This window comes from Sipha flava, unplaced genomic scaffold (assembly GCF_003268045.1).
Source record: "Sipha flava isolate LNK unplaced genomic scaffold, YSA_version1 207_pilon_pilon, whole genome shotgun sequence".
Taxonomy (NCBI): Eukaryota; Metazoa; Arthropoda; class Insecta; order Hemiptera; family Aphididae; genus Sipha; species Sipha flava.
Genome location: NW_020272813.1, coordinates 1544908 through 1596356, shown reverse-complemented (window position 1 = coordinate 1596356; position 51449 = coordinate 1544908). Strand labels below are relative to the sequence as shown.

General features: G+C 28.2%; 2 protein-coding genes and 1 pseudogene across 2 annotated transcripts; 2 read left to right on the top strand and 1 right to left on the bottom strand.

The window, feature by feature from the left end:
• Positions 1 to 988: 988 nt before the first annotated feature.
• Positions 989 to 6277, bottom strand: LOC112682626 (annotated as a pseudogene).
• A 14349-nt stretch (positions 6278 to 20626) lies between these two features.
• LOC112682646 (cilia- and flagella-associated protein 43-like) lies at positions 20627 to 35420 on the top strand. Its single transcript, XM_025553314.1, is given in 25 exon segments — positions 20627 to 20666; positions 21327 to 21445; positions 23677 to 23966; positions 25900 to 26065; positions 27000 to 27348; positions 27972 to 28085; positions 29147 to 29305; positions 29392 to 29637; positions 29890 to 30213; positions 30306 to 30574; positions 30641 to 30747; positions 30808 to 30926; positions 31026 to 31264; positions 31318 to 31470; positions 31541 to 31727; positions 31798 to 31939; positions 32010 to 32296; positions 32369 to 32670; positions 32737 to 32925; positions 32989 to 33388; positions 33469 to 33588; positions 34215 to 34466; positions 34547 to 34555; positions 34557 to 34735; positions 35095 to 35420. Coding segments are annotated over 24 exon segments (4875 nt in total). The 5' UTR covers positions 20627 to 20666; the 3' UTR covers positions 35249 to 35420.
• Positions 35421 to 41960: 6540 nt separating this feature from the next.
• Positions 41961 to 43391, top strand: LOC112682583. Its single transcript, XM_025553216.1, has 3 exons — positions 41961 to 42012; positions 42083 to 42442; positions 42985 to 43391. Exons 1-3 carry the CDS (start codon positions 41961 to 41963, stop codon positions 43389 to 43391), a joined length of 819 nt encoding a protein of 272 aa, XP_025409001.1.
• The last annotated feature ends 8058 nt before the right edge of the window (positions 43392 to 51449 follow it).

The window sequence follows — 51449 nt, the reverse complement described above, 5'->3', positions numbered from 1 at the left end:
CAAAATCAAGAAATCTTCTAAATCAAGAATTAATAGTCCTTTTTTTTAAAAAAAATATTTTAAAAATATAATGAGCAATTTTCAACGGATGAATCAAACTTCGCACTTATATGATTTAATATATACATAATACAATCATTCTTTTGACACATTTACCTAACACTTAAAAATGATGTCGATTTTCTTCATATTTAACATTGAGAAAAATAACTATACTAGTTTATTTAATCTATGGTAGTACGGTTTAAAGTATTTAATATTGTAGTATGGATCAAAATTACAAGCCTTTACAGAGTAAATGCCATAGATTTTGGTGTGAAACATTAATATTTGAAAGATAATTTGAGAATGTTACTCATATGATTAATTATTAGACTGTATTACTTTGAATTTTTGTCTCACTGATTAGAAAAGAGGTTTGATCATTTTTTTCTCCTACATAGTTAAGTCAATAATGGATTTGAGTTATATTTACCCGTTTAGATATCCATATATATTTTTATTATCATTTGGTATTCGTTTGGATCAATTTAAATAAAAATATATGCAACTTAAAAAATTAATATTTTCCCGTTTGTAATACTGATTTTCTGACAGTAATTGTAATTGTAATAATAATAATAATAATAATAGTATACCTCAATTATTGATGTTTAAAGAGTAGCAATGAAATACTTGAGCTTAGTTATTAGGCAATTATAATATTAATGCATGAAACTATTAATGCTTACCTTATATTTAAATATTGTTTTGATGAACAGTTGAAGGAAATAACATTAGAAAATTGGATAAGGATTTTACAATCTCAATAAGAAATCAAAATGACATTAAATTCAAAGAGATAAGAATTAAAATTAAAAAATAAACAAAATTGTATGAGAACATTTTGTCAAATTTTAAGTTAGTTTATACTATATTAAATATACTTATTTTAGATTAAATAATCAATTAAACTGTATTTAGGTAGATAATATTTAATTATATTTTTGAATTAAATAATGTTTTTCAATTCCACAATATTATAATATTGAATAGTTTCATTTAAAATTTAAGCATTTTTTTGGGCAGATATCATAAAGTATTAGGGGGGTTAGGTTAGATTAATGTAAAAAAAAAGAAAAAAGAAAAGAGCTATATATAATGTTAAGAACCCCTTCTTGTTATAAATAATTGCTTATTAGTTCGTAAGTACATAAATGCTGAGTTGCAATTCATCGACAGCCGTCGCCATAGGTCTGCCGATGTAGATCTGTCAGTCGAGGACAGTCGAGTACAAGCAACATACGTCATTCGACCACATTTATACATTAACTTAATACTGTGTCTTAATTGTAACTTAATATATATAAATAGTTCGTCAGTTGTTGTGTCTTTTGTGTTAAACATTCCTGGTTACAAACATATTTGTCTTCCGTTGAAACTAATTGACGGGACATAACAATAAGTATAATATTGTTATTTTTAATTTAAAGTTTATTTCTTGCTTTTCTTGTCTTTATCATTTTTTTGATATTTATCCTAACAATCTTTCCTGACAAGACTGACAGCTTGACGTACAGCATAGCTTTGTGGATCAATTCCAGGTAAATTTTATAACACGCTTTGAATAAATTCAGGATCATTTATCATTTCTGAGTAGTCGATATCCATAGCTTTTTCTTTAATACTCGGACCAGATGAAGATGCTTTTTTTTTTACTGTTGAATGTTGCATAGACATTTGCGTAGTTAACGTAGTTAATCTGCTTTTCTTCTGTCATATTATTGAAGTCCACTTCAGATACAGTAGCAGCAGCAGCTGTAACAGCAGTAGATCTAGCAGCTAAGCTACATGATCTCTTGTATAATCATTGACCCATCTTCTCCAGTTTCCACAGACATAATCAATGCACATTCCAACATTGCTTCTTCAGTTGGAGCTATTATCATTTAAATATTAATTTAGTTCAATATTATTTTAGGTCAATTGCAGTATAATTTATAAAAGACAATAAAGACATTACCAAAATAAATGGCCTTCAGTAAGATTAGATAAATAATTATTTGTAACAATTGAATCTACTCAGTAACAGGCATGCCCTCAGAGTATTATTAACTATTAAATTCCTTTAAATATATTTTACTTATATATTGACAGTAAAACTAACTATATTTATTAGAAATGACAAAAAAAGAAATATTTAAATTAAATTGATTATGAGTCATAATCTAAATCAAAGCATTTAAATATTGTAAAAATATTGTAATAATTATATTGTAATGATAACTAACAAAAAGTGCCTTCAATGGAAGGTTTCTTTATTCTGTAATTCTCATAAACATTCTCTGTAAACATACGTTTAAAAACAAAAAAAAATGTAACTTTACTTAAATTTGATCATCGTTGAACTCTTGTAAATAGAAATTTTTTTTCAACAACAACTTAATTTTGTTCTATTTATGATAAAATATGTACATGGGCCAATATGCTCGTATTTATAAATGTATAAATTTAGTAGATTTTATACTAAATGTTCAAGTTTTAAGTGAGCAAATGCTGAAATGCAAGATAAAATACCCTAATATTTAGGAATTAATAGATAAATTCTGAAAAATGTTCTAAAAACTTAAAAATGTTATAAAAATAGCGAAATATTAAAAATTAAAATATATACAATTAATATATATACATATATATTAAAATGCATATTAAGTTAAACTTTTCATAAAATGCAAAATAATTGCAAAATAAAAACTACATTAAATTAATTAGTATCACTTGAAACACATTTTCTGCTCACAGACCTACGTGTTAGGACGTTAGAAAAATAAGATGCATTTGCATCAAATTCCCAGTCGTAATTATGATATATACAAACAAAAGTATGTATATATTATTCACTTTTTAAGATTTTATTTGATTAAATATTATAAATTATAATATTATATTAAAATAGAAAAAAATAATTCTATTGGTAGTTTTGAAGAAGCACAGATGTAAAAAATGTAATTTAGTTTAACAATTACAGCTAGTATTATTATATATGTTAGAAACTAGGAATTTAAAAAATAAAAATTAATTTTTTTGGAAATATAATACACAAAATAACTAGAAAATATTATTATAAGGAAGAAAATATAAATTAAAGACTGATTTTCTTACTCTCATTAATAGTTTCTGGACGAGAAGTTGAAGCATCAGTTACCAGAAGAGGCTTGACCAAGACGAGTTTCTTGTTTTTGATTCTAGCTCTTTGTTCTTCCATTGAAACAAGTAAGGCCTTAAATAAAAAAAATATAAAACATTTTATTTTTTCAGTTGAAAATATTAAAAATATTTACCAAAGCTAATTCAGGATCTTCATTAGGATCAACTTCAAATTTATATCCAGACCCACCGAGACCAACTCCACTAGCACAATCCTCTCTTTGAATAACTGGGAATGATAATAATGCCTCAGAGAAGTGTGAACCAGGTGGTACAGCAATAAGATGACTACCATCACCATCATTGCCATTTAATGTATTAACAAAGGCAGTTAACACATCAGCATTTTCTGCCTAAAATATTAAATAAATAATTATTAATATATTAATTTATCAATTAATTACTAATCAATTATTTACTAATAAACTAAATGATTTTTACCTCCTCACCAAAAAAACCATCTACATTAATCTTTTCTTTCTTTTAGCTAACTTAATAATTTCTTTTTCATCCAAACCTACAGGTCTACTAATAAATGCTACAATTCACATTTTATGGTTTTTTTTTCATTTACTATGTTTCAATGCCAACTGTAATTTTTTTAATAACAATTTTAATTATTAGTTAATTCAAAATATATATTACATGTGCAATTCTAATGCATGTAGAAGAATTATTGTCTCCATTGGGCTGTAGTAATTTAGAAAGAATACGACCAACATTAGTTGTCAAAGTAGCTAATTCACAAGCACTAAATAAAGATAAAACCAATAATATCAAAAAAGTATAATTTCTTATTACTTAGAATAAAATAGGTTATAATAATATCATACTTAGCCAAAGTTAATAGATCAACATTATTCTCTGGATTTGAACAAATTTTAGAAAGACACACAAAGTTGACAGCATCCTGTTGAGCATGTAGATGAGTAGGTAAAATGTCACCATTACGCATATATTCACTGTTATCAACACTATAAGATGACAAACATTATAAAACTGTAGTTGTAAAAAATTAACAAATCATATTATAAATAAGTGTATATAAATATCTATTCATAATTATTTTAATTATTTATTACTTATTTGTTATTATGTAATTGTATTAAGTCTGTCTGAATATAAAATACATTTTTAAATGTAGTTTAAATGTATATATATATATATATTAGAGATGTAATGTATGTTCGAATAACGTTTTGTGTCACACGAAAATTTTAATGAATAATTTTTGTTACATATTGTTTTATAGCATCAAATACTGATATTCGAATGGTTGAATATTCAAATATTCAAATTATTTACACTAGACCTAGTTGAATTTGAATATTTGAATATTCAAATACTCGAATAATTCCCATCACTGATATATATATATATACACAATATTTATGTTCAGAATTTCTTTTACATATTATAAACTATGTACAATGAATAGGTAAAATTATAATTTTAAATTAACTTAACAAAAATAATTAATAAAAATTAAAAAATAATAGTTTAATTATATTAAAAAAAAAAAAAAATTATTTTAAAAATAATTATTTTATTTGCAATAAACTACCATTATATAAACAAAATCGATGACAAAACACAATAATGAGTATTCACCAAGTGTAAACGACTACAAACAATTTGAATGGATATAACTTGATTGTATTTTAGTTTGTATTAATAAGTATGATTCAATCAAAGTAATTAATTTAGAAAATCATTTGTATATTGTGTTTATCGGTAATATAATTTTTCAATAACAGAAGATAAAACCACACAAATTAATTAAAACGATAATTAGAAGAAAAATGAATTTGTTTGTGCGTTGAACTGTCGTTTGTTTAACTACAACAATAAGATTATGAAGGACAACAAAGGTACAAATGCGTATTAATTTATATTTCTATGTTACTTGTACTGCAGACACAGAAAACACAAACATGAAATAATTTTCTTCGGGACGAATACCATAAGGAAGGGATTTCCAACTATTTTACTGCGGTATACAAGTGTGCCATATAATTTTTGTCTTATTAAGCATACTAAGTATAATAATCAAAATTATAATTTATATTTATAATAGCATTGACTTCGAAATTCCCTTAAAAATAAAAAATGATAAAATGTCTACATAAAATAGCTATAATATTATATAGGTCTCCGATACTACCAGATACGGGGATTAAAAACAGTTTCGTTGACTTTTACTACACACTATAATAACTATATAAAAATGTAGCCACTGCTGTTACTCATTATAATGACAATTGTACGCGTGTAATTTTTATACATAATGCTGTATAAGTATTTCTATCAAGAAATATTAGTAGTTAAATTAAAAAAATGGAAAGATTTTTAAAAAAGCGTAAATTAACGGATGACAGTGATGTTAGTGCAAATGAAAAAAATTTAAATATAAACGTTAAACGTAAACATATCGATAATTTTTTATGTTTTTGATGAATGGTGATATTGAATGTCTTATACCAGTTTGTATCATTGGCGCCGAAATACTTTTTAATAAGTGGTGCAAACAAATATTTTAACTGCCCGGCCATCCCTACCAAGATATTATTTGACCATTAATGATCAAAATATCATGTTTATATTAAGTATAGAATCTACAACCTAATACCAATTGACTACTAAGTACCAGATTTTCAAAATTATATAGAATCAGTACCCCCGTCACAAATTTAGGTGATGCATATGCATCAAATAAGTACATATTCAGCGCTACTGGTTTGTACCGTTTCAACTGTTTCAACCCGAATAGAGGAATTATGTAAAAAACATCAGTCTCAAATATCATTAAATTTATAAAATTTAATAAAAATAATATATTATATACATATATAAATGGATTATCTATATTCGTTATTATTTATTTAATTGTACCGTGGAAAATGATCAAGTGTGACGTTAAGTAAAAAAGGTTGGGAATCCCTGTCATAAGGTATACTTACCATATCATTATACTTCCGAGAACCATGATGATGGACTCTGCTGGAATTCGTAGATTAATTAAATTGTAAAAACTCAAAAGTTCGATCGTAAGAAATTATCTAGTTTCAAGCAAATTGCTAGTCGAGGCGTTGTTATCACCAGATAAGAACAAAGTAATGGTGATAATATACGAACAGTGTAGCCAACGAGTCAAATAACCCATAGTAGCCGTGATCCAACAACCCTCGCGTCCTCACTTGTCTTATCCATGTTTTTATTACTCTATCAGTCGGTCATTGTTGTTGGACGTACAATTACTATTAAAAAACCTATGTGTATTATAAATATTGTAATAAATATTGATTATAAATACGTACACGATTTTTACATGAAACGGTCATCCATCATTATAGAATAAGAAGTAAAAATAAAAAATGGGGTCTAGTTGGTTCCTTAAGTGCTCATTTAACGAATTTACCAACAGTTTTCTCATTTATTGAAAAATTAACATACAGTTATAGGTAAATCACGGCAAATTCTACGGCATACTGGTTTCCCGACAAAGTCAATATGATTTTGAACAAAATATAACAATCGTAGAGACTTGAGATTTTCACAAAAGTAAGAATTAAAAAGTCAACAAAACCGATTAAAAAGAATTGGTTTTAGGTTTTACTATATTAACCAACTTTATACGCATGAAACTGATCTTTTCTACCTCTTTCATCCAATATCGGTTTATGAGGGCAAAGCAAGGGCTAACGCAGGAAAAAATTTCGGGGGGGGAGGTTGTAAAATACGTAAAAGGTTGATAAATAGCAAGCTTTATTACTTATTATATATTATACTTATATATTTAATTTCCAAGTCTCAAGGGAAAATTTGAAATAACTATTAAATTTGTAAGTCAGATCTTTTTTTTATAACATTTTTTCTAATATTTCGGGAGGAGGGGGGTTGAACCCCTTAAATCTTCTGCGTTCGCGTCTGGAGTAAGGATACATTGTCTTCAAGTTTTAAAGACCATTAAAACAATATCATTCGTCTGACCGTTTTTTAATTATATTTTTACGTTAGTTTTACTAGGGGGTGGACACAACACGGCGGCAACGAAATCAGTGGCCATTTTAATTAATGGTACTTTTGTTATCAAATTATAATCAGTGATAACTGATATTCGTTATTAATTGTAATTTCAATTATGGTAATTGTTCAATATATGATCTACCAAACAGTGTGAAACATGGAGATCTACTGGATACCAAGAAGTTTTTACTTATGGATCATTTTTTAGATAGTATGTCTACCGTAATATAGGCCCATGTGCAGGATTTCAGAATGGAAAGTGTTTAAAAAAAAAAAAAAATGTATAAAATAAATTCATCGATGAATAAATAGTATTATACAGGTATTTATATAAATTTTTTAAGTATATTAAAAACGTTTATATCGATATAATAATATAAAATGCAAATCATTGTTGTAGTAAATTTACAAATACAATTGTAATACATTTACAAAAACACAATTTATATTTTTTTGGTAATGATGGGAGGTTGGGGTTGATCCATGGTCATACCATAGTATAATACTTATAAGCCCCCCAAATCTCAAACTCTTATTGTACCTAATACCTTGAAAAATAATACTACTATTAGTAACATTTGAAAATGCGCAGTAGCTTATAAAGAATATTACTACCGTTTCATGATGGAATAAAATATTACTAACTTCCTACTGTACCTCAAATAAAATGGCTGACTGATTTCATTATTGTCCTATGCTGCCCATGTAATTTGTTATCAGTGTCCATTCTGTTTTATTCTGTGGTTTTACTCAATTATTTGGAAAACTTATGAGAAATTATAATATGTCCTCCCAGATGCCTGGACTAGACAAAAATATTAGTTACCAAAAACAAAAAAATCGTGTTCACAGACAGAAAATATTTAAAAAACATACATCATGGGTAAATCAATACCAATATAAAATGTATTAAAAACGAAAAACACTTAGGTATTAATAATCAGGTATAATAATTTGAAAAGAAAAGGAACATAATATATATTTTTACTTAATAGTAATTTGATTATAAATATTTTTCATTCATTGAATCGGCGGCTATAGAACTTTTGCGACTTCTTGGTCTGAATTATAATACTTGTGTGGGATGTCTCCAAATACCCCTCCGCTGAATATTGGATCCGTTATTTTGGATCTCCAAATAATTTCAATAAATCAATAGACGTTAGTCTATCTTTCATCTCCTAGATAGTAAGATTACCCAAGAAAACTCACACCGTATATGATAAAAATTATGCCATTTGATAAGTCCAGTAGCACCTGATGTGCTTTTATGTAATTATGCTAAATATTAAATAGTTTAATACTTTCATTATACATTTTACACATTGGGCTAGGGGAACCAAGCTATGTGTTACCTACCTAGCACCCAGTACCTATCCACCACATAATTCACTATGGTAGTCGCCATACTTGGATATAGGAATCGGCGCTACTGGGTAAGTGTAGATTCGGATTTCAATCCGACACCGCAAATTGATGTACTATGTCTCATTAAAGTCACACGTATTGTATAGAAACAAAATACCGTGTTGAAAGTCAAAATGTTCTACTCGTATAAATATGATTATTAAGATAAGCTAAATACTTATAATAATACTGTATTAGTACTTAGATGTTTCTAATCACACTCATATTTATAAACTGTAATTTCACTGCTTATAAAATATAGTATATTTTGTAAGTAGTGTATATTTCGACAAAGATATATTAAATATACCTTTGTCAAAGTATATATTTTTATTGAAAATAGATAAATATCAATGAAACGATTACCGAAAAAAGTTCAGAACAAGGAGAATGTTTCAAATATACTACTGTGATTTTAAATAGTTAAATATGTTTTTTTAAAATAAGTTATTAAAATTTTTGACAAATCCTAATATAATAAATAATTGATTAAAATAAAATAAATTGCATAAAACTGTTTTCAAACAGTACCATAGAAAAAGTATTTCTATAAAACTGTGTCGTGTATTATAGTGAATATTTAAATTATATTTTAGTTACACGTAAGGTTAGGCTATGGAATTAAGTTGTACAGTTTAATTGGATGTTTGTTGTGTACACAGTCGATTTTCGATCTACAGATAACTAAGATTTAAAATGAGAACCAATCAACGATAAAATGAATTTAATTAACTATTTATTTTACAAAACTTTAGGTACTGAAAAATAATAAGTAAATATTTAAAATGTTAGTAATGTAGATATTTATAGACAGCATACTAATGATCAGGGTTCGGAAGTTGTAGCACTAAAAATGTTACTTTTTAGCTTTTAAATATGCACTTAAAAACTCTAAAATATGCACTATAAATAGCACGAAAAATAAAAAAATATGCATTTAACTTGGAAATGTAATTTTACGAATTGTTGGGCTCATTAGACATAGTCTGGACTGATGAAATTATAAACTGTTAACAAAAATGTTAAATTACTTAAATATATTTGTAAAAATGTACTTATTATTAAATTATTTTATATATTTAGCTTGAAAATTATTCTAGATTATTAAAATGTTTAATAATCTAATGCAATTATATAATAAGGGAACAACAATGACTATTAATACATCAACTTGTCGATGAAAACATAATATAATATTTGATGAGGTCTGTTTGTTTTCAATAATTAAAATATTTTTTAAAAAACATAACCAAGTAAATATAATTATTATCAACAACATGTGATTATTTCCTACATTATGTGAAAGTACACCCGAAAATAGCACTATAAACCCTAAAATAGAAAAGTAGTAATAAAACCCGTAAATATGCAAAAAATAGCAAAATTAAATGTTTTGTATGATATCCGAGTAGTGAGAAACATATTTGTATTTTACTTTGGATGTTCTAAGATGAACCAAGAAAAATATATACATATTTGCTAGAACTTCCGAGCCCTGCTAATGATATTACAATATTAAAGGCAGTTTTAAATAAATATGTATACATTTATAATAAATAGATGTATTTCCATTCCAACTGGTCGGTACAATAAATAATGAGACGAAATAAATTTCCTAAGATTGGCAAAAACTTTTTATATTTTCTTTAAAAAAAAAAAAAATTGACGATAAAAACTTCATAGTATCGAACAATGTATGAAAATCAGAAACTAAAAAACAATAGTTCCACCACAGTCTGCTATCTGCATTTTTTTTTGTGCAATAAAATTCTATCGTATTCTCCATAGGTGTATCGAGCTTGCCCCGGAATTGAGTAGGTACTTATATTACTTATCAGTGAATAATAAACTCGATTTCGGGGTTAGACATACGAACTTTTTATATGAGCTGCTGCGTATCGTTGCGATACAGGGCAAACTGCCCCCGTGAACACAATGTCCGCATGAGATTATAATATATTGCTCCACGTGCGTACTGAAATCCTTGTACGAAATCGGATCGTGTGCAATTCCGTGGGTACGATATGCTTACCATGAACATAACGATGGGCCGTGGGAGAGAAAAAATGTGCGTATAAGTGACATTTTTTTCTTCTTTTTTTTGTCGGAATCGATTTATTCGAGTTTTGTGATGATTGAATCATACCTGTCATACGCATGTAATTTATGCACCGGTCAACGAACGCCAGTGTTTTATGTTACATAATACAGATCTTGTTTTGTGTTCGGTTGTATTCATATGTATCTCTACTATGCTCTGCACTTGAACGAAAATGTTATCAGATATCCCATTATATTGGAGTATTTTTTAGTCGAAGAAGAATCATTTGCGAGGATACCAAGAAGTATGTAATGAAAAAACGAATACTGTGAATGAACTACAGTGATGTATTTAAAAATAGTACATTTCACAATGCGATTTTTCAGTGTTGAATTTTATAAGAAAAGGTATGATTTATTGAGACTTATAACTGATTTAATTTGTTATTGTTATATTATTATAAATAAAACTTATTTTGAGATAAATTAATTTTATTCAAGATCGTCATTGGGGGGGGGGGGGCAGGGTGTGCGGTTGCATCCTCCACTTTTAAAAGTCCCTATTGGCCTGCTAAAGTAATGTATCGTGTTTTTATAAAATTCAAATTACATTGTATTTTTATATTAACAATACTGTTATTAATTTATTTTAATTAAGATAATCATGATTACATTTACATGGTTACCTAATAATTGATATATTTTAATAAACAAATAATGTGTTACCAATTAAATGACTACACAATAAAATGATCAAAGTTTGATTTTTTTTTAGTATTTTTATCACCTATTTATATTTTATATAGCCGTATTGTATGATAAAATTCCAGGTTTCCTGTAGCAAAGCGTAATGATATTAATACTTTTTGGATTTTACTTTATTTATAGTAGGTTTTTTTCGTTTGTATTCATTTTCAGATTTATTATGCTACTCAAAGAATGATTTTCAGCAGTGTCGGTCTGGCCCACCCAGATACCCGGCAATCGCGAGGGGCTCTGAGATTTATTCTTAAAATAGGGGCCCATCCAGGGGTGGATCCACAGTTAGAGAATTGTGGTTCAAGCTATTTCAAGAGACTACTTATTAGAGCTGAAAATGGATTATAAATGTATTCCTTGTAACAAAAAAACAATATGATAATATAATATTTGTTTTCTAAGTTTATTCATAATTATCATTGTAAACATTTATTATTATTTTATCATATGTATACATTATCTTATTAAATGGTATCTTGCATGGAATCTGACATAGAGATGTTTCATTTTACTGTACAATTAAACTAGTGGCATCAGAGACGCCCGCAGAAATGTAGCTCAGGGGGGGGGGGGGGCAAAAAATATTGTAAGTTAATATAATCTATGGGAAAATTTACTACTATCTCTTTAACATGCTCATATTTTGTACTGTCATTAATAATGTCCTATAAATCTAAATTAATTTAAGTTAACATAAAATTACACTATTATTTCAAATATATACATATATATATATATATATATATATATATATATATATAAAACATAATAAGGTTTAAATAAAAAATAACTTTATTTGATCTAATTTACATCATATTTAATTATTTTATTCAAAAAGTAATGACAATCTCCTTTTGTTAGAAGCAAATAAATTGATTGAATCATACATTTGTTGATTAAAAATGTTTTTATCATCATACCTTTGGTTCTTTAAACGGTGAAAAGTGCTAAAACATAATGAAAAAGTCATTGTTAAATTTTAATTTATGTACTTAATAAAATTTGTAAGCATTTTTTAATTGACATGAAAAATCTCAGGAGAGAGACGATAGCCCCCACTGGTCCTCCTGTCCGGGCATCCCTCAGTGGCATCATTTGGGTGGAGGGGACAACTGGGGAATTCGCTAGTTTAGTTTTAACTACAACTTATAATATGCACACTTAAAAAATGTAAGAAGTCTTCAAGAGGCTAATTTTGTCAGTAAATATTAACAAATATTAATTGTGGGTCAGCTAATTTCATGAACCTTTCCTAAATCCGCCTCTGGGCTCAAAGCAACCACGCTTACACGAAAAATCGTATTTATTATTTTTCTGAATTAAATTAAAAAAAAAAGAAGATTTTTCTATCGCTTTTACTGAAATATTAAAAATTATTTCATTGGTAAAAACTTTACCAATTACAACAGCAATAAATGGCAATCTTGGTAATTTGTTAATAAACTGACCGAAAATAAAGAGTAGGTAAGTATAATCATTGATTATAATCAATATTATTTATAATCAACGGTATGATTTAATCGTAAATTCTTACTGTTTACGGAAATTGTTTGAAAAATTATTAGAAAATATAATATAGATATGTGTGATCAATTTTAAATCTATTGATGCTTACGATTTTCGAAATAGAAACCGATTTCACACAAATAACATTGAATATTATTGAAGTGATAAATATTTTCCCTTGCTCGTATATTCATTTTGTTGCATATATGGTTAGGCGCCTCTAATGAAATCTGAAAATGGTTGCATATTGCAATAAATTCATCACATTGCTCAAATTAAAAGTATAATTTTATGGCCGATAAATAGTTCGTTTGAATTACAGTGTTATTATGTACCGTGAATAAGTGAACAGCGTATAGCCAATGTGTACACCGTATAATATAACGATTAAATCAAATGAACCGATATGTTTTGTTTTAAAAAGTTTCTATCTAAGTAGTATATGTGACGTAACCTAACGTGAATAAGGATCTAAATAAATCACGCATATATTATCAACCGTACTAATTCAACGTGAATCTATTGATGGGGGCGTAAGCATTATCTGAATTATGTCTAATTAACACTAATTATTAAGCGAAATAACGATGACTAACGAGAGAATAAATATTATGTTGGAAAAAAATATAGTTACTATTATATTAACTGTATACATACCAAAGCTCTAAGTAAATTAATATCGTCATAAATACTTTATTTGTACAACGAATTCGGTCACATAATAACTGTTATACATTTTAAATACTTGAATTATGTATATTAATTAAACATTTTTAATAATATTTATTGAATAATAATCACATCTATATGATTTATGAAAATATATTTTTTCATCATGTATTCATGTATATTTTATGTATAGTATCAGCGTACAATACAAACGTAAAACTTTAACATTCAACGTTAATAAAGATTCTGCTGAATGGACTTAAACAAACACGTCGCGCCCCAATTGTATTTTCAATATGAATTATACGTTTATAACGTACCCATTAAACATGAATAATCCGATATATTTTAATACGGCATGTACCAACTATATAGGTTGCTCTTTTCAAACTGCTAATACACTGCTGAGACATTAAACGTGTTAACTCGCCTGTGAACGTCAATATATGAAAATGTAATCAAGATCCATTTTGAAACCTTTCGCATGAATAATTCGAAATCTTTACACAGTTGGCCCCATATTTTCCATAGCACTAAAAACAAAAGCTTGGGTATAACACGGCTAATTACAACCGACCCGGCACACCATCGAAAACTTCTGAGACACGTAATGCGGACGTCCCTAAGAAATCGTAACTAACAAATGGGTACTAGATTAGCAAGAACATTATACGTGTAGTAAGTACTAACATAATATTATGTTCAACCCTGCAGTTCCACTAGTATTATTGAATGACTTATTAAATTAATTAATTAACATACACTTAATACAGAATATACTAAAACATATAATGTATGGTCATCTACGTTAAGAGTATATTTTAATCAAAATTAATGACTAAATAATTTTATTTGAATATAGTCATTTGGGAAAAACATGTATCTTAATCTCAGTTATTAAACTAATTTGTTAACATATGTTTCTCAATAAGTATAAATCAGAGATGACAAAAAACAATGTTTCAACCAAAAATGCACTGGATTTGAATCATTAAGAAATTATTCATCTACCAGGGTCGGCCATTTCTTGATTTTGCCGTTATCCTAAAAAAAACAGATACTTAATAATGAATATTTAATTACATTTAGTCTTATGCAAATTAAATGCTATATTATTTACACTAATAATATCAGAATTATTGTATTACCAACAAGGTTTTAATTTAATGAATTTGGATTTGCTTTCCATGATAAATATGATTCAAGCACACAATGACCTAATAACGACTTATTTAAAATTGTTGTAGTTTTGGGGTATTTCGTGCTTATTATATATTTTTATAAAACTTTCCGAAACCTGGTAACGAATATATTTTAGGTACATTTTATTACTAGAATGTTTAAATATATTTTAAGATTATTTTTCTAGGTACAATTTGTATGATGTGCAGCTATTAGATCGTTGAGGTTTTGCCGCAGTTGAATATGTTGCTACTGCAGCGACAATTACAATATTGCAGTAAATTATCAATCCTTTAACCAAAAAAAAAAAAAAAAATTTAGTATGATACTATACAAATGAAAATTCCATCGATAATTTTTATTTTGTTTTACTTGAAAGTCAAATTAAACAACCTTATAATAATGATTGACTGATTCATTTAAATTCAAATAGATTTGAACAGTGACTATTGTTTGTCAATTGTATCCCTAAAAATGTATACATAAAACGTATACATTTTAGTATGGATATAATTTTTTTTTTTTTAACACGTTCGCTTTTTAATTGGAAAACGTAGTAAATACATTTGGTCATGAGTAATAAAAAAAAAAATGTTTGTTTTTCCATCACCTGCCTTTTAATAGAAACTATATATTTTCTACCTTTTAATCTGTGATTTATTGATTAGAAGTTTTACCAACAAAACAAAAATCTGACTTATATTAATAATAAATTGTCTCATTTGGTTAATTACACTATGCAGAAGATCAAATATAATTTCTGATTTAAATTATTGTTTGTATTATAAAACTTTTGCCTCTTAATTTACAAAATCAAGAACACATAATTGTACTTAGTCCTACTTTGATTTTTGTTTTTTTTATTTTTGTTGCTTGTTGCTTTAACTTTCTTAAAAAGCAAAACAATTTAATTTGTCTTAAAAATTAAGTTTTATTTCATTGACACATATTGAAACAATATCGGACGTTGAAAAATAAGTACATTATTGCATTTGAATGAACAGTCTATATGATATATGAGTGTATATTAAATAATGTTAACATTATATTATGTAAGGCATAACAAAAGAATCATACTCTATTTATTATAGATGTAAGTGTAATTCTTAGTTTAAAAATGAAATGGACTTATTTATTTTAATTATGTGGTATAGACTTTATAGACTCAAGTATCAAAATTATAAAAATAATAATGTTTAATTTAAAGTTATATGTAGAACTTATTAACACATAATGACATCATATAATATGTAAAATAATAGTAATAATCAATATGTATAAATACATTTTATGTAACTATTTTTTTTTTTTTAAATAACTTTCTAAATAAACAACAATGTTGTTTTCAATTTTATTGTATACAAGCACATGGGTGCCCAGAGAAGGGGTAAGACGGGGCATTCCTCCCCCCTAAAAAAAATTAATTGAATGGAAAATAACAAGGTTTTCAATCGAACAACTGCGAAGACTTCAGTTTTTATTTGATTACAACTAAAGTGTGTACAATTCTGACATATTTTATTATTTGTTAAGAATACATTTTTTTTTTAATATACTTTTTGGTGTTCGATTTAATCATGCCCCCCTCCTGATAAATTTCCTGCGATCGCCCATGTACAAGCACAAGAGCGTGTCTAATTTTCATAATTACGAGTATAATGCAAAAGTACCATTACTTTATATTCACTCTACTAAAATAACGTGATGGTAATTTTCATTATTGTAAAATTCTCCAGATAACTTATAATAAGTAGAAAATATATTTATAAATATCAAATCTTTATTTAGGGACTCAACTTTTATGAATTTATTTTCAGTATGTAATATATATATATATATATATATATATATATATAGGGTTTAAACTAAATCCCTGTAGTTTTAATTTATAAATCGTTTTAGTAAAAGCGCTTATTTTTTATTTTGTCGTAAAACATAAGCCCAAAATATACTATTAAATTATATTGGTTAAACCAGTTATTTTTAAATATAATAATATATAACCATTTGGACATGATGAAAACTATTCGTCTGAAAATCAATTTTTGAAATATGCAAGTGGTTCTAAATTTTTTATGTAAAAAAAAAAAAATTAAGATTCCAAAGCAATAATCTCTCCAACAGCCATAGTCTATTTATGAAATAAGACGTGCTTTCTACCCGATGTCATTTTGAACGAATCTATTTCATAATGAAAACAATTTGATTGGGGGGAGTAATTTGTTTCATATGACGTAATAATTGGAAAATTCTTTGCCTTTATGTTTGATAGCTCTAGAAGTTGAAACAGACGATAAAACAAAAAAAAACATATTCTTTGACTAATGATTATTATTATAAACAGTTTTATGCAGTAAATTTATGCTGCTTCAATGACTGTATTAATTGGTTGAAAATCTATTACATTTATTGGATTAATTATTTATATTTATGAATATTCTTTGAATAATACATATGATACGACCGTTATAAGACTCATGCAGTGCAAAGTTTGTGAACCACTCAAATTTGTTTTGAAAACCATTTGTCGGTACACGGTGTTGATGGTGCGATCGATGTGGACCGACTATGAAAATTGGAAATATTTTTTTTCATATGTAGAACTTATATACCTGTATATACACATATGAAAACTTAATATAAAAGAAACAACATATTTTGTTTATTTTTTTTTTTTCGAAGTCTGTTGCTTATATAATACTTGTAGTGTAGAGTGTTAAGTAACCAATTTCAAAAATGTATTCTATACTTTTGGAGATTCATTAAAAAAGAAAAAAAAAGAGTAAGAAAAAAAACTTGTGGAAAATGTGAACTAGTGGCTTAACTTTGTTAAAATTAACAATATTATATTGTTTTATTGATGTTTGTTGAAAAGTTGAAATTTCTCGTTAAGTTTATTGAGGATAATTTAAGTTATAATTTATATTTATAAAAAAAAAAGTTACCGAAAATAATTTGTATGATTAACTGATATTATTTAATCTTTTTTTATTTTTTTTATATCAAAGTTTTACTATTAGATGTTAAAACGAATTACACGGTAAATTAATTATCTTTTAAATTAAAATATCTACAATCTCAGTCACAAAAACTATCATATTATTATAATAGATAATATCAAATCAAATATAAATACAGTTTTAAATTTTGTTCTTGTGGTAATCTTGAACCAAGGGTTTATTAAGTATGATGTCTTACTTTACAAAAAAAAAAAGAAATAATATTTCTAGTAAGCATTAAAATATTTTAGTTTATAAAAATATCATATACATATTATAAATTCTAAATTTATCATAAATAAATGTTAAAAAAAAAATAAATGATGACGTAAAATAACGACTGCATAATATAAAATAAAATAAATTTTAAAAATTAAATAAGAGTGTAAACAATTTTATCACCACCCTACTCAAAATGTTTGCATACGTCTAGGTGTGTTATAAATAGTAATGTGATGAGGGTCTGAACTGATTGAGAAATATCCATTGTATCGTAGCTTCTACGTATATGAATATATAAATGAGTATTAAGCTTAAAAATAGAATAGGAATAATTTATTCTTATTTTATGAATTAACAAAATTAATTTAACTATATCATGTTAAATATAGTTCATGAATAAATATATAATACTATCAGTTACTGTATGATTTCAATAACAGTTTTGAAAATAACAAATCCTTTATTATGTATATAAAAACCAATGTATATACGAGTAAATGTATAAAAATAAATCAACTGATTATATAACTGAATATTCACATTACAAAATTGTATCTATAGAATTAGCGAAAAAAATAATTTGTAAATATAATAGAAAATGTAATATAAGAATGTACATTTTCAATCATATATTCTTGTACGTAATTCCAGGGACTGGAACCTATAGGTTTTTTTCGATTTTGGTTTCGGTTTTGGTTGTTCTATTAATTTTTTAAGGGTTCCGGTTTAGGTTTCGGTTTTTTAAAAGAGTAAGGGTTCTAGATTTCGGTTAACTCTGATTATTAGAGATTTATGAAAAAATAATAATATGAAATTATTTATTTATTCTTGTTTAAATTGTAAATGTTGCATTTCATGGAAGGTATTATGAATAGTTAGAAAAAATTATTATAAATATACTAAATATATATATATTATATCAGCTTAAGCCTATTATATTTTTTTGAGTTAGGTTGTTATTTTATTCCAATTCATAGTAAGAATTTGTAAAATATTTTGTAATATTGTGAAATATTATGATTTGATGAAATAAATATTTTTACTTTAAAATTTAATTTTAATTAGGAATCAAAGTTAATACTGGCTACTGTTGTAGCTACAAATTTTTTATAAATATTAATTATATTTAATACTTAATAGACAAGATAGATAATATATTCATTGTAAATTGTAACATATTAATTAAGATATAATAATAATAATAATAATAATAATAATAATATTACAAATTTACTTATTATATGCATTACACTATTACAGTTTACAACACAAAATAATAATAACATAAAAAGATTTGACTTTTATTTTTCTCAACTGACAAATGGACAAACAAAACAGTCATTACCATAGTTTTACTAATCTAAATAACTGACCTAAATTAACCCTTTTATAATAAAAGTTACGGTTTTTCATTTTTGGAAATAAAGGTTCCGGTTTCAGTTACGGTTCCTAAATTTTAAGGGTTAACCGGTTCCAGTACCGGTCCTTTTCGGTTACGGTCTTGGGCCCTGCGTAATTCATGCATGGGCCTGTGGACGGTGATGCCCGGGTGTGCCCGGGCATCCCTCGAAATGTTGTAAGTTGGGCCTTACAATTAAGTCTAAGAGTAAGGGACCCGTATTTTAACTGATGTTGTTCAAATGAAATTTAATTAATTCAAAAATGTTCGAAAAAAATAAACGATAATTCGCGATGGAAAAAAATAATACAAAATATTCTAAATTTTCGTGTAAAAAAATATTATGATAACAGCTACAATTGATTAAAAAAGTATAAATCAAAAATAATTTAAGAAAATGTATGAGATTTAAGAAAATATATTGAAATTAGGACTAATATATCATAATATTAAATGAAAAATAAGTGATTTTTATTTAATTATGTATACATTATAATTTATTAAATTTATCTACACGTTTTTTTTTAAGACCGGGTCCAAAATTATTGTAGTCACCCTTTGAAATACAGGTTTGCACACGTCTATGAATTCATGTATCTAATTAATTTTAGGAATAATTATGGTCATAAAAAATTAAGTGTCATTTATACAAAGTTTTGACTGTAATTGATTAATTTATTAATTACGTATTAGAGCAGATATTGTATCTTAACCCATTAAAATATTTCAAGTACTTTTTAAATCAAATATATTATCATAGCCCATAATCCAAACAATTATGTTTCATTAATGATCATTTAGTGTATATTTTATCTTATAATTTTATTTTTAGAGTCTGGGTAAAACGAGGAGTGTATTTAAAATTATATTTTTCTATCAAAATTATCAACATATCTTCTATATGAAAATAGGTCCGAGATCGACTGATTTCAACGACATCATTTTTAAAAACACTACTTTATATATTGAATAGTTTTGAGCTAAACTCTTTTGTGTTTACTACCAGTAGTGTTAGTAACAAACAGTCTCCCTAGTTACTTGTCTTATTAAAATAATAATAATAATACATAATAACGCATGGCTCGATTAAGCATTTGTTGTAAATACATAGCGTAAGTTTGACGTGGTTCTGTTGTTAATTTCGTTTTCATCAATAATATAATATAACGTACTATGTGTTTAAGTGTCAACAATTTTATATTATTTTAAATTAAAAACATAAACCGAAATTAAGTCTGTTGATGATTTATTGAATTATTCTCGCTTTGAGGGTAGGGAAATATATTATTATAACTTAGATAAAAATATTTGTTTTTATATGTATTAAGCAAGATAAAAAATTAAAGTGCACTAATTATAGGCTTACATTCGTTGTATACTATGTACTTCCAAGTTTTTTATTACAAACGCGTGTACACGTGTGTTTTACACTATTGCATAGGTATGCATGCTTATAATTTAATGTATATTAATATTTAATTACGAGAGAGCTCATTGGGGAGTTATATTGTTTTTTGGTGATGAAGATCCAACAAAAGTAAAAACCTGGAAACATAATACTTAAAAAAAATTTTATTTTTTTTATTTTTTTAGAAGTATTTTTAATATGAAGGCAAGAATAATAAAAATCAATTTAATAAAAATTTTGAAATTTGTTCAGTAAGCAAATATATTTACTTACATAAACTATTCAAGTTCAATGATTGGAAAATGTTATACTATTTTATCTAGTACAGCATTTCTAAAATATTTTTTTTATAGTCATTAATAAAGATGGAAATTCTAGATTGTTTATTTTTTAATTACTATTTCACGTAAACCACTAGTTTAATTAAACATTAAAAACTACTTATGGTAAAAGAATATTATTTGAAACAATGGAAATCATAATTATTAATTGTTATATATTTTAAATTATTTTATTATAACAGATGTCGGACGACCCAAAAGAAAATATTACTTTCATATCTGTTAGCCCAGATGAACTTTACGAGCAGATAGAAGATAAAGATGAAACGCCATGTGGAGGCAGCAAATGCATAACGGCAAGGTAAGCTATACTTGAATAATTTAAATTAAAGCTATTAACACATTTTTTTTTATTGGTGTTTTACTTATAGCGTTATTATTAATTTGTTATATCTTCCAATAATTTATATTTCCTAGCGATATTATGCTTTGAGGAAATTATTGTTTAATGAGGAATCAAACTTTATAGCCAGTTGTGCACATGCATTGATACAATTAAGTGAAATCTATAGAATTATACAAATAACATACTTATTAATATATCATAATATTAAAACAATAATAATAATAATAATAATAATTTGGTGTTGGCTTATTTGTTCCAACATTATAATGATTTAAATGGTAAATAAAGTAAATCTATAAATTAATTGCTATTACTTTATTAGGTATAAAAAAAAAAAAAAAAAATTAAAGTTTGATAGTATAACTATGTACTGTATTTATGAACGACATTCTTATGTCTTAAATAACATTAAGTTTTATTTACTAATCGGATCAGACTCTTTTCAAATAAATGCTTTAAACATACTTAATAACAATCTATATGGATATACATTATTGTAATAAGAAATTACAATAATATTTAACATAATAATGGTAATAATAGATTAATTTAACACTTATTCTAAATTAAACTTCTGACTCTCCCGGTTAAGTTGATAAATTACTAACTCGAATGTTGTGTAATTAGCTTATACAGAACTTCAAACTATAAGTTGTAAAGAAATGTTGGCCTGGTTTGGTTTGGTTGGAACTATTAGGAGAGTGTAATGGACGTTCGCACATGTACGTTTGTGATAAGCGGAGAAGTATAAAATCAAAAATCAATAACCGTCCTAAGATATTAAACATTTTTTTGCACGTTTCTGAAAAAGTGTTTACAAACTAAAAACGTGGGTAGAGAAATATATATTTAATTTTTGAATATACATATTTGTACTGTTTTTGTACTTGTATTACTAATTATAATATGTTTATAACAATCTTACGTTTTAACGGTACAGGCTAAAAAAATTGTTTGCCACTCAAAGTTTGGGAATTTCTTACTAAGCTTATGTATATATATATATATATATATATATAGATGGTGTTTTGTTAGAAGGGCCTATACCATATAATTTAAATTGTTCAGGGGGAACAAAATAGTGTTTTTTAAAAATGATGTTGTTGAAATCAATCGATCTCGGACCTATTTTCATATAGAAGACTTGTTCATAATTTGATTTAGCTTATCATTTTAATTTTTAAACATGCATGGATTATATTTGTTATTATTCAAAGTGATAATAGTCGTGGTATGCGCCTTTTATAAAACCAGATTTTCGAACGCCCATGCGTTCACAGTTTACTCATGTGGTATACGCCCATTTACCAGTTTAATATGCTAGAATCTAAAAACTAAAACAAAAAACAAATATAATATTATTTTGATATGTACGCAGTCAATAGTATTATAATTATTATTTTAAAACAATGTATTATTGATAACGAATTTGATATTGAATAATGATTGTTTTGTATGATTTTCTTGTCTAATTATTATCAATTAAATAATGAAACGAAATTTAACAATTATTGGTCAACTGACATTTAGTTAACTGTTACATAATAATATATTTAATAATAAAAATATAATTTTAAATTAAAAAAGTCACGAAAATTCAAGTACAATAGTTTTATCAGAGAAAAATTACCTTTAGTTTCTATGGTAAACTCCCTTTTTAACATTTTCTGTATGAATATTTTTTTTTCAACTGATATACAGTTATTATAAGATATACTTATACTTCTCAATATTTTTAATCACCATTTTTACAGATTATGCGCCTATTTTTTCTGAAAATGTTGATACCAAATATTCATTTTACGAATTTTTGTGGTAAACGCACTTTTAACAAAACACCATCGATATATATATATATATAAATATATAAAACAATTTTAAAATTTAGTAAACAGTTTAAGAAAATAATTCATATCTAATAAAAAAAAAAAATTCCCTCTAAAGCTGATAATTACAATTCAGACACAGCAGCCTTGAACCGAGTGGTAAATATTTTAAAACAAATAAGAACATAGAATAAATATCATCATGCGTTAAGTGGTGGAGTATGGGAATATCAATTTTTAAAAAGTAGTTCTACCCATGAAAAGTTTAGGCACCCTTGGGCCAAAGGATTTTGTTTTTAATGTCTGTTTTAAAATAACGATGCTTGACGCTTATTATTTTGAATTAATTTATTTTTCCAGATGGTTGAAACCAGTGAAAGTTCATGAACTGAAATTCGTGTCCAAAGACGTATTAGTGATACATGTTGGAAAGACGTTAATATTTTATAACGTGAAAACACTAAGAGAAGATCTATTAGTAGTGGGCGGTAATAAATCGATTTCGTTTGGCGGCGACAGTCTGCCTTTGGATGGTATTGGATGTGTTGATTGTTGTGGTATCGATTTACTGGCATTGGCCGAACAGTCACCAATAGCCAAGGTGATAATATGCCGGTATCCAGACTTCAAGGTGATAGCAACTCTTACCGGTAAGCTGTAAGCATTCAATAATTTGTATCAGTACATAGTTATTGGCCAGTGTTGTACAGGGACGGGTAAAATTGTTTGAATATCGATATTCGATGTAGCGATATATCAATTTTTAAAATATCGATGTGTTCGGTGTATCGGTGAAAAACCATCGAAGTTTAAAAACATCGAAAACATTTTTTTTCCCTCTAGAGCTGCCATCTGTTGCACATCTTATTATCTGTATAGTGTACTATTTTCTTGATTAAATAGTAAATTCAAGAGTTAAAATACTATTTTTTAACTTATATTTTTTAAATACATAATAAAAATTCGTTTCATACAATGGTAATAAAAATCTAAAGCTTTAGGGAAAAAGGACGGGAACGCCGAAAAGCTACAAACTAATGTGTCAATTTGTATATAATAATATAATATAACTAATGTAATGGAAATGTGTCAATTCCAGTTTTATGTTCAAATCAAAATATTGCTAATTAATTTATATTTTCCAAAATTTCTCACGGAACCCTTCACGCAAGCTCACGGAACCCTTAGGTTCCGCGGAACACCAGTCGGGAAACACTGATCTAGATCATTGGTCACCAAATGGTGGCCCGTGAACAAATTTTATCCAACCCGTAGACAAAAAATAAAAACACATATTTCGACAACATTCTATGTTTATAATATTTGTAATATTAATTATGTTCTTAATGTTTAAAAACAATAGCAAATAATAAATAAAATAATGTTCTCATTACAACCAATTTTTAAATAATACCTATTGTCCTATTATATGTTGAAAATATGTACTTAGAATTTTAATGGCTCGCGAAAGTTTCAGATTTCTAATGTGGCCTTTAAAAATATTAATTGGTGACTACTGATCTAGATAATAGATAAAAGGTGACCACTTTTATCTAGATAAAAAACCAGATAATTAAAATTAAATATTTCAAGCTTACTCCAGCGGATTCCATTTTTTCGGATACTTAAGATACTTAAGATACTTAAAAAATGTATATTTAGATAAGATAGAAAGATAACTATATTTTATTTAGATAAGCACAACACTGGTTATGATTATTGCAATATTTCTCAGTTGCCAACATATTTGATAGTATAGTATCTAGTTAAAATATTCAAACATCTATGGAGGGAAAAAATAGTACCTATTCAGTTAATAATATACATGCCACATTATAATAATATAATAATATTTATGCTTTTGTGTATTTTATGACAAAAATAATTTGAAAGCATACACAAAAGCATTACGAGTATATGTTTTTAATTTATTAATCAATGGAATACACCAAGCAATACTAGATCACTACAATCAAACGCGTTAAAATTTAGTTCATTCGATAAGTAAATGTAATAAAAATTACATTACATAAGAATAATTTCATTATGATTACAATTTTTGAGCTATAGAAGTTCAGTGGATTACAATTCATTGGGATTCTTTTGATGGACCATCTGCTAAAAGATCCACGAAAGTAGCTTAAAAAGTTTGTGGTATAATAATATATAAAGTATAAAAACGGCGTTGTTCAAATGTCCAGCTTCGAGTAAAACAAAAAAAAAAAAAAAATATATATATATGTATAATATAAACCGATCGATTATTAACAAAAACGTTGTAATAGTAAATTCAATGAATTTGTTTACTGTGCTACGCCAACAGTGGACTTATAGAAATGTAAAGGATTCAAAATTAATTATTGTAAAGAAACTTGTTGTGATTTAATATCATACCTGTATCGCTATAATTTTTATTCGATAACGTCTGTTCATCCGTACAGTAATTTCACTGTATGTGTTCAACACGCCATTTTTTTTTATCTTCAATTACATACCTAGAAATGTGCAAATAATACGAAGTTTGAAATCTATTTTTTTAATGATACAATAACTGCTGTACAAAATAATTTCGAATAATTTCAGACAACAGTAGCATCGCAGCGTACAAGTCCATATTGTTTCTACGAACAGAATACTTAATTGGTCTGCGGGATTACCCAGCATTTGATTTGATTGTATGGGCATGGAGAGTCCAAGAGAAACTATTTGCCGTCAATACGGGCTTTATTCAGCCGGATCAATCTATAAAGTGAGGATAAAAATAACATACTAATAATCTCATAAAGTTTAGTAGGAATCACTGGTTATAATTTTTTAATCCAGTACATTTAGTTCTATAAACATTTTGTATTTTTGAACGCTTAAGCTCTGTCAACCAATCGAATAGATATATGAGTTAACGTAATTGAAAATTACTTTGTAATAATTTGCTGTGATATTATGTTAATAGTTACTTAAAAGTAAGAACTGTTTGATTTATCTACTCGTATCGATATTAAATATATGTGACTCGAGTTTTTTAGTCCAACAATAAATTTGACAGCCGTGGTTCCATATCGTTAAAATATCGATTCGTGTATTTTATCTTATAATATTTATATTTATAGAACTGTAAACATGTGATATTTTCAATTTTTGAAAATTTAAAAATAAATCAAATTAATTAAATTAACAATTAATTTAATAAATTAAATTTTTTAAATATCTGCTGGTCACATAGTACATGGATATTTAGATTTCGTGTGCACGAATCATTGAGTTGGAGACCACAAAATTATAGGTTCCTCCTATTCTGCTTTACCGGGAATATTTGTGCCGAATGACGGTAACCGACCTTAATAATTGACACTTGTTAGTGATATTTCATGTACTATCGGGTATAGGTTTTTTTAAAGGAATCTTGTTTTTTTTTAATGAAAAATAAAATAAATCAACTGTAAATCAATCAGTTGTTAATAGATCATAATGTTTTCATAATGATTAATTTTTTTATCAAATTCAAATATTTCACGAAGAAGTTATTTATCACAGTTTGTAAGACCCTGTGCAGTCATTATCTTTCTATGTCTCCGGCCGTCCGTCTGTCTGTCTGTCTGTTTGTCTGTCTCTCTTTCTATTTGTCTATCTATTAGTCAGTAAATCTGCTTGTCCACATGTTGGTATATTTATATATTCTCACGCAGTCTTTCGGCGATCGGCCGTGACGTCTACCTGAGTCACACGGAACGCGACGTGAGATGCAAACTGCAACTGTGGACCGTGTTTATCGGCTGCAAGACCGTGTATGCAGAACGGACCCAGGTCAATTTACCGGACCACATGGACTTGGAATCGGGTTGCTGGGCGCTCGGTGGTTGGTTCGTGTTCTGCGATTCGTCGGCGAACGTCTATCGTACGCAGCCCGGTTTCGGGATTTCCGAGATGTGCGTTGAGCACGTAGGCGGCATCAGCGGTAAAGGGGAACGACCGTGTCACCCATTTCTGTGCCCCAGTAAACAGGGATTCGTTTTGTACGCGGCCGACGAACTGGTGGTATGCGTGGATTGATTTTATAAGGAATAAGGATAGGAGGGGCTAAGGATGTACGTTGACTGGGTTTGATTTGTCTGTAGTACATATTGGGCCCGATTGAAAGGTCAATGGTGTACGATTTATTTCACGTAGCCACTGTCCAAACGCTAAGAACGAACATTTCATATACAAATCTATAAATTATATTTACCATAACTTTTAAAATTATAATTATGTGTAGATATTAAATAATTAAAAATTATTTACTATGTATTTTTATTATTATTTATTATTTATTAAAAATTATTTAATTATTTATTAATTTTTAATTACCATCTGTATACATGTTTGTAGTGCGAGGGTATATTTTCAGTATCGTACGACCAATTTAAAGATCGATTCGGACAACCCAATGTCAAAAGCCAAATTTAATTTAACTGTTTATTTACATTTTTATAATAAAATACTTCATTTCATGATTTTAACAGACATATTAAAAAATTAAGGAAGACAGTGGCGTTTTTTGGCTATGCTTAATAATCATGCATGATGAAATAAATTAATTCGTTGTGATTTATATTGTTTTCCTAATTTCAAGAGCTTATGGTATACTGTTTTAACGCTTTGGCACTTGCGCGATGTAGGGTTTCAAAGAAGTCAAAGGCGTTTACACGAAAATCTGGACGATTGCTGTAAGCTATACGTTGCAGAGTGTCGTGCAGGCCGGAGATTACGATTTTTACGGCTGGTCGGACGAGGTAATATTTTAATCAATCATATTAACTATAAAGTGCAGTGAATATTTATTACTGTTGTTTTGTTCCTCGGTTTGAATTTATTTTTATTTTTTAATTATTATTTATTGTAACTGTTCTCGATTTTTTTCGAACCATAACCAATTGTCAGGGAACCACGACAATGGTATTCACGTTAACAGTGTTAGGAAGAGTAACGCAACGGAAAGTAATGCGTTACTGTAACGCTGTAATTTATGTAGTATTGTGTTACGTAATTTTATTAAAATTTTTACTGTGTAACGAAAACGTAATGGAAATTATTTTATACAAGTAATTTCTTTGATATAACACGTTAAGAATATATATCTACAATCCAACATTTTTTTTAACAAAAATATATTGACTCCGTATTATACTATATAATATATAGATAAAAGATTATATTGATAAAAGTATGCATTCAATTTTTTTTTAAATGTAACTCGAAAGTAACTCTGTTACTTTTTTTTATTTAAAAGTAAAAAATAAAGCAATTTCATTACAATTATATTTGAGCAACGTAAAATGTAATTTCATTACATTTAAGTAATGAGTAACGAGTAAAATAACTTATTACTTTTTTTAAGTAACTTATTCAAAATTGCATGTTAACTAAGTAGACGTGGAGCAGACTTAAGTGAAAATAATTAGATAAAGGAGAAGTAGAAGAGAAGGATAATTATTATTGTATTTGTCTTCGCTCATAGTGAATAATGATATTGTATTAAGTCAAGCGGTCGATGCACATCAATAAATTGTATAAATTATTGAAAATCTCAAATAAAATTAATGCTGTATTAAAAGTATCAGATGATTTATGTGTTAGGAGTTTTATTAACGGATGTTTCATTTTATAATAAACGAAATATCTAATAAGTTGTGAATGGTATAAATAGATTTCGATATTAAATAATAGTTAACATTATCTAATGATTTAATGTAACACTTTTCTTTTGAGATAAAAATCTACAACCCCACCCCTTTTCCACTGAAATACAACAGATTGTTACGAGTGATTATCGCTGAAGGGGTTTTATTTCTAGGGTATCTTGTTAGAACTTACTCAGAAAAGAGAACAAGTATTAAAAGTTTATGGAACGAACATCAAATATTTTGCGTTTGTCAAGCCTATGGATGAAACAGTTGTCACGGTTAACGAGAAAAATGTTTTGCAAGTGTGGGATGTTTCGACTGGAGAATTCGTAAACATTTTCAATATCCATTACAACAATAGCGGTTAGGTACCTAATGCGTAGTAAGTCTACTGTTATAATTTGTTGTTTTTTAGAAAAATGAGATGAAACTCAATGGGGTCGTGACAAATGTGTGTAGTAATCCAGTTTACAACTATATTGCTATTTCGTTTAAAAACGGCAAAGTAGAATTGCTGAAAACAGATCAGAAAGCAAACGTTTTTGAACACATCGCAAAATTAGTGTTGTGTGACGAAGAGTTATCTTCGGTACGGTTTTTCTCTGACGCTAAGGAATGTATAGTGACTAGTTTTCCATCCGGCCGATTTTATCACATCAGCGTAAGTATTTATATTAACGATTGTCGATTAAGTGTCATTATATTAAATGGCAGCGCGCTTAACTAATTAATCTTTCCGTCTATTTTTCAATATTGTACACATATTATTTTACGAAATCAATATAGACGATTAATTTTTCTCCATTTTAAGGGTATAAAACGAATTATAATTATTATAGCTATTACACTGTCGTTATTTTGTTATTTGATCTTATTATTATATACATTTTAATTACGAAACAATATGCGTTAGGTTGAAGTGGGGAAAATGTGTTCGGTCGTAGGAGAATATCATTTGGGAAAGCAGATTATCGACATTGAAATATTCGACGATAAAAAGTTATCAGTTCTAACGGTTTTGTATAAAGGAAACCAGAAAACCTCTGAGTTAGTGGCAGGAAATAATATTGTGATATTTGATAAAAATTTCAAAACTGTTTTCAAATTGATCGATACGCAATATTACTACACGACAATATTCAAATGGTTTTCGTTTGATGTGCCTGACACGATAAACATAGCTCTTACCGTGGTGATGTCGAGATGTATTCACTTAATGACAGTAAATATTATTCAGGTAGGCTGTGGATATTTGATTTTATGTTATTTTACATTCACAATCTTCTGTTTGACGAATTTGACATACGTCTTTCGTCGTTTTTGGTTAAGGAAAGACTATTGAAGTCAGAAACACTACCGTTGGACCACAACCTGAGAAGTGTGAAAACATTCGTGGGGGGAAACTATTGCGTTACATTTAGTTGCGACGGTACATATAGCCTATACGAATTCGGCGACGGTGGTCAATGGAAAAAAATTGTTACGGTCAATTGTAGCCACTGGCAAACCGGTGGATTGAAAGCCGCACAAGTGGACGATAATGGGCGTAACATATTAACGTTGAGCCATCAAGGAAACTTCATGTGTACCGGCTTCAAGTAAATTAAACAACGAATGTACAAACAGTTGAGTTTAAATATTATATTAATAATATTGGATTTTAGGAAAACTTGTAATCACATTAGAAGAACAGTCCGTCGAGTTGACACACCGATAACTATTATAGGAAATACTAAAACTGAAGGAATTGGTTTTGATGGCGGATCTGACTGTAAGTTGAATAATAAGGATAGTTACTAATTTATTAAATTGTGTTTCGTTTTTTTTTTAGCTCTTGAACGAATGACTTGGACAATGATTAATCAAAAGAGTACATTGAATGCCAGAAAAATTATACATAACAAACAAAAAAATCAAATAATCGAAGAGTTTGAAAAGATAAAAAATCAAGTAATAAAAAAATAACGAGTAGATGTATTATTTAATTTTAGTTATCTATAGTAAACCGTACTCCATAATTTCTGCACTCGTAAAATATTTTTGTTGTAGCTTCTTACTTTGTTAGAACGGAATACTAACGGACCAGAAGATACGAAAATAAATATAGAAGAATTTGATTTAAATGTAGATTATAGATTATGGTTTAGAGAAAAATGTAAAGTTGAACGTGACCGGTATGAAGAAAAAATCCTCAGTGATATAAATAACATGAAAATGGAAACTGAAAATATTCTAAAGGAACACTGGGAATCTTTATACGTCAAACCAAAATCTATACACGTATATCTGTTTGAATAATCAGTATGATTAATTATTCTTTTCATTTCAAATTTAATTTTAGTGCCTAAAAAAAATTATACAAAGTAGATAATTATCCAATTAGTATAATAGATCAAGAAATAATAGAAAAAGCAAATACGATAATTAGAAAACGATTAATAATTGAAGATGAAGAGAAACCAACTGCAGTTATCATGGATGTACAATATTCTAAGTAAAAAAAAAAAAACAAATAATAAAAAAGCGTATTTAATAAAAATTATGTAAAAATAAACATATTTAAGGGATTTTTTCGAGTTGTCGGACAATAATCAAACGACCACTTCATCGGAATATATTTACAGACAAAGCAATGACAGTTCATTGATGGGTTCAATAAGTCACAGATTTGTTAACACTGTCAAGAATTTGAATTCTCAGTACAATTATTATAAACTAGACATGGCTAAAGATGAAATAGTTTTGCTTCAAGTACGTTTATACACAACAAATATATATGTTTTGACCAGATTTTTTTTTCCTTCCTGTTTTTATTTTATAGTTTATGGTCAATAAATTAAAACACAACTTCAATAAACTGTTCGATGACATGTTTATTGAGAAACAACGGCAACTAGAAAACTTGAAGCGATACAATGACAGGTTACGTGTGATCGAAACCGAGTTCAAATTGGCATGCAAAAGTAATATATAGCAAGATGAATGAATGCGGGTAAATGCAATCTCTTTTAAATAATATGTTGTGGTGTTTAGTCGAACTTGCCGATCCGTCACCGGTGGATTACAAATGGGATCAGTACGAACAGACCGATAAGCTCATATATGTCGAAAATAACGAAGTTCCTATAAAACCGTACCAGAAATTATCTGGCGAAATTATATTGACCGACTATAATTTGGTTAAAGAAGAGCACGATGAACAACTGCTGTTACCATCCAACGAATTTCGGAAACGGGCGCTGATTGATATGATGGACGGTGTATTGGAAAAGAGATGGGAAGATGAGCTGAAAAATGACGTGCCAATACCTCCATGCATGGTTGGGTGATTTTGCTAAACGTGTTTACATGATCTAATTTACGTCCGAATGTATAACGATTGTTGTTTTCAGCTGGAAAAAAAACCCGAAGATTACTCACGAGAAGATTGCATAGCTATAAACGAATATGAAAAGGCAGTCGTGGCATGGAATGACGAGAGATTGAAGTATAAAAAGATTCTCGAAAAAGAAAAGGCCAATATTAATCAACAAATCGAGGAGAACGTGAACAAATTCGATAATAACGTATTCAATCTTTTTCAAATTAAGCTCAAGTACAATGCAGCAATCAATCAAGAGTACTTGAAAATTATTAGACTTTCGAAAATGTTAAGCGATAGTGATAGACGGAATCAACAGATTAAACTGCACAAGTTAGTGAAATTGTTATGTTTTTTTTTTTTTAATGGTGTATAAAATAAGACATTTTTTATTTGAAGGGAAACTAATTTGGAAATAGAAAAAACCCTCGGGCAGTTGACCAAAAAAATAGCAAAAACTGAGAACTCTCTCAGTAATTTGCTTAATACTATAGAAATATCGAAGCACAAAAACAACATTCTTAACAAACGTTTTAAATCTGAGTTCCCCTCTAAACTCATATACGAACAAGCATTAATCGCTTACAAGTAAAATTCACATTTTTTTTCGCATGGTTGTATAAATACCGATAAAATTTCGATTTGTTTTAGCCGGAGACCTAAATTGCAAAGCAACAAAAGTTATTCTTCGTTACTCGGTTATCAATTTGTTAATACCATAATGGATCCCACTGACAATAAACTGGATCTTTTGTGGTCGGAGTTCGTTAAATATTTGGACACGCTCAGGACGTACGACGATTATAAATACGTAGATGATTATAAGTTGAATATGGACCGGGAGATTTGGCATAAGGTATGCAATTTTAGACGTTTAAAAATCGAATCTGAATTTAAAATCAGCACATATCAAAAAGACGTCGCAGACAAAACTAATCTATTAGATAATCTGGTAAGAGTTAAAAACGAAAAAGAAACTGTGATTGAAAAATATAAAGATTCCATTATCAGATTGGAAAATCAAGATTTACGTTATGAAGATGATCCGGAGGTTAATATAATACGATTTTAAGTATTTTTAAAGAAATAAAATAACGATACTATTACCTTTTATTTAATTATAATTTGTAGATTCAACTAGTGGTAACACAAGGGAACACTGAAATTGAACTTACAGGACATTTTGACGACTTTGAAAATACTACACTTATAGCTAAACACGTTATTGATGAAGTGAATGCTGAAATCAAAGTAAATAGCTCAATCACAATAACACATAAATATAATCCTTATATATATAAAATAACAGGCCTTTTTTATGTTCTTATTTTGTGACGACACTATTTAATATTTTTCCAATATTTTTTCACATAGGTGTTCCAAATACCTTCATGAATGTCACCACGTCGCTCGATTTTTAATTTTTTTTTGTCTGAGAGCAGGGGAAGGGGGAATTTTATTTTTATTCATATTTATATAATACGAACTAGCAGTATAGACAAATTTATTGGAACAACTTATGAAAAATGTGTACCAAGATATTAAACATTTTAAAAATTGAAGTAGTGGATGGTTATGCGAACACGTTATTTTAACGTTATTTAGCACTTGATAAAATTAAATAAAATCATTTTTTTTCTTCTTTAAAACACAATAATGTGTGTTGATTTAAGAATTTCATTTTTAGAAAGTAAAAATTACACACGGGTAAATCTCGGTAATTCAACTAGTACTACATAAATAATCCTCAAATGAGACGAACTTGCATTTTAAGGCCAATTTTACTCGATTAAATACTTGCATTATAAAAAATGTCGTGTTTATATTTTTTTTTGTATTTAGTATAAAACAGATATTTTAAAATAATTATTTTTTAGGAAATGGGCAAAATCAAAATTAATGTTTTATCTAATTTACTGATGTTCAAACGTAAATACCGATTGTTAAAATGGGAACACGATATTTTAAAAAATCATAAAATGACATTGAATAAGTATCGTTTTGACGTTATAACATCCATGAAAGTGACTGAGAATATGTTACATTATCTGAAATTTAAGACGAAAGGTATAAACATTGCTAAACAAGCCGAACAAAAAGTAGATAAAGAACTAGCGGGAATCCAAATTGTAAGTGCTGTTCACTGTTATGATTACGATTTATTTATACTGGTATTTACTTTTGTTATTTTATATGAATTGTTTTTAAGACTTATTCAAAAAAAAAAAAAACAGCTGAAGCGTCATTTAAATGAATTGTGTAAAAAAATACGGGTCATATCAAAAGAAAACAAGAAAACCGACAAAAACATTGACCAAATGAATCTTCATTTGTCCACATTGAAAAACAAAATCGATCACAGTTTAACCGATAAATTAAAACTAGTCAGTGATTTAAGGTAAAATTAGTTATCATTTTTGTATCTTGACAAAACATAGTTCTTGAGTAAATGTTACCAAGTGACCGTCGACCGCAGTCATCTAGTGACCTTTACTAACCAATCCCGCTATTTTATTTAATTTTGTTTTTTTTTCTGTAATGATTGTTTAATTTATATTCATAAAATCATATTTTATAATATTATGTTAATATGATGTAAATTATATTGGATATACTAAATTTAATAGATCGTTGATTCTGATTAAAACCAAAATAATTTTAGTAGACATTCCTCAAGTCTGCAAAATATATTATACACATTTCCAAAATAACTCTTAATTCGTGTAGATTAAACAGATTTATTTGATTATGTTTTAGAACAAAAAATATTATGAAGCGTGCTCAAATGATGACCAGCATACAAGAGTTACACAATGAAATTCACGTGTTGCAGACTCAGTTGGAATTATTACTTTTGAAAACATTTCCTACCCTTTACAATATTCCGAAAAATACTAGTATAAGAAAATAGTACGATTATGGGTGTACTATATTATTAACAATTATTACTTGATTTTAATAAGTGGTCTTAATACAAGTATGTTTATTTTCATAGTTAAAATCCATAGTGAATGAAATACGAATTTTGTTAACAATTATTCGATTTATTAACGAAAAATGTGTAGAGAATTCTTAACACGTAGTCTTGGGTCAATTTAATTACATTATGATTTTCAAAATGCATATGTAACTGAGATATTCAAAAAAATTTTTTTTTTCAGGCTTCTTATTCGTTATAAAATAACTACAATCAAAGATTTTTAAGTAAAAATAACGGAGTACTAAACATAAATTATAAATCAGTAATATTTTTGAATATTTAAATAAATTTATTTGGTATTCGAATAGAACAATTTTTCTCTTTTTTTTTTTTTTTGAAAATACTATTGTAATTTTTCATTCCATACTTGTCGATATTCATAAAAAAAATAAATAAATTCTTTTTAAAATCTAAATAATTAATTTTTTATTTTTGTTTAATGAATCCACATGCTCGTCTTTTTAGTAACATTTTAAAAACTGAGTACCCTCATGTTTCATCAAATATTCTTTTTTAGAGAATAATAACTTTTCCATGTATATAACATATACCTACCGTAGTGCTCATATTTCAATAAAATGCGTCATAAATGTAGAATAATATCAAGTATATATGTATATAAAAAAAAATTCGTACGGCTTACATAAGATCACTTGAACCCTACCCAAGTATTGTGCACGCAGACCACTTGATTTCCTCGAAGGTCCAAAGGTACACTACCCTGAGTAATATGAATTAAATGACGGAGTATGAAGTTTGCATACCTACCATATGACATAAAATAATAATGAGGAAAATGTTATAATACGAATATGTAGAGAACAATGAAATAATGATCAAAAATAGTGCACCGAACAACAATGCCATTTGTATTGTTCGTCTCCTCCGTAAATATTGTAATTAAAACGAAACAGAAACGCGTTTTGAGTACCAAAAATCTGTAACACAAGTCGTTTATGTATTGTTGTGGTAGAGCAACGCGTGGTTCCGGGCATACCGTTGTCTTGCATAACTATTAGTTCATAACAAAAGTTACTCGCAATTAGTTTCAAATCCAGTGGTGCACGTCTTATGGATCGAGAGAGATTGTCAATCGCCCCTGAAGAAATTGGATGGTTGACCATAGACGCGTTGTTATAGGTCTACGAGCTACAATAACAAATATAATGTTTTTCACGCACTTAGTAGTGTACGGTAATACATTATTGTGCGATAAAATCTAATTTAAATAATTTTTTCGGTTAGGCGGTTGCTATTAATACATGTTTGACCCATGTTGGTAAGATTTAGTGGTCCAACACAAGTGTTTGGATTTCGTACATGTTTCATAATCAGACCGAATTAAAATTTAAAAATAACATGGATAATTTAGTCTGGCATTCGAACTATAATTCGACGATTGACACTTCGTTCGACGCGGTGATCGTTATTCTTGTGATAAATTACTACAGGTATGTACGTTTATTTAACTTAACGATTTGAGTTTTTTGTGCGAGTGTTGAAAAGTGTCCAGCATCAGTACACTAATTCCTGTGTCCCCGTCGCTTAATATTTTAATCTCACTTTACTTTTATAGTAGACACAAGTGTTCGGTTCATCGATACCTGAATATCTGAATATCCTACTAACGACGGTAATATAGCGATTTTATCGATTCGAATAACAGCATTATCCGATCGTGCCACTTCACCGGGAACGGGGTAACGAACTAATACCGATGTGTTACGACGAGTACGTCTTTACGGTTTCAAATATCTTGTACTGCAGGCGCTTTATACATCAAGTTTTTATCGCAATAATTGCTTCGCCGAAAAATTAAAACAAAACGCAAAATTATGTTGAGCTTGTTCTATGAAATGTCGTTACGAATGTTATCTTTCAGACGAGAGTTCATGATGTTGAAATACGAATAATAGAGATTTTCTCTATATTCGAGATAAATTCAAATACGAACCACAGTCGAGTAATGAAACACAATTATTATTCAAATCATAAATGTTAAATATCCCCACGAACCGAATAATGAACAATAGTAGTATCCGTTATCGTCGTGAAACATTCGCGTGGTATATTATTCGTCGAAAACGCGTTTAACTATTATAGTTATCATCAATATTAATCATATTAATGATTTTATAGTGTTTACAAATAAATTAAAATTGAAATTTTTTCATCAAACGTGAATGATTGCTTGCTAGTTCGGAAACTCAGTTTCTTTTGGTTTTTTAAACATTTTTCCCCTGATCTCGGTTCTGGTTTTTAGAAATTCCGCTCCCGGTTTTTGTTAAACAGAACTTTCAGCTTCTTTTATGACTTGAAGAATTTAATATTTACACAAAGCTTACTTACCTACGGTAAGTACTTTAAAAGTGTTTAAATTTCACGAGTTTTCACGAATACGGAGAATAAAAATATTTAATTAACGCGTTTATTTGAACTAACGTTTTTTAAAGGTTTAATTTATTTTTCCCCTACTTGTCGATTTCTGTTATGTGTATAAAGTTAGGTTAAAAATTATATTGATGTAAATGAAATGATCACTTTTCGTATATTCGTATAGGACATTTGATAAAACCCGAGGATTTCATTAAATAATGAATATTTTGAAAAAATGTGAATCTTTGAAGTTTAATTATCGATTTCGGGGTCAAATAGAAAAAGGAGAAATAAACGTGGTTCAGTTTTGGTCCCAGGACTTCTAAACGTTTTTAACATGACTGCAAGTGTTCATTTAGGTCGAACCGCTGTCCATTACTTGTGGCTCAATAATAATCTGCGTTCGGAATAATGAGACCAATTATTAATTTTGACAAGTACGTGTTTCGCCCATCTATTATATTTTTAAACCATGTATGGTATTGTTTTTTCGGCAAATGGATAGTATCATTGCTAACACGGCTTCAAAGAAACTTTTTAGTTTTTCCGTTGTTGAGATCGTCGGAGAATTAAAGGATCTAGGAGGAAAAATTGCCGAATCTTTTTCGCATTATATTTTTGAGCTAAGTGCAGACGGAAACCATTTCAGAAAATATCACACTAAGCTCTCTAGCCTTGTATGGTAGTCTGGTAAATCTAACATTATTGTACCTTTTTTTTTCTTCCTTTTCATATCACCGTGGTGCACCGGTTAGAATTTTATTTAAAGTGGTTTTTTTTTTTTTTTTTTGCTGGAGATATTTTCACTATTACGCACATATAATGTTTATTTTTTATGAAATTTAGAATAAAATGAATTATTGTGTTCTTGTAAAATTCTCTACAGTATAATTATGTTTTTATTCTCTAAAATTAATTTCATCGGGAATGGAGATGTATTTCTTTCTTGTTACTTGTATACGGTATAGTTAATGTATTGTACTAATGCATCATGTAGTAAAATGATGATTATAATATGATAATGCTGCATACTTTTTGACGTTTAGTTTCTTTTGCCATAGTGACCGTGAAGTAATCTAATCGAGTTTCTATGGTTTCCATTACTCAGAACAGACAAAACACGGGCCTGACGCTTTATATGTATAGTGTTAATGTAAAATAAATTCCAAATTATTATCATCACTTTTTCCTGTAAAGGAGTTAAGCTTCCATATGCTTTATCTCAAATAGCGTTGATCCTAGGCATTTGCCATTTTTTTTGCCTCTGGTCGTTCACGTCGATTACTTGTAACATTATATATTATCATAATGTTGCTATCAGTAGATACACGGTCATGTTCCCATCAAACACGTGCATGATTTTGTAATGTGTTTATTATGCTTAAAAAGCTGCTAGTTTTGCCATGATTTTCCATTAATATAAAGATTAGGTGCAGTTATTTTTTTTTTTAATTTGTTATAGTTTCCGATGGTAAATAGTTGGAATTTATTTAAATTTTCAATGAATATAGATTTTCGTACATTTTTGTAAATATGGTACAAATTATTAAACCAATAATTATAACAACAAAAAACAATGCTATTCGTAGGATAAGATATTTGTCATATTAATTTGGGGTAAAATGATTGGATATTTTCAAATCGTTATAGAAATACTATTTTGGTAACGTGAGTGAAAGTATTAAAAATCTAACATGGGGAAAATAAAGATAAAAATCTTTTTTCTTTAATAATGTTTTAATAAATATAAATACTCAAGAGTTTTAAAGGTTTGAATAAAAAAATTAATATCTTAATCATACTATTGAGTATCTTTTGCATTTACTATAATTATTTTTTTAACTACTGTAAATTTAACTTATTTCGGCTGTATAGCTAACTTATTAAAATCAATTTGAATACAGTAGTAATAATCCGTTATCAAATATATGCGTTTAAATAGCTAGTATTACAACTGATGTAGTTAACTTAGCTTAACTCTAGTGTGGAATAAAAATTATCCATTTTCAAAGTATTAAAAGTCTTATTTATTCTTTTTGTAAATCTAGTGAACACTTTTGGATAATTTTTAATAATGTTGAGAGAGTAATTTTACTTTTTTTTAATCTGATATAAATTTTTTAGTTTTATTTTTTCATTGCGTATAAAATGCATTATTTTTGTTTCTGATAAATCTTAAATCAATTTAGAATAATCAATATAGTCTTTAAAATAAATTGTTGAATTGAAACTGAAACCAATAATTCATTGAATAAAAAAATGATACGTGTTTGGCCCTTATAATTTATAAACACAATAATTAGTCATGAAATTATTTAAATCTTGATCGAATTTCAAGTAAAACACTTTTCATATGTAGAAATAAATCTTTTGTTAATTTTAGTTGAATACTCGATCTTTTACTTTTGTTGATTTGTTTATATTTGTTTTCAGTTTTTAATAATCGTGAGTCGAGTGGATATCATGTGATTTTATGGTAAATATTTCATGTATAATGTAATTGCGCATTTCAAATAACGCAACAAAGTAATTAAAAAAAATTACAACTAAGATTTTGTTTTTCATTTCATCATTTATTACATTTGTTATTAAATTGAAAAAAAACCTATCGTTGTAAAAAAAAGTTATTATTCGCTCCACTCAAATCGTAATACAGCTAAACAGTTACGCTTAGTAAATACTCAAAAAAATTAAAACTATTTATTCCGAACAAAATTGTAAATAGTATTGGGATCTAAAAAAATAAAAAAATTCTTATTAGCGGATGAATTAAAATAAATAAGTTGGACTGTTTAAATTTTCTCCGTAGAACGTTATTAAAATTAAACCCTACAAAATTCAAGTAATAATGATATCGCGGATGAAATATTATCTGTATTCTGATCTCGGAAAACACCGAGCTAAATCCAAAAGCATATTGTTGTTAGTATCTCTGGTTTTAGAACATGCTGTTATAAACATAACAACTTATATAAGCGCATACATGTTCTACGTATAAAATAATATTTTAGTATAATGTATCATGTTGTAACAGATGCGAATCCAGGATTTCATTATGGTGAGGAACAAATACACATTAAATAATTTTTAAACACACGATATTTTCATTAAATCATTTAAAACGTATAATTATATAGAATATTTTATATTTGCATACATTTTAATTGTATTTTATGGAATTAGATGTTATAAGAATTTAGTAACATTTATTTATTTTTTTATTTATTGAAATAATACACTGGTTAAGACCTAATTACATGAATGAAATTTAAATAGTATTCGAAAATATTATTAAACATATGCAGAATTAAATTAAAATTAAAAAAAAAAAAAAATAAAAAATAAAAATAAAATACAATTAATATTAAATAAACATATCAAGTTATATAATGCTAGGTTAGCGGAAACGTGATTCTATAAGAGGAGAAGGAAGTAAAAAATAACGGATCAATGTTATAAATATTTACAGAGTTCATGATTCTCTAGAGTAACCTAAAGAGTAAATTCTAGACAGTGGGCTCTTTTCAATCTATCTTTAACCAAGGTTTAAATCGTCGTAATATGGAAAAACTTCTTTCAGCGCTCAAAACATTGATGAGTAAAACACATATTTTCAAAAGAAGGTTAATATCTGGATAGATGTCTTTAATACACTTAATGAAAAAATATGATGAGCGTTAATTGGCATTATTAAACCATCATCATTTTATAGAATCCATTTAGTTTTCAAAAAATTAAACCCTGATATCATTAATTTCGAAACAAAATACAAATATTCATTAAAAAAATATGTATATAATATATACTATATATGTATAACTCTATATATTTTTTGATAAATTTAAAATAATGATTGAAAAATCATTTTTAATATTTTCAAAATATGCCATGGAATACATTTGATTAAATTATGTATTTCTAGAGTATTGGCGTTGGGAAAGGGGCGTCCCCATCGTCCAATGTGTCCAGACACATTGCAATAGCCCTTCCTTGACCTTAATTGGTTGAGGAAGTCTGGTCCTCCAGGTTAGGAGTTAAGCGCAGGGCTAATAACCCTGCCTAGTAAAAAGAACATTATTTTGAAACCAACTACACCTAAGCCTTGGACAAGATTACATGGTTTTAAGACTGGTTTTTGGAAACGGAACGCTAATTTTAAGGTAGCGACATGGAATGTAACTAGTTTGTATAGAATGGGCGCAAGCCAAAACCTAGCTGATATTCTTAACACATACAAAATTAAAATAGCAGCCATACAGGAAATAAGATGGTTGGGAATAGGACAGCTAATGGTGGGAAAGTACACAATACTTTACTCTGTAATGGAAAATACACATCACTTCGGTAGCGGTTTTGCAGTTCATAGTACTGCTTCATAATACTGTTCAGTATCTGAACGGATATCAATATTGACAATCAACACAAGCCCAATTAATATTTGTTTAATAAATGGACACGCACCCACAGAAATAAGAGATGACAACGTGAAAGACGACTTTTGCGACAAATTGACCGAAATATATGAGAGTATCACGGGAAATGTAATAAAGATTATATTGGGTGACATTAATGTAAAGTGTAGACGGGAACAGCAATATTTCTCTTGCATAGGAAAGAAAAGTTTGTATAGTCACAGTAACGATAATGACCAACGAATGATATCTTTCGCAACATCAAATGGATTGACTGTCAGTAACACTACGTTCCCGCACAAAGATATTCATAAAGCCACGTGGAGGTCACCGGATGGTAAGACCCTGAACTAAATTGATCATGTCCTTATATAGACTAGATACCGTAGTACCATTTACGATGTAAGAAGTCATAGAGGCGCAGATTGTGACACTAACCACTATTTAGTGATCGCCAAACTCAGATCAAAGTTAAAAAGCCAAGCGAAATTAAAGCAAGAAAAGAGAACTGTAATAAATATACTTAAATAATACTTAAAGACGAAACCGTGAGGAAAGAGCACGAAAACGAAGTCACAACAAATCTTAAAAAAAATAATACGCGTATGGATATCGAAATGGTTTGGGAGAAAATGAGCAATGCTGTTAAAAAAACGGTGACCAAAAGCATTTGCGAACTTAAAAGATTAAGAAACACTTAATATAATGAAGTATGTAGAATCGCTGTAGATAAACAGATAAACGTAGCAATACAAAAGAGGACTTTATTAAGAATAACTACCAAATGATTAAAGAAGTTTTTACACGGGAACGGAAAAATTGCAAAAGCACCCTTCAAAGGGAAAAAATAAAATTCTTTAATAATACTACAAACTGTAGAGAATAACCATACACAGTGTAGAACTAGAAACTTTTTTAGAGTTATTACACAGTTTAAGCAATTCAATCCAAACTGGAATGCAATTAGAGACCAAACCGGGCAAATATTAATGAAGTCAGAGTCAAGAGCTGAGAGATGGAAGGGATATTTTGCAAAATTACTAAATGGTATAATCAGCCAGTACCTACAGTACACCGAGTATGAAAGAGTGGAGCCACACGTAGAGAATGTTAGTCTAGAAGAAGTGAAAATCTCAATATTTGGTCTGAAAAATTGGAAAGCACCGGATACCGACAATATTCCAGCAGAATTCATAAAATACGGAGGCGAGGAGCTACACATACAAAATCTACAGATTGTGTCAGCAAATATGGGCAGGAGAACGAATAATGGACAGTTGAAATGATGCAATCATTATACCTTTCTACAAAAAGGAAACAAGACAAAATGCGATAATTATAGGGGGGTGTCGCTCTTGAACTCCTCATATAAAGTCTTTGCTAGAGTGCTACTAAATTGTATTGTCCCCTATGCAGAGAGTTGCATAGGTGACTACCAATGAGGCTTCCGGAAAGGACGGTAAACCACAGAACAATTATCCATAATAGGTCAAATAATTGAGAAGAGATACGAATACAGGCAAAATATGTGGCAACTATTTATAGATTTTAAAAATGCCTACGAAAGCATTCACAGAGATAGTCTCTATAATAATATATATAAGTTCGGTTTCTCGAAAAAATTAATAGCACTAACTAAAATGTGTATGAAAAATACGAAATACAGAGTGAGAACACAGAATGTAACATCGGAAACTTTTACAGTGGAAACCGGACTGAAGCAGGGGGGCGCCCTGTCCCCAGTACTTTTCAACCTTGCACTAGAGAAGGTAGTAAGGATACTACAGGATAATGAAGATGGCTTATTAATAAGTCAAAACTAAATACGGCTTTTAGATTCACGGACATAATAGGTGATTCGTTTGCAGACATAGCTATAACACGCCCAGAGTGTTAAAAGAAGCAGCGAAAAAAATAGGCATTAAAATAAATACCGAAAAAACAGAGATAATAAAACTAATTGAGAGTAAGGAAGACCCCTACGAGATGGAGGACTTAATCTTTGAAAAAGTTTATGATTTTAAATACCTAGGAGCAACTTTAAGCATAAAAAATGAGTGGGTAAAGGAAATAAGTATTCGAATAAATAAAGCCCCAAAAGCCTGTTACGCACTGACAAAATTCTTATGATGTCTAGAAAAACAAAAGTAAGACTGTATGTGGTTATTATAAGATCGATTCTCACATATGGTTGTGAAGCCTGGACGACTACAAAACATACTGAGAGAAATTTAAGTACATTCGAGAACAGAGTTTGGAGGAAAGTATGTGGACTTACTTATCGATGAAATCACGAGGAACTGGTGGAGGAGATATAACAAAGAATTATATGATTTATTAGAACTAGCACCCGTAACAAGCTTTATTAAGGGTTAATGGATATAAATGGTTAGGTCATATAATGAGAAGAGGGGAAAACGAAGCAGTTAGAGTTACATTGGAATGGAAATCACATGGTAAAAGACCTAGAGGAAGGAAGAACTAGGAAAAGATGGATCGACGTGGTAGAAGAAGAACTAAAAGCACTTGTAGTTGAAGATTGGAGAGGAATAATAAAAGATAGAGATAGGTGGCGAAGTGTAGTAATGGCGGTAAAAACTCTTAGAGAGTAGACAGGCCAAAAGAAGACGAAGAAGATGTACTTCTAGAGAATTATTATTGAATCGAGCTATTAAATCTTCAGTGATAGATTGAAATGTTAATTAATCGACTTACAAAATATACTTTTAATGTAAATATAATTACGAATAATTTTTATCTATTATAGTTGGTTTGATATGACTGTCTTTTATTTACTTTTGGTAATTTTAAGGCATTACCTAATTTTCCTGCAATTTCCTGTACTTTATGAAAATATTTATTATATTACTTTCACGGTTTTGTCGTTTTTCATTAATCACACTTAGGGTATCAATTATAATATAATGAACAGTTTTCAAATCAATATTAATATTTTGATATAATCGCCTGAGAAGTAGTATACAGTAGTTAAGAAGAACGTTCGAGAAGCAAATAACTGTTATGATAAATTTCTTAAATTGTTATGAAATATTATATTTAAAATATGTTAAAGTGTAATATTTTTGCTTTGGAAGAACTGAGCTTGTGTCTTCCCATTGCGAAATGATCTTTAATGTTTGTGATATTTCTTGAAATGATTCGGACAACCATAGAACACCTCTGGGTCGTTCTATTCATTAAGTTTCGCAAAGTTGTTGATGTTTTTATTCGAGATACAAAATTAATGATATTTTAGATTGACCAGGTTTTAAGTGGTAGAAGGGGATATTCATTTTTTTTTGTGCGACGTTTAAAAGTGCTGTCTTTTACAGCGTGGTATAACATTAAGTTTATATACATATATATATGGTATTATAAAAAAAAAGTGTTTTTATAAATGGATTTTAAAACTATTGATAGTAATAAAGGTTGTGAGACGGGATGGTCTTAAAGACCCAATAAACCATAAGAAAAAGAAGAAGAAGATAGTAATAAATGGAGCAATTTTTATTTGCTTTTATTTATATTTAATTTTTTGAAAAAACGTCGGCAAAACATTTTAACCTCAAACATTTTTATACATTTTTTTAAATTTTAAATTTTTCAATGCCTATATACATTGTACCTCAATAAATTGCTTTTGAATAAATGTGTAGAATAAATAATAAATATCATAATAAAATGTACGGTTTTTGGTTACAATAATTTAAAAAAGTGTGCGGTTTTTGGAGGCGTCGGTTTACGGTGTACCTATGTGTAACGCGTGTCCGTTTCTCCGAAAATATTTTCACATTTTTCGGTAAAAAAAAAAATAAAATAAATTAACGTATGGTTGACGATACATACTACGTAATATATACTACGCATGTGGTTCAAGTAATCGATTGAGACGTAATAATTACAAACGACAAGCATTTCATGTCCTTTACCATGACTGCATCGTATATTGATGACAGGAAGTCGAATGGAGTCTTTATACGAGACTGCAGCGAACCTCAACGAATAACGATAAAATAGTACTCTTTGTTACTTGTGTGAAATTATAAACTTTTCGTTTCCGAAGAAACCAAACGTGCGACGTTGAACAGTAAGGTTATGTTATGGTTTTTTTTGCGGTGCAAAGCACCCGGAAGTGGTGTTATTTGAGGGGAGGGATGGTAAATAGACGCATTTGCCACGTTCTAGAGGTTAGCTATTCCAAAGTCTCACATCATCGAAATATAAATAGGTCTTTTATAGAGTCATTGACATGTTGTAAATCAGAAAAATGTTAATGGTACTATACGGGTATTTATGTACAAAGTACAAATCATGATATTTTTGGACCGGTAAACGTCCTTTCTCACCGCGTTAATAGGGACTCTGGTAAAATAAGCCATTGGGTCGGCAATTTAATATGGGCGTGGGCGACTGTCCTACTCAAGATACAAATGAAATGATGCCACTGGTACCCAGTCAGGTCAATGGCGTCATTTCAGTTTTTGTTAGGGGAGGGCAACATTTTTTATCGCCCCATACTACTGGGGTAAATATGGAGTTTAGCTTACACGTCTTAACTTATACTTAAGGCACATATTTTATATATTATATTATTATACAACTTAAATGTTCGCAAAATATAATTTTGTATTTTATAAACATTACCTAAACAAGGTTAACTTAATCTAACTTAATCCTAAATTAATTTAAGCTGTAAGCGGATATCTTCTATTTTTCATTTTTGAAAATACATCTACTACATCATCTAAACTGATTTTCGCAGTAATATCACTTTCAACAGCTTTAACCAATAAATCACTCAGCCGATCACTTCCCCTTGTCAAGCGTAGATAGGTTTTAATTAATTTTAAGGAAGAAAAAAAAACGTTAATTGGAAGTAGTTGTTACAGGCAAAGGTAAACGAATATTTATAATTTTAAGAGTTTCAGTAAAAGCTTTAGGAAGTTCATTTAAAATTGTAGAATTAAAAAAAAAGATCATGAATTCTATCATATATTATATAAATTAATTAAGGAATATATTATAATAAATTAAGTTGGTTAATTTAAGATTTTTGCAGATAAGAATTCAGTGTGAAGTACTAAATTATCAATTTTAAAATAACTATAATGATTAAGGAAATTCAATAAATAGGGAATTTTGAAATTAAAATAATCAGGACTGGAAGATAAGAAAATATTACAAGTAAAAATTATTTCATTGCTAGAATTGCTGAAACGATGGTTAAATTTATTCAAAAATCTAATATTTTTGTAAAATGCTAATCTATAGTTTATACCAATTGGAAATTGATAGATATTTTGGCAATAAATAATTATCTAGTACGCAGTATTTTCAAATGATAAAAATACGCTTGATTTTTCAAAAATAACGGCTTGTGGCTAAGCGACAACGACAGGCCCTTTTTAATCAGACAGGGGCAAATGTCCACCTTGCTCCTCCCTAAATTACGATACTGGGTTAGGTCATGTTAATACAGTAAATAATGATGGTTGTTGTGGTGCGTCGGAATTACTAGCAATTATTGTTAAACTGTATCTGTAAAAATTATTTCGTCACGTTGACGATTGTGCACTTGTTATTTGACTACAAATCTTTGATCAGTTGCGTTTGCAGGTAATACTGTCGCGTAAAATTCGTTATTGTTTACACTGATAAATCCTATACGTTAACGGCAGAAAAATCGATAGTCGATCGAGGGAAACTTAATTTATTAAATCTGAATAAGTGAACAGTTTTTTCTGCACTCGTAAGTTTTATTAGCCACATGTACGCAATAATAATATCATAGAATGGAAATGAATTCATGTTACAATATTATACAATTTTTGACTGGATTAAATTTGCAACTGCCCTTTTTTCTTTTTTTTACATGGTTATATTTTAAATTAATGAATCTATTCTCAAAAAATAATTGATCACACTTCTGTATTACAGTGTATGTGTGTGTGAGTGTTTTTATTTATGTTATTGCTTGACCGTTTCGATTCCATTTGGCATTTATTTCAATTTTTGGTTTATCTGTATGAAAGATAAATCTATAATTTAATTTAAATTAATAAATATGTTATATTAATGTTCTATATACAATGTACACTATGTACGTATCCTTTTAAACATTAATAAATTCATTCATCAACGGAAAATAATAATAATAATAATTGTGATCCTTATTTAGTAATAGTTATGATGTCTGGAATATAAATGGCTACTCTCACGGAATTTTGTAGACGTCGATATGTACAGTGTAATGTATATTGTACACCCCAAAGTACCGACTCCTGTAATCATTATAATAACATATAAATAAACAAATGCTTCGACTAGAGTATTATTATATTTTTAAAGTTGTTTATAATTTATATATACTCGAATTAAAAATTAATCATCAGGTGAAAAGTGAAGTCAATAAAGTCATGACTAAAAAATACATTATACACATTTTAATGTATTTAATTAATATTATACATTTTTTATATATTTAAAATATATATATTAATTGAGTCGCGATTTCATTGTCTTTGTATTTACCTGAAGATGAATTTTTAACTCGAAACAGATCGTATTTTACAAACATAATAATACGCTAGGCATTTATTAATTTCTATATATAAAATATTTGTTTACTTATTTTTATATTAATCTACGAGAATTAAATAATTACTAATTTTTAATTTTTATTTAATTTTTTATAATAATATAATATTAGACGACCGCATACAGTGTATTTATTATTTCCTGTGTTGTTTCGCAAATGATAGTTTTATTTATTAAAAATTTTTTTTTCGTTTCCACATAACTGTGATGTGCGCACGCTCGCGTATCATAATACCATAAGTATTATTCATTATCTTATTATTATTATTATTATTATTATTATAATTATTAATATTATTATTATTATTATTATTATTATCACCATCATCGTCATTATAGTTATTATTACCTTTTTTTTTTCCCCACCATAGGACCCATGAACAAGTAAATTAGTTTATGCATTGCATGTCGAGATATACGACAAAGGCGTGATGCTATGCCTTTTTTCCTTCCGTTTGATTAATGATTAGGGACCGTCAACATTTATAACACTTCGGCCACAGGGGACGGACGTGCGACACTGCTGTTGCTGCTGTTCTGTTGCTGTTCGTAGTACAGACTCTCGCAAGATATATTATACACTTACATTCTTCTGGAAATTTAATTAAAATTTTCCGATCCCTATGAACGCTTGTCAATGCGTGGTGTGCGGGAAACACCACTTGGTGGAAGAGATTTGAATCAAAAACGTATATCAAAACTGCAACGAAACACCTGCTACACACTGCAACTGTCCTATATTTTTCGTCTCCTGTGCCATATTATTAAACATATTAAACACTTTCCGAGTTGGGTTATAGCATTTTTTTACTCCTTACTTCCCTTTCCCGTCCTGTTGATGTCATGATGATGTGAAATAGCATTAATCGAGAGACTCCACGCGTGTGAACAACGGTCATGGCTTATTTTCGACGTCATCAAAATGCTCGAGTGTTAATGAAACACATATAAAAGTACGAAATTATAACGTGGCCTTGTTATCGGTGAACACCGTAGTCTTTACGCCATCAGGTCGGAGCTTCCATGTCTGTTCCATTTTTACTAATTCTACAGAAATAACAATTCAAAAAGTAATTAAATATGATATTGATTTTTTGTTTTTATATATACAGTGGAATCCGCTTAATTGGAACACCGCACATAGGGGACAACCGCTTAATAGGGACAAATTGGCATAGTACCGAACGAATGTATTCGTTTAAGGCTATTTAACTCCATTTATCTGGGACAAACCATCGGTTATATGGGAAAAAAATAAAAGCGTCTAATTAGATATTCTGAATAAAATTACCTACTTTCATATCAAAACTGCAATTAACCAATATTTATGGCTCTATTAGAAAGGCAATGTCATTGATGTTAACCATTTTTTTTTTTTTACTACCACGATAAGAGTCGACTAGCCTACGTACAAAATCGAAAAATTCACGTTCTTTCGTCTTCGTGTATTAATGTATGTGTTTTTATTGATCCCAGTTTGTGTTAAATACGTAACAATTATGTCTCGTAAAGATTTAACGTTGATTGATGAAATGTCTATACTGGATAAAATTAAGGCTCAACCTCATAACACTAGTCTTCGTGAGTTAGAGAAACTTAATAGACACGTCTAAATCGGTACTAAGTTGATTGAAAAATAATGAAAAAGCTATTCGTGCATTCGATATAATAGATAATACTAAATAGTAAATATAATGTACTATTGCTAATAATAATAATAATAATATGTAATTTTTAAATAAAGTATGTATGTAAGTATGTATTTTTCAAATAAAGTTATTATTTATGTACATGCATGCACTTCAATAGTTTCGGTTTATTAGTTATTCAGTTAATCGAGACAGTCGGATAATGGGCATAAATAGGTCACCGCCCAATGTGTCCCAATTAATCAGATTCTACTCTGTATAATATATATTTTTTTTTGGTTACTCGACATATTGTACTTCGTTAAATTTTCATATTTCTCTCTCAAGTTTAAATTATGCAAAGTGGAAATAATTTTGTAAATATATTTTGTAAAATATATAGCATATATACTATATTATGTAGTTCATGACGAAATTTCTTATGCGATGCGCACATAGACGAAAACGATTTTTACGAGCCACCGGGTACAAGAGTATAGTTATTGCCACTCGGATAATTTTATATTTATTTGAATAAACTTTTTCAAAAGAGCCGCGCCGTAAATCTCTTTTTTTTAAATATATTAAAATACTTTTGAAACACACGAAAATAAAAACCAATGGGGAAACTCGCAAGTCGTGTGAGACTCCACGACTAGATTAAATAGAAGAATGAGTGAATAATATTGCTGTATTAATCTTTTCAACTTGAAACTAATGTACCATTAATTAAAAAAATATACATTTATATATAAAAGACATTCTGAATGAAAGAGATCAAATGGAACATTACATACGAGTACTTCTAAAGATAGTTGACAGTAGAATCAAATTTCTTAATAAATTCGGTTGAAATTTTAATGTTCTAACTTTTGCAAAATATAGGCATTTAGAAAGGTGAATAAATTTACCTTGTGTTGACAAACCATGACCAATTAAAATTTAGGAAAAATCAAGAATAAATGATGTAGTAGATTCGGTTAATTACTTTTATCTTATTACATTTTAAAATATTTGTGCGCGCGAAATTCTCGCAGGTGTATATTACGAGAGCTTATCGCAACGGCAGAATCCGGTCGATTGCCACACGTATAGATGGAAAATTAAAGGACGAAGGAG

Excerpts from the sequence above, each read along its gene's own strand:
- LOC112682583 (XM_025553216.1), top strand. The coding sequence starts at position 41,961 with ATGGTTGGGAATAGGACAGCTAATGGTGGGAAAGTACACAATACTTTA. Across the intron at positions 42,013-42,082 it reads AGTACACAATACTTTACTCT|TATCTGAACGGATATCAATA; the intron begins GTAATGGAAAAT and ends AATACTGTTCAG. Across the intron at positions 42,443-42,984 it reads CACGTGGAGGTCACCGGATG|AGAATAACCATACACAGTGT; the intron begins GTAAGACCCTGA and ends TACAAACTGTAG.